Source organism: Peromyscus eremicus, chromosome 4, assembly GCF_949786415.1.
Source record: "Peromyscus eremicus chromosome 4, PerEre_H2_v1, whole genome shotgun sequence".
NCBI classification, from domain to species: Eukaryota; Metazoa; Chordata; class Mammalia; order Rodentia; family Cricetidae; genus Peromyscus; species Peromyscus eremicus.
The window spans coordinates 97,616,097-97,688,185 of NC_081419.1; the positions used below are offsets into that span (position 1 = coordinate 97,616,097).

Below are 72,089 nucleotides of genomic sequence, written 5' to 3' on the forward strand. Positions count from 1 at the left end.
TGTGTGATGGTTGGTTTTAATTTCAACTTAACATACACTAGAATCCCCTGAATACAGAGTTATTAAATGAAGAATTGACCTGAGTGTCTCAGTTGATGTGAGACTACCCTCCGTGAGCGCAGGCACTTTCTGGGAGCTCCTAGTAAACATATGATAGAAAGAAGACTATTCACCTTTTGTTCTTTGGTCTTTTCACCTGCCCCTGGGTATACTTACTCTGTTGTTACTGCTACAGATAACTTAACTGATATCAGAACCAGTGCTTCCAGATTCCCATTGTTAACAAAGGACCCAGAGGCTCTCAGAATCTTCTAGATTTTTGATACTCTATTGGGAATATTGAAGTGTCCCATCTCAAGGACCAAGAAACTACCAGATTCTCGGCCTCTCTGGTTGAGACAATGCTCACTACTAATAAATAATCACAACACACATCATGTCAAATAGATACCCAAACTTGTCATTTTAGATCATAACATTCTGTCCTTGTTCCCTAAAGATTTCTGAAAGAGACAGACCATGATAGCTCAGGTAGTAATATGATGAACTGGTCAAAGGATTGCATGAGATTAAAAGCTTTCTGCACAGCACTGGGATACTTGAGAAGACACGGCTTTCTGTACTGGTGACAATTTTCCTAGCTATAGATCTGATAGAAGATTAACATCTATCCTATATAAATACCTAAATGACTCAAATAGTAAATGGAATTAATAAAGTGAACTGACAGTTCTTAAATGCTGAAGTGCAATTGACCAATAAATATGTAGAAAATACAGTCAATGTCATTGGTCAGCAGAGAAATGTACATTAAAACTGTACTGAGACACCATCTCATGCTAATAAGAGTGACACTCATCAAGTAAGTGAACAATAAAATATAGAAAGCATCCTAGGAAATAGGAAGCCTCATACTTTGGCTGCTGCAAAGTTGTGAAGTGGTCCAGGTACTGCAGAAGCCAGTCTAGAGGTTCCACAAAAACTTAAACATGAAACTACTATGTGATTTAGCTTCATGAATCGTGTGTATATACCTGAGGGACTCTAAGTATACCATAAATGCTGTTGCACATCTACACTTATTGTAGCACTACTCACAATAACAAATTATAGGATCACCCTAGGCATCTATCAACCAATAAATAAAAAAAAATGGTATATATACACAATGGAGTTTATCAACAAAAATTAAATTATGCCATCTTTAGGGAAATTGATCTAATTAGAAATTATCATTTTAAAATAAACCAAATTCAGAAAGACAAATATTACAGAGTTTTTCTCATTAGTGGCTCCTAGGCTTTATGTACATATATAAAATAATGCATATATACCACTATATATATATACCACTATATATATATATATGTATGTATGTATAATATGATATGATAGCAGAAGGGAGACTGAGTAAAAGAAGGAGGCATCCAAATTCAAAGATGAAAGTTAAAGTGTATCTGTTCAAGGATCACATGATTTTTGTGTGTCAAAAAACCTAAGAACCCAAACTTCAAAAAACAAACCTTCTGGAAATAGTAACTTTAATGAGTTTCAGAATACACAATCTGAATACATAGTGAAAATTAACTACTATGTACTAGTAATAAATAATAATAAAAGATTAAAAATAACTTCAAATTCATTAATGTCAAAAGGAATAAAATACCCAGGAAATTTTTCTCAAAAGAGGTGTCAAATGGTTAGAGTTAAAACTATGAAACATGATGAAAGCATCACAATGATTCTCCATAGCTATAGTATCATCCCGTGTTCATGAGTGGAGAGCAGTTATCCCCCAAATTACCTGATAATTGAGGCTACCTCTATCACAAGCTCAGCTGGATGGATCATAAATTTTGTATAGAAAATCCAAGTCTCTTAGAGACAGTGTTGAAACAAAAGATAAACTGAGATGTTTATGTTCCCACATTTAAAAGCTTACTCTGTACCCTAAGTACTCAATATTAGCCTATAGTTGCAAGAGGACAGATGTACAAAAGGTGATTGGAGTACAACAAAAAGGATGAAATGAAACCTCTATGTTCATGATTTGTTGGTTTTGGACAAGCAAGACAATTTGATAGGGAAAGAAAAATATTTTTAAATGATGCATATCTAAATAAAAAAGAAAACGGTGAAATCCCTACCTCAAACTGCATTCAGCTGCTAGCTTAAATGGATCTATACACAAATAGAAGGGAGGAAGGTATTACATCATTTGTCAAAACAAATGCAAATCTTTGTTTTGCTTAGGCAGTGGATTCTTGTAAGTGACACCAAAATATAAAACATAAAAGATCAATTATCAGGGTTTCACAAGCACTAAAACTTTTACGATTTAATTTGTACCAGAAGGAAATATTTGTAAATTATATATTTGATATAGAACTCATAACCAGAATACATCTTGAACTCTTATTATGAAGACCATATAAGTAATAATAGTAACAGATCCCCAGTTTTTCAACTTGGTAGAATATTTGATGCATCTCTCTTCTGAGACTATGTACAAATGGCCCATAAGTGTGTGCAAAGTTGTAAAGCACTGTTAGAAATTCAGGAAGGATGTATTTTGTCACAGTAAGAAAACTACCCTCCACAGTTACCTATTTTAGCTTTTCTATATTTACATATGTGTACACACACAGAGGTGAACTTCAGTTGTCTTCCTCTATCACTCTTCACTTTATTTTTTTGAGACAAGTCTCTCACTGAATCTGGAGATCGCCGATTCTACTCCCTTGGCTGTCCAGCAAGCCCCAGGTATTGCCCTGCATTGCTTCCCTAGCAATGAGATTATAGGCATGCACCACTGTGCTTGGCATTTTCATCTTCATATTCTCTCTCTCTCTCTTCCTAGTCCAATATTTTTGGTCACCCTGCCAAATATACAAATGGGGGTTTCAGAATTGTGCACCTACAGAGGCACCGTTTTCACTACATGCAAATGGAATTGCACTGAATGGATGGGTTGTCTAAGTACTACTTCAATATATGAAGTTAAAACAATGAGGAAAAGGTTGGTTATGTGTAACAACATTAAACTGCCTGTAAGTATATATACGGAACCAATTCCAAGCCAATTCCAACATCTGGATAAAGTTGGAGGCATGTAAAAAAATGAAAAGGTCATTGGTACCCTTTGTCTAGGTTATGATCCTCTACTGATGTTTTCACTATAGAACTATTGGTTAGATTTGAAACATATCCAGACAAATGTCTATCTTCATAAATAGCTATTCATGAACTAACCATCTCATAAGGTTATCATCTTCTGGTCAAGATGGTCAAGCTCACTAAGTTCAAATCTACTAATTCACAACTAGAAAAATATCTTCTTCCTTACAATTTATCAGATCAAATGATCTCTTTCAGATAGAAGCTTCTGGGTGAAATGTTCAGAGTTGATCTCAGTGCCCCGCAGTACTGATGAAATAGCCATAAGGATGTCAGCGAGCTTCATCAGTTGGGTTTGCTGAGAAGTCATATTTATTTCTTTGGCAAGCCAATCACACATCAGGGAATTTCACCTGTAAAATTTGGTCCATTTCATCTGATTAGATTTCCAGTGATATATGGCATAAATACCCTGAAGATAAAACTATCAAATGCTTTATGTGACCTGGTGAGTGATAAACATTTGGGACTGGAGTGTTATCAGAATGCAAGATGTCAGTTCTGTCCATTTTAACCTGGTGGCCTGAAGTCATTCATTGAATCTGTTAGGTGTCATTTGCCTCAATATCTGTACAGAGTGGGTGATATACTCTAGTTTAAACAAAATAATGAAAATCATGGAGCTTCTGTAAGATGATGTCTGTTGCAGCGCCCAGTACAGAGTCTTAAACGAGGGGGGGGGGTAAGAATTAGATGTTAGTCAAATAAATAGCTCTTTAACACTTTCATCTTCACTGTGTGTCATGAGATATCTAATATGTATACATTGATTTTGAAATAAAATATGTATTAGATTGTAACTGGATCATTTCTGAAAGACTAAGATCAACGTGTTAGTAAAAGTAGCTTACATAAGCATACATAGAACAAATGAAGATTTAACAGTTGCTAACGTGTTTCAGACTCCAGCTCACTCAATGCGTGGTATCTCAATTTTCCTATCCATTTCCTACACTATAGAATGGCTTGACTAGGTGAGAAAGAGCATGCACATTAAAATCAGACGCTCTGCAATAGTCCAGGCACTCCTGTTCCCACTTCTATAACCTCTGGCAATTTTCACAGTTGTCTGTAGAGGCCTGAGTGTTAACAGAGATATCACTTCGGGTTTTAATAAGGATTGCATACATTAATTCACGTCAAGCTCAGCATACTGTAAGCACATAATTGCTGCCTTTTAATGGCATGGCTTACCCATTCTTTTTACTTAGCTGTGAAAACAGAGCAGGGAAGGGACAGACATGATTTTAACTTTCTAAGAGGTATTTTAGTTTGGCTTCCATAAAATTTTACCTTTAATAAATACATTTTGGTAAAGGTTTTAAACATGGTTCTAGCTGTGAAAAGTACTCCATTTTCATTTTGTAAGTAATGGCAATTCTACAATTCTCTCCTTTGGGGGGGAGGTGAGTGGAGTGGTAAATCTGAAAGATTTCCAGAATCCTTGTGAAAATTCTCACTTTTTAAATCAGAAACACAATGTGGGGGAACATAGACCTTGAATACGTTGAGAAGCATGTATGTAAAGAACAGATTCACTGACGATGGGAACAAAACACTATAATAGACCACCAGAGTGTCTTCGTTCACCTTTTGACCTTTAATTGAAAGATTGAAGGTAAGTAGTTCCTGGGAGAAAGCAAGAGGCCGACTCACTTATTCTGCAGCTTAAAGTAAGAAGGCTTCTCAGAAGCCTTATGCATTAGGAATCACCCTCCTGTCACTCCAAGACGTTCTTAGCTAAGTAAAATGCCAGAAATAGATTGACAGGACCCTGACAAGCATCAGAGCTGGAAAAGGAGAAGGAGGAGAAGGAGGTAGAAGGTCTTCAGATAACATAGCACAGTGGGTCCTCCTGAAGGCACTTTTTATAAAGCCAACATTTCAGACCTGAGACTTGCCGGCCTTCGGAAATCTCCACTGTACTACAGCATACCGACCTAGAGAACACAGCTGTGAAAAGTCCCATTTACTTTACTGCCTTTTTAATACAAATATTCCCCATGATTTCTGGAATAATCCATGGGGGCATCCAAAAGCAAATCCTGAGAATGGTAGTTGCTGCCAAGGAAGGCACTGAGAATTCCATAATCAAGCCTAGAAGATACTGATGAAAAGGGGAAAAAGCTGGATTCATGCTACAATCTGACATGTCAGTTTGACAGCTCACACAATCACACATCACTTTTTTTCTGTCCTTTTCCTACAAACAAGTCAAATTGATCTCTTTATTTACTACTACCATAATTGCTATTAATCCTTTATAGCTTTCAAAAGTTTCACCAAAAAGGCTCTAATGGATGAGGATAGAAGAGTTTAAGGACACTTATTTGTGCAAATTAAGAGATATTTGTTTCTGTCCCCAAATTAGATTCAGTAGTATGAATTTATAAAATACGTAAGGGATCTTGATCAATGTATTATAATAAAGTCATATAAGAGTCAAAGAGTAATTCAATTGATGGGATATAAGCAAATTATATCAAGATATAAATTATATTAATTAACATAGATTAAGGTAAGTGTCATATTGAGATATATAACCTCCATGACCATATAAGGATAACTCAGTTGTGCATGTGTGGGGAGAGATCCTGTTGCTTTCATAGATCCTGAATGAGATGAAAGAAAAAAGACACAGAGAGAAACACATACACACAGGAAGAATTCTAGACTTTGAAGTGACATTGTACAGAGGAAATAAAGTGAAATATAGTCTACAAAAGAGTAAGTGGCCCCTTATGACTTGCAGATAAGTTATAAGATCAGAACAGATAATAATGTTAGCAACAAAGAATTTCATGGGGGCTGGTTGTATTTTAAGTTGAGGTTTATCAAGCTATTCAGTCATTTATCAAGCATTTACAGAGACTGTATGATGTGACAAATACTTCCTGGGAAATATTGTTGAGTAGACATGGGAATACATAATGGATGTAAGGTGGAAGAGTGAGTGTTCATAGCCCTTGCTAGACACTGATCCTTACTGGGCATGATTTCAAGCAAGTTACCAAATCTTCCTTAACCAAGTTTACCTCAGTGAAATGGGAATCATGTCTAACTTGAAGGGTTGCCTAAAGATTATATGCAATGCATATGAACTATGCCTTACATTTGACAATATTTAGGTCTTCAACAGGAATGATACATAATAATGATAAGCATTCATGCTAAACTTTATTTTATTCAACTGTGTTTTAAACATTATTATTATCATGCTTGTGAGGATTTAGGCTTCTGGAGTCCAGAAAATGTCTGCTTTATTTATTGCTATATCTTTAGTGACCAGAAAATTGCCAGGAGTATACCATTTAGTCAATCAAGATTTGTTTGATGCACATGTAGATGATGATCATATCTAGTATATTATTATCAGTGCCCATCACTGCCAGAACATTTTAGGAAGTCTAATCTGGTCACTCTATGGGAGGGTCACTCTGCTGTGGGATGGTCTGTATGTCAAATGTGTTGCTGATTGGTCAATAAATAAATCACTGATTGGCCAGTGGCCAGGCAGAAAGTATAGGCGGGACTAACAGAGAGGAGAATTGAGAGAACAGGAAGCTGGGTGGGAGAGACACTGCCAGCCGCCATCAGGACAAGGAAGATGTAAAGTACCGATAAGCCACAAGCCACGTGGCAAGGTATAGATTTATAGAAATGGATTAATTTAAGCTGTAAGAACAGTTAGCAAGAAGCCTGCCACGGCCATACAGTTTGTAACCAATATAAGTCTCTGTGTTTACTTGGTCAGGTCTGAGTGCCTGTGGGACTGGCGGGTGACAGAGATTTGTCCTGAGGTGGGCCAGGCAGGAAAACTCTAGCTACAAATGGCACCCAGCGTGTTGGCAAGAGTTTCCACCTAAAACCTGAGTAAAAAGATTCTAAAACGGAGCTAAAAACAGCTCCTAGTTGTCTCTTTCAAGCTAGCGGCAGCCTGCGTGTTTGAGCTACTATGGCGGGTTCCTGGCGTGCATGCTGGACCTGCAGTATGGCGGGAATGAGGCCTCTGCAAGTGGCACATTAAGCTGTGTGGTGGATTTAGCCTTTGCTAGTACAAAAAAAAAAAAAAAAAAGAGGTTTCTGGGCTACATACTGCTTTGATAGAACCATAGACCCACTATTTCTGAGAGTTGATGGCTCCCAGAGCTGGTGGGAAAACGTACCACCGCCATGTTGGGAAGCTGAAGTGGGCGGAGCCAACAGCCACAGCGCCAGAGCCCTTTCAGGCTTAGAAGGCTGCAGTTTAAAGCAATAGGCTCAAGCTAATATAAAAAAATAAGCCACGTAAAGATGGCTACCACACAGAGAATCTGGATTATGTTCTCTTTGATATTCGTAACTGAAGATAAACATTTGATTACAAAAGCTGTTGAGTTATGCCAAAATGTATATTTTAAAGGTACCTTGACTTCAAAATTTGGATGTAAAGATATGTTGCTTTGGAAAGGAGGCTTTGCTTTTGTTTCCACAGAAAGCCAGAGGCTATGGATTTGTTCCAGATTAAGATACATCAGGTTTGACCAGCCAAGACCCCCTGAAAGGTCTCTAATGACACCATGGCCCAGATGATCCAACATCCAGAACCATTTCAAGGCAACTGGCTCAGACAATACAGCCTCACGGACTACTCTATAATCCTAAAATATTCTTTGTGTCCCCATAAGATACAGCGCCCCCCTCCAGCAGGAAGTAGTAAGAGAAGCTACGCCCAAATTCCCAAATATACCAAGCTGACTTTGGAGATGTGTAAAGGTTAAAACCTTCCTTTTTAAGAAAAGAAAAGGGGAAGTGCTGTGGGATGGTCTGTATGTCAAATGTGTTGCTGATTAGTCAATAAATAAATCACTGATTGGCCAGTGGCCAGGCAGGAAGTATAGGCGGGACTAACAGAGAGGAGAATTGAGAGAACAGGAAGCTGGGTGGGAGAGACACTGCCAGCCGCCATCAGGACAAGGAAAATGTAAAGTACCGGTAAGCCACAAGCCACGTGGCAAGGTATAGATTTACAGAAATGGATTAATTTAAGCTGTAAGAACAGTTAGCAAGAAGCCTGCCACAGCCATACAGTTTGTAACCAATATAAGTCTCTGTGTTTACTTGGTCGGGTCTGAGTGGCTGTTGGACTGGTGGGTGACAGAGATTTGTCCTGAGGTGGGCCAGGCAGGAAAACTCTAGCTACATCACTTTATTTAAAGGATTAATGGAGGAAAGAGAAGCTTTGTCCAGACCCAGGCCTTTGTATTAACCTACATAAGTTTATGCAGAACCATGCAAACAGATATAGTTATGGAGGCATATTTGAGAGACTAATGGATGAAGAAAGTAGCAGAAATTTGCAAGTAAATATTTGAAGATGGTGTGGAGAAGAAACCAAAAGAGATGGACAGTTTCAGTGACAAATAAGGCATCCATGATGTTTAAAGGTTTGAGGCTCAGTACTTAGAAGGGTATTGGTCTTAATTCACCAGACAGTGGTGTCAGGGAAAACTTTGTTTTTAAAAGGAGATAAGAAAGAAAGACAATTATAAATTTGACATATATATGTAACACTTGCTATTGTGTATTTTGTATGTCAAGTATGGGGTGAAGGACTTCACAGGCATTATTATTTTGAATCCTTCCCAATGGCTGAGTGGGCAGATGTAAGGATTAGCTACTTCTACATGAAATTGTAGACTGAGGTCTCCTGTGTGACCTGACCGCATAACCTACTTAGGGGTATATAGAAGAGTGTTTGGAATGTTCTGGAGGTTGTCTCGGTTACAGAGATTCTGACTCCACAAGACTTCATTGTTCATCGAATATGAGGTGCCACTGGGACATTCAGGAGATGAAACAAAAATTGCGCAAGGAATCAGATGACTGCTCACCATTTAACCGCTATAGCAGGCCTTTAATGTGCACTGAATGGTTTTTTATTTTTCAGAAATACCTTCAAGTTGTGTCATGAAATGGCCGTTATGTAGAATTCCTTGCCAAACACTCCTAATTTTTTTTTTGTTTTGTTTTGTTTTGTTTTTTCGAGACAGGGTTTCTCTGTGTAGCTTTGCGCCTCTCCTGGAACTCACTTGGTAGCCCAGGCTGGCCTCGAACTCACAGAGATCTGCCTGCCTCTGCCTCCCGAGTGCTGGGATTAAAGGCGTGTGCCACCACCGCCCGGCCACTCCTAATTTTATTTGTTTGTTGGCAAATATGTATTTAATTCTAAGGAAGGTTGGCCAAAATGGAATTCAGTGAACTCCTACAGTGAGTATAGAGATGGGGCCAGCAATGGGGAGGACTCAGGTGTTGCTGCCCTCCCCATACACAAACCATCTACACAAATTTGGTGCATTCTCATCAGCTTGGTGTGGTTCATATTTTCCACATGAATTTCCCACAGAAACTATTAAAAGTATAATCATCTCAATTCTCGGTGGTCTATTTTCAATTTAAAAATCTAAGTGGTGAAGTACTTTTTAGAATGTCCTCAGTTGATTCATGAGATGAACTTTAATGAACGTCCTTGAAAACTTTGCTTCTTCCTCTCATTTATTCCGAGAAACACATCTTTTAGGGGAAGTTTGTGATTTTAGCCACATTTCTGAGTCAAGAGATCCTGTCTGTCCCTTCGCTTACATTTTATTTAATCATATGATATCTTAGCAAATGATAAATTGCCATCCAAATTTCCTTTAGGGAATGAATTTTTATTTATGCAATTGCCTCCAGAGTCTCCAGGCCAGTATGTCACCTAAGAAATTGATGGAAAGGTCATTCCAGGAGGCTAATGACCCGAGTAGAGTTCATAGTTTACTTTATGAGACAATATGCAGGTATTATTCCACAGTCGACAATCATGAAAATTGGTCTCAATTCACCAGTTTGTGCCCCAAACAAGAACACTGGATTTCCCACAATCCCTTAATCAGTAGACAGTGGTAACTACAGGGACAAATGTCTGGAATGTATCTTAAGTCAGGGCTTCATTAGGTAATTGCCAATTTTAAGCATCCATTAAGCTTGAATATGAGATTTGTTGATGGATCAAAAGTTATTTTTATATAACTTCATAGAATTTTGCATTTCTGTATTTGGTCTCACATGATTTTTTAAGCTCTTAAGAAGCAAGGACGTGTCTTCTTCAACTTTGTCCTTCACAGTCTTGTCACAGATCTCTACTCCTGGTATGGCTTGCTCACTGTTTATTAAAGTGAATGAAAGTTAAAATTGATTCTGGAATATTTTAAATCAGAGAGCAGAAGAGCTATGTTTAAAATATACACTATGCTCTGTGTTCATATTGCCACTTAAAATTGCTGGATTCTGATATAAAGCAGCATTGAAGTAATTCAGCAGGCATGTACCCTTCTCGTCTTCTCTAGCCTAGGATGACCTGTTTATAGACAAAACAGAGGCAGACATCTGTGTGCATGCAGCAGGATCATGGTAAGATACATACATACAATGAGTCCAGCTGAGGATGCTCAGATTCATTTCTCAGCAGACTGTGTGTCTTTGGTTTTTCATCAGAGACCCAACAGATCTTGCAGTCACCTATGGCTGGAAATTTGAAATTTAGTAATATGGATCCTGATACAGAGTCAGCAACTAGTTTCTTTTCAAGGGAATTTTAGATAGTATAACAATGGTCATCTTACTAGTCAGTTGCTTGGGTTCTTCTCAAATATGAAGAAGCTAGTTATAAACTGACAAAAGGCAGCTTCTTTGGTATTTGTGGTTCTGAGCCATTGAGTACCAAGGTCCCTGCTCTAGCTAGTATTGTGTCAACTTGACCCAAGCTAAAGTAATTTGGGAAGAAGAAACCTCATTTGAGAGAATGACCCACCAGATTGACTTGCAGGAAGTCTGTGGAGTATTTTCTTAACTGATGATACATGTGGATGTGTACATCTTAACTGATGAGGCCACCCCTGGTCTGTTGGTCCTGGGTGCTATAAAGTAAAGGATAATCATGCTACAATCCATAGACTCAGAGAGGCTAGGTAGCAAGGAGGGCTCAAGAGGTGACACATAGATCTCCCTAGGAAGGGGAAATAGAAGAGATATTTTAGGTGGACTGGGGGCAAGTGGGGATGGCAACACGAGGGATCAGGTTGGGAGGTGGAGGGAGAGAGAGTACTGAAAGAGATGACTGGAAGAGGGAGCATTTCAGGATCAGGTAGAAACCTACTGCATGGGAAATTCCAGTAATCTATAAGAATGACCCTAGCTAGGACTCCTAGCAATAGAGGATACATAGCCTGAAATGGCTATCTCCTGTGACCAGGCAAAACTTTCAGTGGAAGGATTTGGACACCAATCCAGCCACATAACCTTTGACTTACAGTCTGTCCTACCTATGGGATGTGCTGGGGTAAGGTTGGCACAGAAATTGTGAGAATGGCCATCCAATGACCTGCCCAGTCTGAGACCCATGCCATGAGAGTGAGCCCACCCCTGAGCCTGGAGTGCCAGGTCCCAGAAGCTAGATGGCCCAGAAACCTTGGATAGAACCAAACACAACTGGAGAAAATAAAATGTCAATGTAATGATTCATAATGATATTCTGCTATACTTATAGACTAATGACTATCCCAATTGTCATCAGAAAGTCTTCATCCAGTAATTGATGGAAAGAGATGCAGAGACCCACAGTCAAACATTAGCCCAAGCTCAGAAAATACTGTTGAACAGAGGGAGGAAAGATTACAGGAGCTGGAGGGGTCAAAGACATCACAAGAAAATCCACAGAAACTACTAACCTTGGCTTGTAGGAGCTCACAGAGTTTGAACCAGCAACCAGGGAGCCTGCATGGGACCAACCTATGCCATATATATATATATATATATATATATATATATATATATATATATATATATATATATATATATATATATAACAGTTGTATAGCTTGTTTAACTTGTGGAAATCCTAACAGTGGGAGCAGGGACTATCTCTAAAGCTTTGGTTGCCTTTTGGTAACCTATTTCTTATACTGGGTTGCCTTGCCTAGCCTTAATAGGAGGGGAGGTACTTAGTCTTAGAGCAACTTGATATGCCATGTTTTGTTGATACCCATGAGGACTGCCCCTTTCTGAACAGAAACAGAGGAATGGATTGGGGGAGGGTGAGATGGAGAGGGAATGGGAGAAGAGGAGGGGAAACCAGTCATCATGTAAATTAAAAAAATGAATTTAATTTTTTTAAAGTAAGCTAAATAACTCATGAGAAGCAAGCCATTAAACAGCACTCCTCTATGACCTCTGCTTCAGTTTCTGCCTCTGGGTTTCTACACTGCCCAAATTCCTGCTCTGACTTCCTTCAGCGTTGTGTTATAAGCTTTAGGATGAAATAAACTCTTTCCTTCTCGAGTTGCTACAGCCATGGCATTTTATCAAAGGACCAGAAACCTTAACTAAGACAGTTTCAGAAGTTAAACTAACAGGTCCAGGGAATATGGCTCTGGGGGTGAGAAAGATAGCTCCCAGCTCCATCTAAGACTAATTTTTTGGACTTTGATTGTTCATGATCCTGTGGTCAACAACTACTAGTCAATGGCTTCCAGCAGCTATCAGTGGCTAGGGGTCAGCAGCAGGTGATGGCCAATATTCTACCCTATGTTTAGATGTCAGGTACTTGTGCTCAGGGGCTGTAACATGAAGCACAAGGAAGAACTTAAAAGCTTCTAAGTCTCAAAATCCACAGCCATATTCTTTGAGCCAATTAGTCTATCCCCTGAAGAGGTAACTTCTTATTTACTCACAATTATCATGTGAACATGATGAACCCAAGCCAGCTGATTGGTAGGAAGAGTGTAGGAGAAACTTTTCCAGTGATGGTCTTCTTGACTCCAGTGATGGCTGGCTCCTGTGTGTACATAAGGCTCTCCCTTAGCAGGAATACTGAAGAGTTGTCTTCTGACACATAGCAAGCTCAGAACTTCCCCTGGGTAGAAAGCATATTAAAGAGTCTGAGTACAAAGTCAATGCTTAGAGATGGCAGAGGAGACCAGCAACTAGACGGTTCTCATTATAGCCATGCACAGCTACTGAGGGAAGATGTCTGTTGCACTGGAATAAACTCGATTTTTATTACAATGGATGGAGAGAATCAATAATAGCATTTAAAACTTTTCCTAGCCAGCGAAATTTTGGCTTGCCTTGGAAAACAGAAATGAAAATAAAGGTAAGGCTTTCTAGGCCTTGTCTTTGAAAAGCATATTATTTTCAGTATTAAAGAGTATACTACTAACAAGAACCGACATCCCAAATGAGTGGTGGCAGTAATTTAGTCCATAACATAAAGGAAACTGAAGATTGCCCCTTGGACTTCATTCCTTGGCAATATATTATAGTATTGAGCCACACAGAGCACACTACCCCTCAGATAGCATACAGCAGTGCAATATATCATCATATGCATATGGCTCTCACAATTCAGGTTTCCCTTCAACCACCTTAAACAAGAATATAGGCAGAAAGAAATAAAATTTAAAAAAAAATAGCAAGTGTGTTGATCTACTAGTATGTTTGGACATTTCCTGGCATATTGATAATAGTAATTTTCATGTAGACACTGATGATTTACAGGGAGTGTTATCCATAGGGATTTGAAAGGGCAACTTGGAGAGAAAGTACTTGGTATCAATTTATATTTAAAAACAGTAAAATCAAGATTGACAGCTAGCCAAGCATCCAATATGTCACATTACACCATCAGATTTAATCAACACAACAAATATAGTAGGTATGTACTTCTTCATTATTTCCATAGGCTAAGTTATCAGAGTTTAAAAGTTAAAAGCAACTTTCCTACAGCTAAATGGCTAATGTGACCAAGACAAACCTGAGAGCCATATCTCTGTGACACTGATTTATAAGCTCTTAGCCTAAGTCGCTCCCACAGTGAAGAACCATTTCTCCCTACAAAATGACTTTCATGTACAATAGTTAATGTAGTAACATGAAGACAGTCAAAAATTAAATGAATCCTGCATAATGTATGTGCTAGCCTGGCTCGCTGCAATGCTCAGACTAAAGGCACGTCTGATTGTGTGGGAGGGACTTACTCGCATGTGCAGGGTGCAGTGGGAAGCACTGGAAGTGGCAGGGTGTCCCTGTAGTCAATGAAAGGGTCACATGCAAAGTGGGTAAAGCAGGAAAAAGGTCACTTTTAGAGGTCAGGAAAAGAGAAAGCGAAAGTTAATTTCACAGCCACTAACCTTCCAAACAACATTTTACCTCATTTGGGCCCTTCCTTATCTCATTTACCTAAAACACTGTGGAACCCATTGCAAGACTTTACATAATAATCCAAAGACTAAATCTAAATCCCCAACCCAGGTGGTGGTGGTACACACCTTTAATTTCAGCACTCCAGAGACAGAGCCAGGCGGATCTCTGTGAGTTCAAGGCCAGCCTGGGCTACCAAGTGAGTTCCAGGAAAGGCGCAAAGCTACACAGAGAAACCCTGTCTCGAAAAACCAAAAAAAAAAAAAGAAAGAAAAAAAAAATCCGAAGACTGCTGTTATTTCCAAATCTAAAACCATTTTCCATTACCTTATTTTAAAAAGCCAGATAGGAGAGATGACTTACTTTTGGTAGGTTTTAAATCACTATGATTTAATTTTATTGATGGCTCAAAACAGAAATGAATGCAAGCATATTCCTTCAAAGTGGAACACATTCACATCCACCCCTCTTCTCCTTCACAGCCTGACCCCTCACAGTAGCTAGTGATGATGGGTCTCTGTGCACTCTGCTATCCTAAGCTATGGAACTTTAAACTCCTTTCACAAATGCCTCTGTCAAACCGTGAGTTAAAACCCCACTTAGGCCTTCACCAGGAAGCTGCCGAATTTTCATGAATTACAGTCAGCCAATACGGTTTGTGATATAAATGATCTAAGAAGTGCACATTGATGCTTTAAAATAAAATTAATCTTAGTCCAAAATCATTTTACACTTTTTCATAAATTTAAAACTTTAGTTAAGAGGAACATTGGCATGATTTTTTTTCCAGCATTGCATATTATCACCTTTATTGTTTGTATTCTCTCTCTCTCTCTCTCTCTCTCTCTCTCGCTCGCTCGCTCTCTCTCCCACCCCCGTGTGTGTGTGTGTGTGTGTGCGATCATATGTGCATACATATATTTATAAGTGTATGGACACATGGCTGTGTGTTCATGAGATGTCATAAGACAGCATACAGAATATTAAAGGAACCATTATGGGGGTATTTATACAGTGAGAAATCATTTCTGTACAAAAGAGCAAAGAGAAGACTTGGATAAATCCAAGTATGTAAATACGGACGGGTACCAAGGGGTACTCTGAACACAGCCAACCCAAATAGCATTTTCATAGCAGAAAATTGGTACCAAGAGTCACAGGGGTGGTTTTGGATTACAACATAGGATTTTTCAATGCTGACCTATATAATCTGGAGGCAGCAGGGAAAGAAATTACTTTAAGAATATGTATGGGGTGTAGGGCAGTCAGGTCATGAAGAGGGGACTGGAAAAGATGCATATACAAAATGAGAGACTTACTCAAATGTTTGCTTCAGTCTAATCAGGAGATGCAGAGAGGCTTGCCAATGCTTGTGACAGCTAATCAGAGGATTTGCCATCCTATAAATCAGGGAAAGTAAATAAAATTACTATATTTGCATGGTGCCAAGACACAAGAGGGTTAAGAAAACACCCAGCTAAGGAAACATGTGATGTGTGGCAGTGACTGGGGAGCAGCCTAAAGAGTTCTGAAGGAAAGCACAAAGCAAGGCACATAGTGGCATTTGGAGTTCACTAATGCCTGGCCAATGTTACGTGAGACAAGTTAGCTCCTATAAACAGGGATGGAGCAAAAACATGTTCCCCAATTCAGACCTATGGCTTCAGCTTCCAGGGCAACGTTACTGGTGATCTGGGACATGGCTATGCACTTCCAGGTTATTAGACTTGTATCCAAAATATTGAAATGAGCTCATTCAGATTCCCAAATGTATCAAGATACTTTATTGAAATGCATGCAATGGTGTAGATTATAGAGGGATATCCTATCAAGACTGACAGTGGGTCCCATGAGTGGGGGATTTCCTTTTCCGGGGTTCAAGAGAAGAAGGAATGTGGTTACTTGGGGTGCAGCAAGGCTAGTTCTTTGTTCTGACTGATAGATTAGGTCATATAATTATTTTTGATTGCACATGTCCCTTGCCATAATGTATCTGATTTTTCCTCATGTGTATGTTAAATTATGAATAGGCATAGGGTGGTAAATAGGGAATTCTCCCTAAAAGTTTAGTTGAGGGCCCACTTTTTGCTTTACTGCACAGACACCCAAAACTATTTTGGACTGTATTGGTCCTTTTACTATCAAACCAGTATTTATGGAAAATATGTTTGAAGAGGATGTGCAGATATAACTGTATAACTAGGTGACAACACTCCAGTTAGGTGCCATAAGCTAACAAATTAAAATCAGTGCCAGAAATGGGTTTTCTTTTTTAGAGTTGTTAAAAAGTGGGGTCCCTAGATGACCAGACATTACAGGCAATTGCCAATTCTCTTGGTTACCTCCAGATCTTGACAATAAGACTCAGTTGCTGAATACACCACATACATGAGTCAGAGAGCATGTGAAATCAATCTGACACTCACTGAGATGCATCATCCCTACTTGCTGCCTTTAATGGTGCTAGAAGGTGGTATGCATGCTACTGGAGGAGAAAATCAATCACTAATCTTACTCACACGTGAACTCTGTGAGCTATAGTAATGACTGCCCTGGAAAAATATGGCCACTGGTATAATAGTGAAAGGAATGTCATGGGAGCAACCACCATTTTCTGTGTGGATTTAAAGCCTACTCTACAAGTTGAAACCTATACTTAGCACTGTTATTGAGGTCAAAAATCTGTGACTATACAGGTCATAGGCCTTGGTGTAGAACCTATCACTGTTATTCTATTAAAGGGCACAACATTAAACTGTCTCTTAATGACATGGTTTTCACTTCACATAGAGAAATGCACCTCACAACCCTGGTTAGAGAAGCTTCCACATTTGCATTTTATTCCTTTAGGTTTTCCTTTCTTTGGTATTCACTGTGGAAATATCTTGTGATCAATTAAAAATCTTTAGTTGTTTTCTTTAAATCCCTTATAATACTAGGTCTTTCATTAATAGATATCTCTCATAGTTCTTACTTAATGTCTGTAGGATGTTTATTTTTATAAGTAACGGATGCTTTTCAAAATGGATAAATGCTTGGTTTAGAAAAACTAACCGGAGTCTCTTATGCTGTGGTAACTGAAAGTCTTGGTCTGTTTTGAAAATTAATGGCATTTTTTTTATTTTTCCATCAATAGAGAGGATTACCAATCATTGATAAATCAGAAGATTGCACAAATAGATTCAAATATTTGTTACCTAGCATGAATAACCAGAAGAGGGAAAAATATTTACAAAGGAATTCTTTGCAGTAACAATGTTACTGTTGTTATAGTACTGGTTATTTGGTAATTATAAGTTTTATCTCAATGAGAAACATATAAATAACTGCTGTGGGATGTTCTGTATGGCAAATGTGTTGCCGTGGGATCTGTATGGCAAATGTGTTGCTGATTGGTTAATAAATAAAACACTGATTGGCCATTGGCTAGGCAGGAAGTGTAGGCGGGACAAGGAGGAGAATAAAGCTGGGAAGTGGAAGGCTGAGTCAGAGAGTCACTGCCAGCCACCACCATGACAAGCCGCATGTGAAGATGCCGGTAAGCCACGAGCCATGTGGCAAGGTATAGATTAATGGAAATGGATTAATTTAAGCTATAAGAACAGTTAGCAAGAAGCCTGCCATGGCCATACAGTTTGTACGCATTATAAGTCTCTGTGTTTACTTGGTTGGGTCTGAGCGGCTGTGAAACTGGCGGGTGACAAAGATTTGTCCTGACTGTGGCCAAGGCAGGAAAACTCTACCTACAAATAACATTTGTATAAAATCCTATCACCAAGTTTTAGATGATTTATCCAGTGAAATGATGAAATATAAAATTATTTTCCTTTGAATCAGTTTGTAACAATCTTATTAAGACTGGATTAATAATTAAGAAAATATTATTGTTTCAAACAGGAAATCTTTTTTTCTTTTATTTTATTTTATAATTTAATTTAATTTTACATATCAGCCATGGATTCCTTTGTTCTCCCCCCCCCACATTCCCCCCAGCCCACCCCCATTCCCATCTCCTCCAGGGCAAAGACTCCCCTGGGGACTGAGTTCAACCTGGTAGATTCAGTCCAGGCAGGTCCAGTCCCCTCCTCCCAGGCTGAGCCAAGTGTCCCTGTATAAGCCCCAGGTTCCAAACAGCCAGCTCATGCACTGAGGACAGGACCCAGTCCCACTGCCTGGATGCCTCCCAAACAGATCAAGCTAATCAGCTGTCTCACTTATCCAGAGGGCCTGATCCAGTTGAGGGCTCCTCAGCTATGCATTCATAGTTCATGTGTTTCCATTCGTCAAACAGGAAATCTTAATTTTTACCTCAGAGTTTTGGTTTTTTACCTTAGAAATTATAATAACTTTTGATTATAATTAACTAAATCATACCAATGTCGTATTTATTTCTTGAAGTTTTAATCCTTGTAACTTTTATAGCATACTTGACCTTTTATTTTAAGCAAGAAATGCACAGAGATGAGTCCCAAATACATTGTAAAACAGAAAAGATAATTATGATGAAATGAAATACAATAGGCCTTTGTATGCCTTTAAATGAGCTAAGCAGATTTCAAAATGGCAATTTTTTCTTAGTTTTAGATCATCAAAGTTCTATTTTGCTGAGGTTTGGTCAAAATAATTACCCTGAAGAACCTGTTTTTCAAAGTCAAAAGTAGTCAAAAGTCATCCCAGAACCCAGAATGTTAATATCTATAACTAGATAGATAGATAGATAGATAGATAGATAGATAGATAGATAGATAGATGATAAATAGAAATGTGTTTACTTTCGCATTCTATCTCTGTCTCCATCTCTCTGTCTGTCTTTCTCTGTTTCTCTCTCACACATATATTTTCGATAATTATTCACATAATAATAATCTTATAAAGTAGCCACAGATTTTTGTTGTGTTGTTATCTGATTCTGTAATTGTATTGGTTAGAGTATTACTTAGCATGAAAAAATATGAGTTAAGATACTTTAGTGAGAATTTCTGTTTTAAAAATTAGTAAGTTAAAATAACATAACTATTAGCCATAAGATCAGCTGTAAAACCAAATAGCAATTCTTCAAACATTGTCTCTTTTCTTGTTTCCCCACATTTAAATATTAAAAACTTCTGATTCAATAGCATTATTCTAATCTTAAAGGGAAGATGGGGTACTTCAAATTCCATGTCTCCATGAAATAACAACTTTATGAAGTCATTAATATTAGGAACAGAATAAAGAAAGTAATAAATCAAGGCACACTTTAAATACATGGGTGGAAAATGAGACAGATGGGTTAGAACAAAGCAAAGAAACCACCACTGTGGCCTCAGATGCTGTGTGTGATATTCTTAGCTTTGAGATAGATGAACTATCAGAAGGTTGATGGTAATGTATTTTTCCATAAGAGACATTTGGAACTCTCAGGAGCAGTTCATCCATGAAGTCAGGGACGGGGTTGGATTTCCTTTCTTTACTGGCTTCCCTAATCCTTGGAAAATGGAGAGGGCCATGAATGCCTTCACATTTGGGATCTCAGACAATTTTGTCTTTTGTAAAAAGAATACTTTATTGAAAGGTGTTGGAGATAAGGCTGCCATTCTGGGACCATATCTCCTCTGTCCTCCAGTTTGTATTAAGGCAAGAGAGTGTTACAGTAAAACATGATGTGCTCTTTCCTTAGGCTATCAGGTTAAACTTTTCCTAATGATTGAAGATGAACCCAAGAGGAAGTTTGTTAGAACGGAAGAGGAGAAATGGAGAACTACTGACCTGATTACACCAAAGAGCATCTCAAAGAGAGTGACAATAAGGGTAATGGGTAGATTCATAGGGGCCACCTTATAGAATTCTTCCTTAGGATTCTGAATGTCTCCAGTCTCTACCAACATGGACACTAGTGGATATAATTTTGTTTCCTTAGCCTTAGAGCTGAGATGAGCCCCTCCATAACCTATGCCTTCTTTCTAGCTGTTGTAACTCTGGATGTATGTAGTGGGTTTTGGTCCCTTTCTAGTTGGAGAACACAAACTTCTCCCAGTGAATCTCTTGTGAAAGATGATAATTTATGTGTCAAATTACTGCCTGAATAAGAAGTTGAAGAAGAAATTGGTTAGATGTGATGACTTATTATAGTATTTATGATAATATGGTCCTGGAAGTCACTTAAATAGGATGAATAACTATCTGATATTTATTTAATATGCAGAATGGGTATATATATATATATATATATATATATATATATATATATTTGAAATTTTCTAAGGTGATAAATCTTAAATATGTTCAATATACACATGTATTAAATGTGGTGATTGATAAGTCAAGTTGTTTAGCTGCAGTAATGTTTCAAAATATAGAACTAAATAAAAACCATCACATTATATACCATGAGTTACATAATAATGGTAATAATTATATTTGTTAACTACATCTTCTTAAACCTGGAAAAATAATAAAGGCTCCCAGTGAAGGTACCACCTTGCATAGATGACTTTTTCTAACATGTCAAGAATTTCTTGGAAGTACCTTATGATCCTCTGAATCCAGATCCACGATTCCTTAACACTGGTCTTCAGGGTTTCACTCCCTTTCAGAATACAATATCTTTAATTTCATGGACCCTTCCTCTTTAGATTCAACTTTTCTGATGTTGAGGAAGGTCTGTCTCTCACCCCTCTCACCTTTGAGATGCTTGGATTCAAACTCCATCTCTGTGGAGTAGCATGGGTGCTAAAATCCTTGTTCAGCTTTTAGTTGAACAATGATTCCTTTGAATATGGCCACAAAAGAATAGTTCACCAAGCCAAAATAGGAAGGGAGGGGTTCCATAAAACTAAACTTCCTAGTCTCTAGGTTTTGTTATGCTGAAGTTGTCAGTTTGTTCTATACATACCCAACTGAAGACATAGCCTCCATTGTCCTCCTGTCCAGGATTTGTGCCTTGACATTCTAACAGACTTGACTTGTCTTCTCAGCCAGCTAGTTCTGCCAGTTCTTTCCCTGCATGAGTCTGTTCTGAAAAATACCCTTGAAAGACAGCTCTGGGATAAATTTGGAGCTCATATGTTGCATTCCTTCATATCATGGATCAGAGAGCTCAATGTCATCCCAGCATTGGTTGTTCTCCAATGCCTGCCAGTAGGTAATGGGCACCTGAAAGCCTTTTGCCTTCTTTGTATAAGGAGTGCTGAAGCACAGAGATGATCAGGTTTCTTAGACAGTCCTATTGTTGTCTAGATGGTCAATTTATTTTTCAGATGACTTTCTGCTCAAACTCATTTTTGTTTCATTGCTTCATTTGAACTTCAACAAGGGAAAAAAATCTCCAGATAACAATTATGAGTGAATCATTTCAGATAGTAGGAAACCTGTGTTAAGTTGACATTTTTGCTCTAAAGGGCTAATCAAGACTCTCTTTAGGGTAGTGGAGTCTGTGGAATTTATTAATTCATAAATAGAAATGTATAATATCTTTTATTCATAGCTGATACAGAGACTGAGAACCAGAAAGGAGAAGAAAACCAAAGAACAGAGCTATCTTTTTTTTTAATTGAGCCACCACTGAGAATGACTGCGTAGCCCTTGTGCTGAACAAGTCCCAGTAGGATTAATCTGGGGCTATTGGCTGACCCCATTCCTGAAATTAAAAGTGCATAGTAACTTTTAATCTCAGCATTAATCCTAGGAGTAGATGTTTAGCAGTTTCAGGGAAAGAAAAGTTCTAGTTTTTCAAGCAATAATAAAATGACTCTAGAACACATCTTCATCTTCTAAATACTGTGTAGGTTCAATTATAATACTAATTATTGAACACTGGTCACAGAACAAGGCACTCCCAAAACACCTTCCTATCAAACTTTAAGGACTAAAAATAAAATATATGAGAATACAAATCTGGTTAGGAAAAAATTAGAAAGCAATTTAATGCGTGGTCCTGGTACTGGAGTAAATTTCAATTTGTGCAGTGAAACAATCACATTTTAGTACACACGTATCAGTTGAGAGCCACACCCAGTCAGTCACCACTCATAGAGTTCATAGTTATACTGAAGAAAAGAACCGTAAAGTAGAAAGCAGAAATCAGATACCGTGTGCTTTCCAAGGGAAATTCTTCCTATTGGGTTGTGACCAGAGCTGTGAACTTCAGTCAAGGAACTGCTGCACATATGAACTCACAGAGTTGGTGACATCGTGCACAAGACCTGGGAAAGCTTAAGCTAGACAAAATGGCAGCATGGAAAAGGGCGGTCGGTATGAAATCTTACCTCTAGCTACGGAGCTATTGACAACTGAGAGCTGCTGGGAAAGGTGCAGTCAGGTTTCTTCAAGGGCGTGGCCCTTGCTGTGTTGACAAGGCTCCAGTGAATGCTACACAACCAAGAGCATATGGACAGCAGAAACTGAATTTGATGGTTTTTAATGTTATTTGAAAAAGTGGACACAAAGTTGGGTGAGTAGAGAAGGTGGGGTGGACCTAGGAGGATTGGAAGGAGGGGGTGATAATAATCAAACTATGCTGTACAAAATTATCAGAAAACTAATAACATGGGAAAAACAATGAATCAATGAACATTTAAAACATCAAAAATTATCATCGGTCTAAAAATATTTTCAGGGAAGTCAAGGGAGTCAATGATTTGTTCCATTATTTCTTACAATGTGCTATTTGAACACATCCATGACCAGCACAAAAGTGGAGAGAAATTTGGAGTGCATAAAAATGATTTTGCTAATTTTAGGTAATGAAATCTCTAATTTCTGGGAGATGTGTTCTTTGATTGTGAAGTCGCATAAGGACCTTTGTACTTCCCAGAAGGGCTAAAACTGCAAAATTGAAGCCTGATTAAGCATTGTAAGAACCTCTGCAAAGATTTAAGCAGAAAGTTGGAAAAGCCTGTCCCATCCAGGTCCTCAGGGCTGATAATGTAGCACTGGGATGTAAGAGTCCTTTTCCTCCAGGTTACCAGGACACAGATGAGTGTGTCATTTTACTAGAACGAACAAATAAAGTGTGAGTATAGAAAGCACAGCATTGCACCCATCTTGTCCTCTAAGATATTGGGGTCGTTTGCTAAGATAGAAGGCGTCAATCCTAAACTTGTGGACATTGAGGGTTTTTTTGTTTTTTTTTTTTTGATTTTTTTCCTATAACTGACTACACTTGTCTAAGGAGATCACAGCTGTTCAAAATGAATGCCAAGTAAATGTAATTTAGCAAAACATTCCCAGAGATTGATGGTGCCTTCTTCAGAGAAGTCCAAGTCACAAAGCATATTACCTCATTCATCAAAACACATTCTATTAGACAGAAACGTTTTCTGAGGGAGAAAACAAATACCAAAACATTCTTCCAAACATATTAAGTATTTATATAAATAATAGCCCACCACATTTTCTTAAATTCATCTTTTAAATATGAACATTCATGTGTACAATTTGAAGGGATGAATGCAGATATGACTCCTGTCTCATCTTTATCTAAATAAGTGGGTTTTTTTCTCTGTTCTATTTCATTTTTCAGCCTCACATTTTTTTATGGAGTCAATATTGTTTTAAAACTGCCATGCATTGTGGATGGTTATATCTGTTTAACTGTTACCATTTTCTTTTTTTAAGATTAGCTAATCTTGGAATCTCTCACAGTTGCTCGGGGAGTGTGCCATAAGCAGGATTGAACAGAGTATGTGCCACACTGCATGGTTCTCTAGAGCTAGGAGAGCCCTTCCAGGTTTCCCTGGCTTGACTATGGACAATATTTCTATTATCGAACAATGCCAGTCAGTAGAGCTGCCCCTAAGAAAGTGGTACAATCTCAGCCTAGGCTGTCTTTGCAATTGAACAAGTCCCAGCAGGATTTATCTGGGGCTATTGGCTGACCTCATTCCTGATGTTGAGTAAGGAATGATTACTTCTTCCTCCTAGGTGTGTCCCCATTCCTAACTTCTGCTTCTTTCAAAGAAACTACACATACTCAAGTTTCACCAAAGATCTGATTCTTGGGGAACCTTAAGGTAGTTTTGTTGTGAGTAGAAGGGCTCATCATGCCTGCCATTAGTCTAACATAACACATCCCAGGAATACAGTGGAAACACCAAGTGCCTGAAATCAAATGACTTGGTTGATGCCGTCTCCACAGCTTACTAGTCTTTGAGCTTGAACAAAGCTCCAAATCCTTCTCAATATCATTTTTCTCACCTTCAATAGGACAGGTGGTAACTCACCTCAGTCTATCGCATGGAAGAACTAAGCTGTCAAACAGCATGAATTTTGTAGCACAACTTGACAGATAGAATGCTTACAAATATTTCCTAAAGATTATAGCACAAATATTCTTAAAATAATTGTGTGTACTTACTATAATTTATATTCCCAACCTACAAAATAGATGGTATAGGTAGAACTTCATCCTCTTAGCAGGACGTTCAGAAAAACAAAGCTTTGGGAGTCTTTAAACATTGGTTTTCTTTCTTTAAAACTGACTGATTTAAGCACATCAGACTTCAAACTCTAGTACCTAATTTTTTCATTTGTTTAATGACAAAAATAATATGAAACTGCTTATAAGATCTTTATAAGATCTTACTCTAACTCATAAGTTTTCAATTATTAATCTTTACTTCATTAAACTTTTACTGCGCTCCCACTATATGTCAATCTTTGTTCTCAGTGTCTTAGATATTTTACTTTCATAATCGTTGTTTCTACCATTATTTTAATCTTACTATACTTAATGAACTTAAAGTTGGAAAAGAAAGAATTTATATCTATTCATTTACATTGTTATGTGGCTTAAATTTTGAGAGTCTTGGCTGGTTATTTTCTATAAGAGTTGTTTGTTTGTTTGTTTAATTGTATCCTTGTTGAGTCATAACGTTTCATGAAATTGAGCAGTTTCCTGCTTGTTCAGTGAAAAATGATTGATTGTTAAAAATGGCAAATACTATATTATATCTCCTATAGGTTTTATTTAAATCTCTGATTGTATAGAATAGAGTGTTACCATCAGGCCTGGAGGCAAATGATTACGTTGTGAATTTTCTGTGTAACCTTGGCATTGTGGTGCCAGCACTCAGTAGGGGCAGGCAGAAAGATCAAGAGTTCATGGTTATCCTGGGCTTAACTTAAGACCAGCAGGTGGTACTTAAGACATCGTGTCAAAATGGATAGATGGATGGAGGAAACCATACTTCTACATGAGTTTATAAAATTAATTTCTTTCTTTTCTGTTTACCTATGTGTAAAATGAGAAGGAATAATAGTAATTACTTCTAAATGAGTTGTTGGAATAAATGAATTACCATGTATAACATGATTATAATAATACTCCACCTGTGATCAGCACACACACACAAAAAAAAGGATAAAGCAGATACTTTCTAATTTAATCACACCTATGAATGCTGCTGTTTTACATCTACTAAATCAGTGTTCCATTGAGTCCTACAAAAGTCACTACAACCTTCACATGTCTCGTCTTTTTCATCAATTAGAAACTTGCAACAAAAACAAATTTCCTTTCTTTGAAGTAACACCAATGCCATGTGACCATACCCTTCCCCTTTCAACACTAAATATTACCAGCAAGACAGTTACCAGCAAGAAACAGCCAACTCTCTGTCATCTGTCCTTGAAAGTGAACCAATATTTCTGTATGACATTGACAGGAGCTGGTATAATTTTATTACTGGTCTTTATTGAAGGGGACAATGGCTGTAATTAGAATATAGGTTTCCAAGAACAGAAACTGAAAACCATTGATAGAGCATCCCAGCTGAATAGTCTGTATATTTAAACACTTGTGTCTCATTCTCACAGCCTGGTTTTCATTGTCTTTGACAACTGCTTCTCCTGTGTGACATTAGTAGCATTTGTGAACTTATACTCTTTTCTTCCTCCTTGCTTTACATAATCATCTTACAGATACTTTTATGGGCCTCAGAACTATGCTTGAGTATTTTACAATCACTATTGTAGTAATTTAAGCTGGTGCGAATGTAAATTTATAATCTCAATCTTGTTTATACTAGGTTTTCATACTTAGCTTCCTTAAATATCAATCAATTGTTAAAGTTTCACTGAGTTCATCTTAAATCCCAAGTACTATATAAACCACTTTATTTCTTGTTTAATATATGAAAATCCTATCAGGTAATATTGTTATCTGCTGTTTTTCTACAAGAAAACTGATATTCAGATAATTTTAATTATATTTATATATAGTTGTCAAGAATATTATTTCAATAAATATATATCATTAACCAAATCCTGGCATTGTGTCTTTCCTTCTTTTGTATTTTAATGCTTTATTGAAAATAAATATTGCCTAGATTACATACAACCTTTTCCATGACAAATATTTGTGTGAGAAATCAACCCAAGGTGAGAAAATGTTTAATTTGGATCCAGGTTTCATTGCACAATAACTTAATTCTGCTTGCTTTGAGCCTGTAGTAGGCACAAGGACAAAGGAACTACTCACTTCATGGCAGCTAGAAAGTAAAATGAGAGAGGAAGCAGGCATTCATAACGGTTGGTCTTCAAAGTCATGCCCCCAGGGACCTAACTTTCTTTCATTAGGCCCCTCCTCCTAAAGTTTCATAGCCTTTGATGAGCACCTGGGCTGAGGGATAAGCCTGTAATTCCTATGCCTTTTATAGACATCTAAATTCCAATAATTATTACTTGTGATAGAGTAAATAGCACCAAGTTTGCCTTCATTCCACATGGAATTAGCAAATCAAAACATAAATCAACTAAAGCAAAAACAAAACAGCTCTGTTGAAGCCAGACTTCTATAGGAAGTCTGTTCTGACTTATGTGCAGCTTCGTGATGCAACAGAAGAGGTGAGTTCAAAGATCATCTCGTCAGTCCTTGTGGCTGGTCACTTCTAGTCCTAGTCTGTCAAAAGAAAGAAGAAAAGTCAAGGAAAAAATGTCACACTCGTCTGAAGAGTCAGAAATCACAGTAGAGAAAGGGAACAGAAGTTGCTGGAAGTTATGGGGCAAAGCATAAGATAGAGAGGGAACAGCATCCGGGAGCCCTGGAGATAAGCCTCTTGAGTCCCTGGATAACAAGTACACCTGCTCAGAATCCACAGCTGAGCCACGGCTGGAGCTCACACTGTGTGATGGTCAGGATCCACAGCTGAACTGTGGCTGGGGCTCACATGGTGTGATGGTCAGGATCCATGGCTGTACTATGGCTAGAGCTCATACTATATGATGGTCAGAATCCACTGCTGAACCATGACTGGAGCTCACAATATGTGATGGTTAGGATCCTTGGCTGTACCATGGCTGGAGCTCACACTGTTTGGGCCTATAGTAAACTTTTAACCAGGCAAAGTGGAGAAACCTTATGGAATAATTTGAAAGCTTCATAGGGTAGGCCAGAAGGACTGTGGCTTAAGAGAAATACAAAATTAGATACTTTGTAAACAACAATGGAAACTTGCTGTGATAAAATTTGAAACTAATCCTCAAGTGGATCCACATATGCATAATGAATACCCACTTCCCATTCAGCTCTCAAAAAAGACAAGAAGCCATATTTTAAATGAGAAATACCTAATTATCATTATTAGACTTGCCAAGAAACCTCAAAAAAATCCATGTGAAGAAGAAAGATCAGTCAATAGAAACAAACTAAAGGTTGTCAGAATGACTGAATTGTCAAGATCATTAAAAAGTTATAAGTATGTTGAGGAATTAGTAGCATAATCAGTAAAGCAATAAGATATGAGAAGGAACCAGAAGAGATGTCTAGACCTCAGTATTGGCTCACTATAAATGAGAAACACTTGAGGCTTAGCTGGAGACGAAAGGGCATGGAAGAGATGATGGTGTCAAAGTGGTGGCATCAAAGTGTCTATAAATAAAAGACGAAAGGACCCAAGACTCAGTGGACAGAATCTGAGGTGTGCAATCGATATGTCAGTGAAATTAGGGAACAATGTGCAGGGTATACGAGTATATTAAATGCATCCATGTATTCAAATACATTAAAGCTTCATGGAGATAGTAAGCCCACAAAAATGGTAATGAAACAACAACACGAATATTTTGCTTTCTTCTACCAGTTTCAGATTTCTTGTTCAGGTCTGCTGGTCCACTTAGTGTCAATTTTTGTGTGGGGTGATAAATACCAGATTAATTTCATTCTTCTACATGTGTACATCCAGGTTTCACAACACGAGTTATTCATGTTTTTTTTCTCTTCAGGGTGTATTTTTTTTGGCATCTTTATCACATAAAGCTGTATTCACATACACTCATGTTTGTGTCTTGCATTGTGTTCCATTCTTCTCCCTGGCTGTTTTTATTATTATTGCTATGGGTTGTATCCTGAAATCTGGGATGGTAAATGCTCTAGCATTGTTCTTTTTCTGCAGAATCACATTGGCTATCCAAGATCTTTTGTAGTTCCATATGAATTTTAGAAAAATTTTGTATTTCAGTGAAGAATATCATGAGAATTTTTATTGAGATTGTGCTGAATATGTAAGTTGCCTTTGGTGGGATGATCATTTTCACAATATTATTTCTACAAATTTATGAGCATGGCAATTCTTTCCATCTAACTAGAATTAAATATATCATAGAACATTTGGATACAACATTATTAAATATAAGTTAATTTGATCCTGATACACTAATAAATGATTATCAAAAGAAATTTAAAACTACACAAAATTATAAAATACATAGTAATGTATATTACTATAAATAAATTATATGATAAGTATAAAGTATTACTGGAAAAATAAATACTAAATTACTATAGAGCTATATCTTATTTATAATTGCTAAGGTGTCAATTTTCTTCCAATTTCTCTAATATTCATTAAAACACCTAAAACAAAAACAATGTTTTATGTATAAAAACTTGAATAAAAATTCAAAGAGCTGAAAGAGATAAACTGCTTGTTTTAAATTAGAAAAAAAGAAAATATGCTCTATCTATAAGACCAATTTTAAGTTATGAAATAAGCTACAATGATCACACCAATAACATATATAGAGGAGGATAGGAGAATGGCATATGAAAGAATTCAAAAATACATCCATGAACACATGATTAGGTAAATATGAGCACCTTGACACCAATATAAATGTGAATTAATGGGAAAAGATAGTGTCAACCACAAGGTGCTGGAAATAATTCATTTGAGGTTTACTTCTATCTCATATTTACTTGATAGGACATACAGTTTCTAAATTTTATCCATTTTCTGTATTTAAATTTACTCATACTCTTTTCCTCAACAAACTGTTTTTATTATTATTTTGTCTTTCTGCTCCACTCTTTGATCACAATAGACCTGGATGATAGAAGTAAGTGGTGACCAACCTACATCCCCAGTGATGCCCTATCTTGGAACCTCATCTATTGATGTTCGAATTAAGTCTCAGCCGAGTTTATCAAACACCTGCAGAATGCAGCTGGATTCTCTGCAAGAATAACACAGACTGGAAGCTCCCTACCAGGTCCTTGTTTTTTTTTTTTTTTTTTTCTGCAACCTCATACATCAGGCCACTACATCTTGTCTCTCTCAGACCGCTGGTATTCTAAGCTACCAGAATGGCCTGTTAACCTCTTCTTATAGCAGTCTAGAGATTTTATAGCCCAACATTCCAGACTCTTCTACATTCCTCTCATTGACCAGTTTCAAAGACTTAAGAACCTCATAGTAGGGTTTATTATGGCAACTGCCCCATATCTCAATAGCAATTTTCTGTTATTTGCTTTAGCAATTGCTGGGACAAAACATTTAACTAAAGACACTTAAGGAAGGAAGGGTTCATTCTGCTTCATAGTTTGGAAGTACAGTCTCCTGTGCAGGGAAGTCAGGGAAACAGGAGTTTGAGGTAGCTGGTCACATTGCTTCTAGAGTCAGGAGGCCAAAAGAATTGAATGTCAGTTTTAAACTTGCTTTCTCCCTTAAATCCAGTCTGGGATCCTATCCCATGGACTGTCATTGTCTACATTAAGGAAGGTCTTTCAACTTCAATTAACCTTCTGTAGTAAACTCCTCATAAACATACCCAGAGGTCTCTTTCTATGGTGATTTTAAATCTCATCAAGATGACAGTCAAGACGATGGACAGATGGACATTGCTTGTATTAGGCTCTTTATATTATATTTTAAGAGAAAATTACTTCATTCTTGAGAATTTTGTTCATGTATAAAATGAAACTTTATGCTACCTATCCCCTATTCCCTACTCCAAATCCCTCCATTCCATCCCACACATGTTCCTTCTTCCATCTTTAAACTGGGGCCATGTATGTTATTCTTAATAATCATAAATTTGATAAAGGCACAGATGTTGAGTTGATTTATACTATTAGCTTGAAAAATAGCCCTTCTATTATCCATTTCTTAATTTGTAACCTACTTTGAAACTTGAAGGATCCTCACTAAAGCATGAATTCAAAACTTGACTGCAATGATATAAATGCTAATGGGGAGCTAAATAGCATTGTTAGCTACAGCTCATTTTCCAGTTATAATTAGGGGCAGTGAGACATGGGCCTGTATGTCAGGAACTTAATGGGACTCCCTGAAGCAGAACTAGATGTAACACACCCCAAACAAGGATCCTTCAGTGAAATAACTCCCTATATTTAGAAACTGACACTTCTCTATTTTATGAATAATATTTACAATGAGACATGTTTTAACTTTACAGACCACTCCTCAGAGAATGTTAAGCTATTGTTTTCTAATCTTGTTGATAGTATTTGAAAGCATTTTTGGCCTTTGACAAGACATTCCTAAGGCTATGAACATGACTGCTGCACACTACACTTTGATGTAAGCTAAACTAAACAAAGCCATCAGTGGTCAGTTCTACCTAGATTTCAAAAGATAGTGAAACCAATTTGAACATCTCGTAACACTCCCACCAAAAGAAGCCTTGATGAACCACCAAAGGAGAAGTCAAGCTTTATAACACAGAGCAAACTTTATAAAAATCACCTTACCTCACTTTTTAATAAAATCCCCTCACAAAACATCAGCTACTCGGTGAACTGCCTTTCATTTCCACCAAAGCCTTGTCTTTGTAAAGCAATCTACCTTTAACCCATATTTCTCCACTCCCCACTGCCTGGATCTCTTCTGTTATCAGAGAAGGTGTGCCAATCTTCCTACTCAAAATTAATCGATTGTTTCTAAGTAATTTTAGAACTTGTACTTAGTACCCTAATCAGAATGATAAAATCCCTGGGGCTTGGTAAAGCATAAAAGACTTTTACTATGAGAAATTTCGAGAAAATAACATAAGCCTGTTAATTTCACAATTTAAAACTCAAGAGACCTAGCCAAAATATGAATTTTAGATAACACAAATATCTCTAAATAACTTGTGCATACTTATATTTATCTGTATATTTATATAAATATATTTATTTGAAATTAAAATGTAATTTGTGTCTAACAAATTAATTTCAGTTAACATTTATAAGACTACCTCAAAATAACATGTACATACATATGTGTGTATATTTTATATAAGAATACTTATCTGAAATTGAAACATAATTTGTGACTAACATTGTATCCTCCATGTATAAGTACGCTGTGTTTTGTTTCTATGATGAATGCATTACCCATGGAACTAAGTACGTGACTCCTCACCACCACAAACCCTGTTACACGTTTGAGGACGACTCTTCTCATTTCATGCATGTCATGAATGGATGCAGGTTCAATTTCTCTGTCTGATGCCTATGCAAGACACTGCAACTTATGTTGAGAAAATTGTTTGCCATCTTTCACTTTTGATGATTATTATCCACAAAGGGACATCTCTAGAAGTTAATGAGGGTCATTCAGATGATCTCAATGTGAAAGGAGCTTCTCTCATCCATGATGGTCTTTTCTGCCAGTATCTGCTTCACTATTCCTAAGGTCTCCCAGACTCAAGGGACAAAAGTTAGAAGAACTGAACTTCTAAGATCTTAAGGTCAGTGGAGAACAATTTTGGGTGTGATTCCCACATGGAAATAGGTGCACAATCCAATTTTCCTCATTAATCTTTCTGTTCGAAAGAGAGAGTTCTTGTTTTCATGAGTTTTGTTTTAATGTTCTTGGGCCAATTTGTTTCAGCTGTAGAGAGACTGAAGGAAAGGTCACTATTGTCACATGTCTTGGCTAGTCTCACAGGCTGCAGACATTGTTCATTAAAGTGGCAACTTAGGATACTTCTTTGGACAACTAGCACAGCTCATGTGATGTTGGAAACTAGATATAAGAATAGAGATAATTTTGGCTTGCTTTGACTCTGGGGCTAAAGAGCTACTAGCTGACATGTGGGCTTTAAAGGCAAGAAGGAAGCAATGGACTCAGGCCCACAGAATTCTTTAGTCTTAAAATATGCTCAGGGCTTCAGGTTGACAGAAAAGGAAAAGGACTGTTGAAGATGCATCTGTGACAAAAGCTGACAAAAAATCCTAAGACTCTGGGTTGCTGTGCTCTAAGATACACTGTATATTTTAAAATTGGAGCCAAAATACACTTTTATGTGTAGTTGGAAGTTTTTCTGTGTCCTGGCCAGCTGGTGGTCAGGACAAATCTCTCCCACTCATCCCCCAAGTAAACACATAGAGGCTTATATTAATTATAACTGCTTGGCCTTTAAAAGCTCATGTAGATAGAGTTTTCCTGCCTGGCCCACAGTCAGGACAAATCTCTCTCACCTGCCAGTCCCACAGCCACTCAGACCCAACCAAGCAAACACAGAGACTTATATTGCTTACAAACTGTATGGCCGTGGCAGGCTTCTTGCTAACTGTTCTTACAGCTTAAATTAATCCATTTCCATTAATCTATACCTTGCCACATGGCTCGTGGCTTACCGGCATCTTCACATGCTGTTTCTCATCATGGCGGCTGGCAGTGTCTCTCTGACTCAGCCTTCCACTTCCCAGCTTTATTCTCCTCCTTGTCCCGCTTACACTTCCTGCCTAGCCAATGGCCAATCAGTGTTTTATTTATTGACTAATCAGCAACACATTTGCCATACAGAACATCCCACAGCAAGCTCAGGCTTATTAATGACTAGCTCTTACACTTAAAGTAATCCATAATTCTTATCTATATTTAGCCATGTGGCTTGGTATCTTTTCTCAGTTCTGCCTTATCATCTTGCTTCCTCTGTGTCTGGCTGGTAACTCCTGATTCTGCCCTTCCTCTTCCAGAATTCTCCTTGTCTGCTTACCCCACCTATACTTCCTGCCTGGCTACTGGCCAATCAGCATTTTATTAAACCAGTATACAAAAGCATTATCCCACAGCATTTCCCATTTTCTGTCTAGTCAAAAAGGAAGGGTTTGACTTTAACATAGTAAAATCACATATAATAGAACAGTTATCAAGCAAGAATTACAGTTACCATATCTAGTCTATTAGTATTTGGCAAAATTAAAGAAAATAATCTATTATCTATCCTCTATTAACTTCTGGCTATATTTATTCATCCAAGTGTAGGAAGAGGAAGGTTGAGCCACTTTCTTCTTTCTGCTATACTAACTAACCCAGTGGAACAGTCAGAATTTCCTACCTCTATGACCTTGAGCTAAATGCATGTAGGAATCTTGAAGCTTAATAGAAAATGCATCAGGGTTGACATGATTGAGGTGTTTCTGCATTTGCCATTTCACTTTCTGCTCAATGGTGGGAAGGGAACATGCATTAAGACAGGATGATGAGTCATTATTTTTGTAAGCCATTGTACAGATGCTATATAATAGGTACAAGGAATACTCTTTGGATTCAGGGATGCCTTTGCCCACTAGTCACAAACAATGAGATCTACAACAATGTGTAGACATTGTGAGACAATCAAGAACTCAGACCCCATGGGGAAGATATGATGAGAAAACTAATGCAGTAGATCTCAACTTGTGGGTCCTGACCACTTTAGAGATTGAATGACCCTTTCACAGGGGTCATATATCAGATATCCTGCATATCATATATTTACATTATGATGCATAACAGTACCAAATTATAGTTATTAAGTAGCAATGAAATAATTTTATGGTTGTGAGTCACCACAACATGAGGAACTGTATTAAAAGATTTCAGCATTTGGAAAGCTGAGAACCACTGCTCTAATGGATTTGGCAAAGCTGCAGATGTAGTTTTACCGATGTGCTTAGGTGAAAATTTTCATCTCTAGTACATGAATAAATTATTACTTTACTTTATTTAATGTTTTATGCCTTAATGTTTTTCTCCTCATATACAATTGCAGAAAACATTTTAGATTTTAGATAATATAAGATCTAAGTGATGCCATCCCACTTTACCAACTGCAGCATATTGTCCCATGGACCAGGTTATCACGACCTCACCTTGAAGATAGTTTGTTTATGTTGTATTGGCCATGAAATACTAGACATTTCAGGAAATGCATTTAGGACTTAAAGACAACCTGGAAAGAGAAATATGATTTTATGCATTTACAATCAGATTTATAGCCTCTCTTAAGAAGGCTCATCTCTGGAGGAGAATCAGATAAGTATGTCTAAAATGATTGGCGGTATCTTAAGGAAAAAAGTATGTTCTTTATGAAGGGCCAATGAACACATAGTTCCTTACAGAACCATTTGTGCATAATTGGCTACTATTTTGAAGATAGTTAGGTCTATGGCAAATGGAATTTTGTCTGTAATTGTAACATGGCTTCTGTTTTTGAAGGGTCCATAGCATAAAAAAAAGGGGTGATTTCAACAGCATTTAATCTTTTCTCTGCATAGCCTCATGAGACAAAACAAAAATAGGGTAAAAATAACCTGAAAAGTGTGTCAAGCCGAAAAAGTGATGGGTTATGTCTTAAGAAGCAATTGTAAAACGAAATGTGTTCCCCCCCAAAGGATTATTAAATAACACTTCATAGCTCCATGTGAGATGATTTTATGATCTTTGTTGGGTGAGAGAGAGTTCAGATGGCTTAGATAAATTGTATGTGAAGAATGGTACAACTGTGTGTGAAGTGCACAGTATCACTGACCTCTAAAAGTATTCTCACAGTGTCTGTACCAAGGTGAAGACAACAGAGTCACTTTTATAACACTCAATGATATCTGAGAATTAACATCTTTTTTAAACTCTCCATGATATGCAAATGGAACATGCAAGATACAGAGGACTAGCTAACCTGGCAAGTAAATAATAAACAGGGATAATTTAGCTCATAAATATTGTAGTCAATAATAAATTACCAATAAGTTCCAGATGAAGTTTTTAAGAAAATTCCAAAACCCTTATTTGCTGTGACAATGGTAGGGCCGTTCCTTAAAGAGATTTGATGGTATATTTGTAGTGAATGATCCTCAGCGAACTTTGTAGATATATTTGTAATGAGTATTCCTTAGAGACCTTTGTTGGTATGTCTGTAGTGAATATCACACAGTAAAAAAGCATATAGTTATAGCAACCACTCAATAATATGTTCTTTGTTGTGTAATTGTTTCATTTTTAGAATGAAGAGAGGATATAAGTAGAATCATTCATTTTGTCAGGAGGCAGATTGTCTTTGCTTTCAAGACATTATTTCACATCTCAAAAATTGTAATAATTTTCATTAGAAAAAATACACCATAAGTCACAGAGCTAAGTAAAAATTAATATGAAGAAAAATAACCTTATGTTGAAATTATAGAATAAATAGAGTGGGGTATGCTCACATACCCTTTCTCTTTCTGTTGGTCAGAACACTTGTTTCTAGGTGTTAATCTCGTTACTACAAAGACTTGTGTCGTTGCTAATTGATACTTAAAAGGTTCAGAATTACCCATGTAGAATAATTTTATTATGTTTACCTTCTTTCTATGTTTCAGGAATTCATTTGTGTTGTCACATGTATTGATATTTATCTTCTTTTGACTACTGAATAATATTTTATAATACGAATATGCCATAATTTGACTACAAGACATCTGATTTCTTCTAGTTATGACAATTATGGAAACAGGTTATAAGATATAATTGTATAGATATTGTAATAAAATATTTAATTCCTCTCAAGTATATAAGTGGGAATGGAATTTGTGAGTCCCAACAAAAAATAACTAGAACCATCAAAATAATCTTTACCTTGATTAAGGAGTTGATTAAATGAATCTGTAAAAAGTATTAAGGCTCATCTAACTTAAAATCTAAACACTTTACTGATGTGACCAAACCTTTAAGCAAAATATTATACAGGATGTCCTTTTTACTATCTTATTTACACATAGAATAGTTTACTCATAATATAAAATTTTAAGCACAAGCTATCAGTTGCATTTATAGAGTATTTTATGTTGTTTAGGTTTTTATAAACCTTAATACGATCTTGGATTTTAATAGCAGATTTATTCACTACTTAAAGAAATTATTATCACTCATTTGTGGATAAAGAGACTGAGACAGCCAGAGATCAGATGACTTAGGTGAGTCACACAGCAAGAATTGTCAGGAGATGTCAGTGTCCTTGGTTCGGTAGTATTCATAGCCACCAATAGTGACAACTGTGAATAGTTACCATACAGCACTTCCACCCATATCTAATAAACTGCTGCTTCACCATGGGTGAAATGGTGGGAAAGGTTGCCATTTAAAGATTTCCTTGCTGTAGTTAGACTTAACATCTCCACTACTTGAGGATGTGCTGAACATCAGACGTGTAGTTCCACACCCATTGCTGTTCTATTAAAAGGAATCTTGTTAGGAGACCAATGTAGAGCAGAACCAAAGAGTAATAGCATTCCACCCTGCAGCTATGCTCAGAACAGATGGTTATCTGCCACACACGCAGCTTTTCTTCATAATAACATCTTCATGAATCGATTGCATTACTGTCTGGTCATCAGTTTTATGTCACAGGAGTATGAGAGGAAGCATTATTTCTGTGTCTTTCTATCATCTTTCCATACCCTTTTGCTCCAGACTCAGGATGATTTTAGTGACAATGTACAGCAAGCAGACTTCAGTGGAGGAAACTGTCACTGTACCATTCACACCAAGTCCAAAGTCATAAATTATGTTTTATTTATCTTCATATCTTCAGTAAATATTTGTGTGTGATATGTGTGTTTATACATGTACATACAAGTGTGTGTGAGTGCACATGCCTGTGGATGTGTGTGTGTGTGTGTGTGTGTGTGTGTGTGTGTGTGTGTGTGTATAGGCCAGAAGCCAAAATCAGGAATCTTCCTCAATCACTCTCTACATTATTTATGAGGCAATGTCTCTCAGTGAACCTGGAGTTCACCCATTTAGTCAGGTCAGCTGGCTACCAAGAGCATCATGGGATCCCTCTTTCTTGGCAGCACTGAGAGGACAGACACACACTGCTATGCTTGGTTTTTCATTTGGCTGTTGGTGATCTGAACTCAGGTTTTCATGCTTGCCAAGCAATCAGTTTACCAACTGAGACATCATCTCCATAGACCCTGCATTGAGTTTTATAAGAAAAAAGTGAGGTGAGAACGCTTTGCTTTTGTTTATACCCTTTGGCAAGATTACTCATTTGGAAGCATCCACGTGACAATCAATGTTGTACCCTCCAAACATCCACTAACGCTTCCTATACCCATGTATTTATATAAACTAAAACAAAAGACTCCATACTTAATAGAACTTCACTGGATGGGAACTGTGGGAAAGTGGAGGCAGCATGGTGTACTATTGGCATGATATCAGCTTAATTTCAGCCTATTATTTTTATGAAGAAATTGCAGCACATAAACTTTTATATCTCGATTCACTAAGGATTCAAAATACTAATTATAATCTAAAAACTCAAAAATTTTGCATGGTCCAAATTAAATCGAATGATATGCTATTCAAAATAAGCCACTTTATCAAAGAGCTGTATTTAGTCTCAAGCTATCACTGTGTGATAGCTCCAGTAACAACATAATGTCCTGTCTTCCAACCTTGGAATCATCCTCTTCTCTGATTTGCCTTCCCTGATCATATTTAATTCAAGTTAGAGGACATTATAAACCACTTCCAAGTTCACCTTGACACAGTTGTTCTAACACTAATAATTGTACATTGCACATACTTCTACTTGCCATTCTTGGTTCTTCCTCTCTTGGCTTCACTGTGTCTGTAACACAGTGTTTATAACTATGTTTATAACATAGTGTAGAGGTGTCTCTGTTTCCACTGACCTCTACAGGAAGTTGATCTTTCATTGTAGTTAACTCTCTCTTGTTTTGTCAAGGTTCCTCATGTTAATACTGGTTTCCAATCTGAGCTAAGAAATTTTGTTTGCCATAAACCAGTAATAAAAAGTGAAAACAACTAGAAATATATGCCAACCAATGGCTCCAAATAAAATGTAAAATCTCTTCAATTCCTTCATTTATCTCAGACACTAGTAATGCTAGTGTCTCAAATCTATTCTTCTGAAATTGAAAGAAAAAAATTTTTTTCTTCGTCTAGTGCAATTAAATATTTTCAATTGTCAAAGTCAAAGTGGGTGAACTTATGAACCCAGGTCACTCACTTCTACAACCGTTTGTATCTTTCCAGCCTCATTTTTTATGCACAAGACCATCTCTTTTTTCTACAGAATTGGACAGCAGCCTATATTTTGAAACAGTGATCTTTCATCAAAGATTGCCTTTGTAATGTTGTATTTCCTCACTCCTTCACTCTTTGCTGTTTCTCTCAAACATATGCAAAATTATCTTTTTTCCTTGCTGTGCATTGATGACTTTATCAACTTATATAAATTACAAAACCAACCAAAGAAAACAACCTCAGATTCCTGAATACATTTCAACCTCACTTTTGCTTGTGCTCACAATGCTTGCTTGTCTTATGCCTTCCTGGTCTCTCTGACATCAGCCCTCCCTGTGCACTGGATGTCATTTCCTCTTTCTCCATTGCTCATTGAAGTCTTTGCTCCCTGAGTTATCCTTCTGCTTTGAGGCCCTTGGTACTTCCTCACTTGAGAGAATATTTTAAAATAAAACTTGCAACTCCATGAATTAATTCTCGTCTACATCACTTCCTTTCTAGTCAAGGCACAAACTTTCAATTCTCTTTCCTTTTCTTGTTCCTTGAAGAAAACTGTATAAACTTATCTTTCCAGTTATCCATTCCTTATATTGCCTACTTTTATACTACACATTGAGACACTTGATGTATTTATGGTTAGCTGGTCTCAGCAGATTCAGTGGTCATAGGGATTATAATTTATTTATCCAAACCATTTAACATACATTTTAGCCACAATTTCAAGCAATTCTTGCTTGAAATTAATCCTGTGTTTGCCGATAGTTCATTATTTGCCTCTTCCAATCAGATTTTGGAACAATACACATTAATGAGAGACATGCTATGATCCTGTATCTCTTTATTCCTCTGTCCAAAAATCAAAACAAACAAACAAAAAACCCACTAAGATTGCACTGAATTCTGTGGATACAAATTCTGACAATATATAGATACTTCACATTTGTGGTTTTAGTCTGATCCTCTCTCTCTGTCTCTGTCTCTCTCTGTCTCTGTCTCTGTCTCTCTCTGTCTCTCTCTGTCTCTGTCTCTCTCTCTTTGTCTCTGTCTCTCTCTCAAAGACCCAGAATAATTTCCAAACAATTTTGGTTGGAAGACACCCTGCATGCCCTCAGACCCAGCATGGCACCTATATACCAAATAGATGTATACAGGACATAAATTTGTAGCATTGCTTACCAATAACCATGGACTAGATTATGCACAGCAAAACTTGCATAAAATCTCCCAATTTTAATCTATGTAAGTCTCATAAATACAAGGTAATTTATAAGGTCTGTTGAATTCATATAGTATAACACTATGCACACAATCTCTAGCCACGTGAAGAAACATGAACTACTAGGACACACAGTCTATTGAGCAGGGGAAGCATAGCATAAGAGAATATATAATGTAGAGTCTCATAAAACAGGTTCTGGAATGGGTAGAATTAAGTACGGTGGTTGAACTGAAGACATTTAAATTCATGGATGAGAATGAGAATACATTGCTTAGTGGTAATATTTCCACTCTTGATTGAAATCTTACATAGAGGGCATCTCAGCTTGTTAAAAATACTTAAATTTATGAAATTAATATATAAGGAGACATAAAGTATATTGCAGGGATTATAAGACTTTTTGGAAGCTCTTGAAGAAGAGATCAATGGGTAGAGTTACATGCCAATTTCAAAGAAAAACACAGTTCTTATGATAAAATATCAAATTTTCTTGTTTAGCTATAAAGTAGATACAACATCAGTAGTGTTAAACTAAGCAAATATAGAATTTTAAATTTTCTAACATTAGAGGCTGATTATAGTAATATGTATTTTAAAATGAAAAAGTGTAAGTCTTGCCCTAACAGTAGATTTTTGAATCAGCATTACCCTAAGTTGTAAAAGTCAAATTGTAAATGTAAGAGTAAACGTAAGAGATTCTAGAAAGAGACACGCATAGTTAAGAGAATTTTATAAAGAAGAAAATAATTACTGCTGACTGTTTGGAAATAATTGACTCTTCCACAGGGAAGCTGGTGACCCTGCAAGAGATGAAATGAGCAAAATGCTTCTGCAAACTGAGCAACAGGACTTATCCCACTCACATTATGATGGAAAAGGAGACAGTTTTGGTAGAACATTGTAGCATATCTTAAAGGCCTTCAGGTAGGAAAGAATTTTTTTTAAGATTACAGAATGAAAAATACTACTAAAATTTAACCATGAAAAGTAAATATGCTTTTCAGCTTAAATAAACCAGAGTGAATGTAAAGGGGGAAAAAAGACAAACTGGGAGAAATTTTATGTAAATTTAATTACAGTTAATAATTTAATAGTAAGAAGAATATAAGAATCATATAGAAAATAAAAATGATTTATTTATTTATTCTCTTATACATTACTTTCCAACCACAGTTTCTCCTCCCTCCACTTAACCTCTCCCCCAGGTCCCCTCCTCTTCTGTTTCCCTTCAGAAATGAGCAGGCCTCCCAGGGATATCAACCAAATACAGTATAACATGTTATAATAAGACTAGGCACAAACTCTCATATCAAGGCTAAACAGAAAATATGAGTGAAATGAAGCTGGTACTAAGGGCAAGTGTGAATAGAAATCACAGGCACACCCAATGAATTGTCCAAAGCCAAGGTGTTCAGACTGGATTGATCCTTTGTAGAACGAAGTGAACTGCCATTCACTAGCAATAGTGATACAAATAAATATCTCTTCAGAAAATAATTTAAAAATATCTATTAACTAGACCTGAGTCAGTGGAGGACACAGATGGTACCCTCCCGTACTTTTGGTGTTGGGGTTCACAATCAACTAGCAGCCTCCCGGTGCCTCTGGTGCTGGGAGAATGGCTAGCTGGTGACCATAATACTGAGTGGGCCTGGGCTATGACCAAGGGCTAGGTCTTGGTCTGGGCCCCTGGAGCAGCCACGGGGGCCTGTGCTGATGTCTGTGGCTCCTGTCGCCACTGGGGGCCATGTCAATATGGGTAGCCTGCACAGCCATCCTGGACCACAGTAGCATCTTGGCCTAGGCTGCTGCTGTGGACCATGTCTAGATCAGTGATCCTGCAACAGCCAGGGTCTGTGTTGATGTCCCTGGACCATGTTGCTGCCAGGGGTCATGCAGATGCCCAGGGTCTAGACAGAAACCTGTACAAGGACACGGCATGACACAATACATGAAGGAGGGAGAAGGGTCCACAAAATCCCTGTCATGAAATTCAAGTCAGAAAACAGTGTGTCCAACAGCATCAGTTTATACACAGTGAAAAGGCAGACAAAGCAGCAAATCCACTGCCTGCAAATTAAATGAGGAGAGCAGTGGAGGAGCAGGGCAGAGCCTGTGCACATCTACTGAGCTATTTCCTGCCTTTCTTTGCTGACAACTGGCTAGTAGGTGCTTACTTTATTATTATCTTTTTGTTTTCTTGCTTGCTTGCTTTTGATTTTGCTTTGAAACAGAGTCTTGCCCTGTATTCCAGAACAACCAGGAATTCATTATACAGCTTGGAGATCTTTCTGCCTTAGCCTCTCAAGTACAGGGTTATTGGCATCTAACACCACATCTGTCTTTACTGTTATATCGTAATTCTTAATCTACATTATATTTTATGCTCACTTAAAATATTTTGATATGCCATTAAATAAAATCAAACTTGTGAACATGAAAACTTTAAAAGTGGCCAGGGAAATTCCCAGAGGAAGATAATTATTGCAACATTACTAACTCTCTACTTTTTGAGATTACCTGAAAGAGACAGAAGGGAGTTTCAGCATTAACACATTCCCTTAACTGTGTAGCAAGGACATAGATGAAAAATTCTCACTTCTGATAAAAGAGGAAGTAGTGCCATGTGTAGCAGAGTCTAAGTATGTTTGACCTTGGGATGATAATGAGGAGAGAGAGAGACAGAGACAGAGACAGAGAGACAGAGAGAGATGAAATGTTTTGTGAGATGCATGTTAGCACTTTTCACAGGTGAAGAGCATACCCTCATCCCTGTACCCTGAAATATCATTTGTGCTGAGATCTGATAAATTCCTGATGGACATAGCATTAGAAGAGCACAAGGGACAAATCCAAACTTAGATTTAGATAGATTATCTCTTTTCCTTTTAGGAGATTGCCAGAGCGAAAAAGGAGAAGGAAGCCATTGCATTGAGAAATATCTTGGGAGTATTTCTACATTGTCAGTAGGTGACAAGGAAGAAAAGCTATACTACCTCATACTTCAAATACTAGGAAATAAAGAAATTTCAATAAGCCACTCTCTGAACAAACAAGGAAACGGTATGGGGATATATGGCACTTAAATCATTAAACAAAAACAGAAACAAAATCTACAGAATTGTACTGTAAGGAAAATATACGAAGCTCAGAAGCTGAAACTCTTGGCCAAACCTCATCATTGTTTTCCTTGCTTGGATTTGGCTTCATTGTGGAATAGTGTGACCATCTAACCACGCTTTGCAGGTGACATCCCAGAGGTCACACTGCAAGGTGTAAAAGTGGGTGCTATAAAGCCCTTGAGCCAAGCATCAGAAGTTGCACAGCCTTAAGCCAAGCAAGGTGGTGATACACAGCTGTATTGCCAGCACTCAGGAGGCCCAAGCAAGAGGATTCAGAATTTAAGATCAGCCTGGGCTATATAACAAGACAATGTCTCAAAAAAAAAAGGAGAGGAAAGGGGGGAGAAATAAAGGAGGGGAGAGAGAAAGAAAAAATGAAAGAGAGAGAGGAAAGAGAAGGCAAGGAAAGTAGCAGGGAGAGAGAGAATGGAAGAAAGAGACATAAAATGTATGGAGAAGTGAGAAGAAAGGGAGAGAGGGAAGGAGAAAGGAAGGAAAGACAGGAGGGAGGAAAGAGAAAGACAGGGAGAGAGGGAGGGAGGAAGAAAGAAAGGAAGAAATATTTCATTGCCTCACTTCCCTGTTTATATTGGTTCAAAAGAGAAGTAGTAGAGTTTCAAAGGGGAGGGTAATACTCCCCACCACTCAATTTTGGTAAAAAGTGGCAAAACAAACAAACAAACATACTAAACAATTTGAGTCAACTTTAATTTACTACAAAATCAGAAAATAATTTAAAAACAATACTGAGAAAAGTAAAAGAAAACTTGAATACAATTGAAAAGATAGCCCATGTTTCAGGAAAAGCTAAGTCAACACCATAAAAACACAGGCTTATCATTTTCATAGACTCCAAATCATACAAGAAGCTAGCATGGACTGAGGCCATATGCCAGACAGGATTCCAGATTCAGTAAGTCAAAAATCCCTGTGTAATACTTAGGAGATATGTGTGCTAAAAATTACTTGTTTATCTTAAGCTCAAATTTTAACTAGGCATCTTTTATCTGGCAATCCATCTAAGCAGGGCTTAAGAAATCTACTAGAGGCACAATGCTAGTCAACTGAAAGATAATTAAAGCCTGGAGTAAAACATCTGGCAGTAAGCAGTGAGATCACTTAATAGGATGACAAGCTAAGGCAGATATGCAACTACTTTATCAATATAGGATGCAAGCATCTGTCTGATGCTGTAGAAGCCCATTACTAACAGATATTATGAGGTTGGGTGGTCTGAAACATGAATGGCTGAGGAAATGTGAAGAAATCTTCATGTTAATACTTAAAAATAAGACTTTTAAATTTAGAGCTGATTGCTAAAATAGTAGAGACCAAATCATATGCAACAGTATGGCATAGACATTAAAACAATCAGAAGCAAAACCTGTTATTGTTGTAATGGAAAGAATGGAGCTTATGCTGATTTTATCATTGCTTTAAATGGACATATCAGTCAGAGACTCAGCTGGAAAGAAGACATCATCAAGTCAGGGAAATTGGAGGTAGGCTTCTTTGGGGTTAGAAGAGTCAGAAGAGCTGAAACCATGGTATCAACCCTAGGTGGAAAGACAAGGAAAGCCCCAGTGCTGAAATCTGTAGATACACATATATACAGTTTATTTCTTTCCCAAATTCACCATTGGCTGAATCTGACTTCAGCTAGAAGGCAAAGGGATATAGGCAGGTCATCCCAAAGAGACCAAGATCAAACCAGTGAGGCAGAAAAACAGAAGGGTAGATGAGAAAATGGAACCAATTTTTGTGACAATTAAAATAAACTGAAGTAGACCAATGAAGGAATTTAATGATACCATAGTTAACAACTAGATTTTATATCAAAGTAAGTAAATCAAAAACTAGACATCAGAAAACAGGCAAATGATATACCCAAAGGATACTTTATTCTACCACAAGATAACTTGCTCAACGATGTTCATTACTGCTCTATTCATAATAGATAGAAATTGGAAACACATACTGTTATGCACCCCCCCCCCAGGTCAATCGGTAGAGCATGAGACTCTTAATTTCAAGGGCCTCGGTCCGTGCCCCACATTGGGCACCACTTGTTATCTGAAACCCACAAGACTCTGTTTAATGGGTATCAAGGATTTATTAAGATATAAAATGGGGGGAAATATACTCATGGATACAGAACCAAACCAAACAACTGCCCTTGTCCTCCATTCTGCCCGGGAATAAATGAATCTAGCTGTCTGGTCTCCAATCATCCCAAGAGAGCAAAAGTACACCCCTGCCTCAGATTTTAAGCAGTTACATAATCTGCCAAGAGGTCATGCTCTAATGCTAGTACTAGAAAGGTATTGGTGGAATAAATACACTCAACAATGAATACAACAACCTGTATATCCCTTCACAGAAGAATGGATATAGAAAATATGTTATATTTATGCAATGGAGTTTTAATCAGCCATTTAAAAAGAAATGACATAATTTGCAGGCAAATGGATAGAACTAGGGAAAATATACTGAGTGAGATATTCCAGACCCAGAAAGATAAATATATTCACTTATATGTGGATATTAGCTCCTAAGTCAATGATAAACAAGCTATAAGTCATAGAACCACAGAGGGTAGGTATAGTGTAAGGGAATAGAAGGAACAAATACACAGCCACTCTCATGTAGGGTGAACTTTAAAATGAAAATGTAATAGACATGTATATCAAGTAGAGTAGGACCAAGAATGAGAGTGAAGATGGCAGGAGTTGAAACATGTGATCACACAACCCTAAGTCAATTAGCAGAAGGCTGTCACTGACTCATTCCATTTTATGACAGAACATGTGGAATTTAAAGCACCTAAAGACACACATGACACAACTGGAACAACCATGTTATAGTCCTACAAATCCCTACTTCCAGGTTGGATTATCAGTAATATTTTTACCCTTAAACACTGGACATAATAGTAACACAGAGAAATCCACCACCCCTAGAGAAGTATTCTATTCATCAAAATTTATTGTAAAAGATCAGAAAATCACAGGAGATCACAAGAGAAGAAAGAAAGTGATCAGTGATCCACACCGAGAAGGCAGCATGCTCCAGCAGCTTAAAGTTGAGATGTCTGTGGTTAACCATACAGTTAAAGCTATTCAATTTTTTCAAAAGCACAAAAAGAAAAAAAAATCAGACCTTATGTGAAATGGGATGAACTATTTAAAATTATTGCTATAAACAATGTGTTTAATCACACAACTAATGACATATTGTTAATAAAATATTACCAACACACATTACAGCATAATAAAATGGTCCTGACAATGCCAAATGGGCCTATTTTCTGGATATGAACAGATGGGAAAAATATTTTTCAGAAAGAACTCTATCATTAAACATTTTAATTAAAATTTTATTACATTAATTTATTTATTTACTTAATTATTCTCTTATTGTATGTATGTGTATGTGTACAGACATGTCAACATATATATGCATAGATGCTGGAGAACTTGCAGAAATTGATTCTCTTTCTACCATGCAAGTCCTGAAAACCAAACTCAGATCATTAAGCTTGGCAGCAAGGGCTTTACCACTAAGCCATCAGACTGACCCCATGTTTTACTATAAGAGGAAAAATAATTCTATGTGTGTGTGTGCGTGTGTGTGTGTGTGTGTGTGTGTGTGTGTGTGTGTGTGTGTACTATATTCATAGGAAAAGAACACTGAAATCATATATCTCTTACTCAAGGATCAATAGGTGAACAATGGTAGTAGTATTTACTACGCTTGACATTTAAGGATCCTAATAGATGAGGATGCTTTCATGATGCAGGGTGATGTGATAAATGCTCCATCATTAACCTTATTGCTACTGTTGTTTAGCACCTCTCTTAGGGGTTTTGTCATTGTAGCTATAAAATGAAATCATCACTACTTTAAGACAATAGTATTTTATATCATAAAGAAAATACTACAACTGCCAGATCAATAAGTAGAAGAATTCTTCAGGGAGAATTGGATAGCCCTTGACACACAGAAATTCCTAATATTCACCTAAATGGCAACAGTTTCAGATAATGAATGTTGATTTCCAACAGGAAAATTGTTTCTACAAAAATAAACATTCTAAGAAATATGATCTAAAGTAAACTCTATGTGGATAAAACTTGAAATTTTTCATCATCAAAGTAAGGGCAACTGAAGTTCATAAAAGTTGCTTTTAAATAGACATTTTCAACAACAAAAGAGTAAGATTATCACATAAGTAAAAAAAAATGTTTTTTCGAGACAGGGTTTCTCTGTGTAGCTTTATGCATTTCCTGGAACTCACTCTGTAGCCCAGGCTGGCCTTGAACTCATAGAGATCCACCTGGCTCTGCCTCCCGAGTGCTGGGATTAAAGATGTGTGCCACCACCGCCCAGCCTTAAAATTTTTATATAATACTTAAATTTAGCATCATTAAAAAATATCTAAAGCTTTGTGCAAGGTCATATGAAAAAAAATAAACAAGCAAAAATATAAGAAAAGAAGAAAATTAAGAAATAAATAGACCTTTACAATTACAAAACATGTAAGTATAAAGCAATAAAGTAAAAAGATTTTTGTCCAGGTAAAAATAAAGATAAAATGGAATGGGTTCAAACAGTGTAAAAATATATTCCAATACAGACAGAAGTCTTCTATGTGGTAGGATAGACATCTAAATTGAAAGGGAAAGTTGGATTATTTAAATAACTGTGTTAAAAGTGTATGCATAATGATTTGATTCCTCAAATTAAGTTCCAAATGAAGCATGCATTACATGTGAATAATGTGTGAATTAGTAAGTGAAAAATTATTAACAATATGTCAACAAACGACAATAAAATTACTACTTGAATTTCAAGTGGGAGGGTCTTCTGAAATACAGTTCAATTTCAGAAGCTTACTCGTAAAACTGAGGCAGAAGGATCCATGCTAAGTACTAGCCTCAGCTCCAAACACTGTCTCAAAGGAGATAAAAATAATACCTAGAAGGTATCAGAAGAAAAGTTGATAAATGATGTTTAAATATTTTGCACATTCTCAAATACTGCTCAAAAGAGCTAACTTATGAATACATACCCATCCTGTAGACCAGCACTATATAGAGATAATCTAATCACTTACTGATAGGGGACAGACAAGATGAGTAGGTCTACCTTCGCTCTAAAAACTGTTTGGCCTTAAAAGGAGAGACAAAGATTTTTCTTTGAAGACAGGGAATGATTTCCAAGAAAGGAAACAAGTCACGTTTATAAGAATGTAGTGACACACAGAATTGTAGTTGTAGATTATATATGTATAAAATATTGTTTGGGAAATACTTAAGAGACAGAAATCATTGGTTGTTTTAAGTAGTAAGAACTGCTTTGTTGAGGTCAGAGGCAAACTGAAAGGGTTTTTTTTTTGTTTTTGTTTTGTTTTGTTTTATTCTTTTCTCATATATTACACCCCAACCACAGTTTTTGCTCCCTCCTCTCCTCCCAGTCCTTCTCTTCCCCCTTTTCCCTTCTCTTCCAGATCCACTCCTCCTCCCTTTCCTTGCAGAAAAGGGCAGGCTTCCAAGGGTTATCAACCAAACATGGCACATCAAGATGCAGTAAGACTAAGCACATCTTCTCATATAAAGGCTGGACTAGGCAACCTAGCAGAAGGGAAAGGGTCCCAACAGCCAGCAGAAGAGCCAAAGTCACTCCCGTTCCCACTGTTCAGTGTCCCATAAGAATACCAAGCTACACAACCGTAACACATATGCAGAGGACCTAGGTCAGACTCATGCACTCCGTGATTGCCACTTCAGCCTCTGTGAGCCCCTTATAAGCCTTGGTTAGTGGATTCTGTGGGCTGTTTTCTTGGGGTGTCCTTTGCCCCTCTATAATCCTCCCATGCCCTCTTCTGCAGGATTCCCTGAGCTCTGCCTAATGTTTAGCTCTGCATCTGCTCCCATTAGTTGCTGGATGGAGCCTCTATGACGATGATTATGCTAGGCTCCAGACCAGAAATATAGCAAAGTATCATTAGGAATCATTTTGTTGAGTTTTTTTTTCTTTCTTTCTTATTTTGCCAGTTGTGTTTGGTTCTATCCTAGGTCTCTTGGCTACTCAGCCTCTGGTTCCTGTACCTTCATGAAGTGTCAGGGCTGGGCTACTTCTCATGGTATGAATCTCAAGCTGAACCAGCCATTGATTGTTCACTCCCACAATTTCTGTGCCACCTTTACCCCAGCACATCTTGTATGCGGGACAAATTGTGGGTCGGAGGCTTTGTGACTGGCTTAGTGTCCCAATCCCTCCATTGGAAGCCTTGCCTGGTTACAGAAAATGGTTGGTTCAGTCTCTGCATCCCCCATTACTAGAAGTCTTTGCTAGGGTCACCCTCATAGATTCCTGGAAGTTTCCATTGTACTTGGTTCCTACTTTGCCCCGAAATGCCCCCAAATCTAGTTGTCTCTATCCATCTCCCCTACCTGACCCTCCTGTTCCCATCACCATCTCTTTGATTTAATGCCATGTATGTCTTCCTTTTCCAGACAGTAAATATGTACAATGTAAATGAATAAAAATTAACAAAGTGGGTGAGAATAAGTCTCAATCCAAGACCTATTCTAAAGCATCAATGTAAACATCTCAAGTATACTGTGTAGAGCTTTCCAGCCCCTAAGAGTACTGTGGTCCTGTTTCTTCACTCTACAAATGAGTGCTAGATGTTGCTTTAAAATTCTCATTTGCAGCCGGGTGGTGGTGGCGCACGCCTTTAATCCCAGCACTCGGGAGGCAGAGGCAGGCCGATCTCTGTGAGTTCGAGGCCAGCCTGGTCTCCAAAGTGAGTTCCAGCAAAGCTATACAGAGAAACCCTGTCTCAAAAAACCAAAAAAAAAAAAAAAATCTCATTTGCTTCTACAACTTAACAGCATCTGAAAATTCAATTATTTCTGTTATTGAAAAAAATTAATTTAAGTTTTTTTATTTTCTCTGAATTAAAAATTGAAAGACACAGTGAGAAAGTAATACATTTAATTAACTATATTACACTTCCCATGAATATAAAGAATGAGACCTTCAGAGTTTCAGGGTTTTTACAGGAACTGAGGTACGAATGTGAACCAAGTATCCCCATCAGAGACACCTGCAAACTTCAGCCAGTATAGATTTGTATGTGTTGGCAAGGCCAGGTAACAAATGAACCCTATTCTCACAGAATGTCTGGCCTGAGTTCCTGTGATTAAATCTTGACTTTGATGAATCTCAGACCTTTGGAAAGAGAATAAGGAGTCAGAAGACAATAAGGTGATAAGAAATTATAGAGTCAGCTCTGCCCAAGTTGAAACAAAAGCAGAAATCCAAGTAAGTGCAAAGACATAAACAGGAGAATACCTAAGAAATGGCAGCCCAAGTTCAGATGAACACTTTTGTTTTCATGAAAGTTCAATACATAGACAAGTCTAATACTTTATTATTTGTATTTGGTCTGTTGGACAATTTCACCGATTGTTTGGGACAACACACATAATCTAAGACTTTCCTTTGTAAAACAACTTAAGTGGTGATGCAACATGCTGCCCTTATTTCAAGGTAATAAAAAATTATGTATCTTGCTTCTTTATAGTCCACAGATTTCTTGCAGAGAAGGGGTGTTTTATCCACATTTACATTATCAACTCACACTGACAACACTGAGTGAAGTCAATAGTCAGTGCTCTGTTAAAAGAAGAGGCCAAAAACATGAATGCATTTTCAAAAGGGTAGGTTGTAAGCACTGAGAATGTTACTAATTTGATTTTACTAATGTAATTCTAGGCAAAACTTCAAATTATATGGCATGAAATTATTAAGATAAAGTGATTTTATTAGGTATACCTTATTAAGAAATATTTTAAAGGTTTATCAAGGGGATCTTGTGGTAACTTAAAAAGTTAAAGCTGAAATTTGGTGCATTCAAATCTAGACACTGCATCCAGCTCCTGATATCTGTGTATAATTAGTGTTAGCCACCCACCTCCCATCAAATGCACAAAATCCACAGATGCTCACATCCCTCATACAAATAGTGCAGTGTCTGCTTGGAACCAACGCTTATTCTCCCATGGCTTTAGGTCGTCTCTACAATACCTAAGAGAAAGTAAATGCTCTGTAAATTTTTTTTATTCTTATTTCAGGAAACATTATAAGCCTGAAAATGTACCTATACCCAGTCCAGACACAAACTTCCTCCTGTGTTTCAATCTAAATATGGTTGAACCCAAGGTTACAGACTAGCAAATATCCTTCTAATTATTGCCAATAGCTTGCCTGAGGACTGGGGAGTTTTCTACAGGCAAAGTTAATAAGTTATAGAAGACTCGAGTATTAAGTAAAGAAAGACATTTTGTGATAAATCAGTGGGAAAACATTTCAACAAGTATTTAATAAAAATGTTTCCCAACACTAACAATTTGTATTTAATGAAAGTACTTATGAAATGATGGTTATACAGAATTATATCCATTTTAATCCCCTGGAACTGTAGGTTTGTAATTAAGCTCTACATATACTGATGCAAGATAACTCGAATTTTAAACTATTAAACTATTAAAAATGATGGTGCCATGTCAAGTAAGGACAACATTCAAAAATGATTTTAAAAAAAACACAAGTGAAATGAAGCAGTTTGCAGACTCTACCCCAGCATTGCCCAGGTTTGCAACAAAACAGAGCAGAGAGAATTCTTCAGATGTATCTTCACTAGGAAAAATATCAGAATATGTTTTTCAAAACTCTGCACATTAAGCAAAGCTTCTAGTAAACCTAGGAACATTTATTTAATCAAAACAGTTGAGTCTTTTGGACTGAAGAAGACAAGTTGTACATATATAAGCCATCACAGCACAATCACTGGAGGAACCACAGTGGAACCAGATATACCATTGAGCAGAAAGCCACCAAATAAAAACTAAAGAAACATGTGAGAATTGTGTTCCACCAAATAAGATATTGGAAGTAGAAATTCATAAAGCAAAAACACTCAGAAACGCTGGAGCTGAAGTGGACCATCACAAAGAAATAGTTCCCTAGACGGACTCGTCATATTCTAGCAGATAAAAGAAAAAACACAGTCTTTGGAAGGTAAATTAAATGATTATCATGCAAAGGAACAAAATGAAATAAAATTAAGAACGATGAAGAAGCTGCTTCTTCGGGAAAACACCTAATGGTGGATGACGCCCGTACAGCGGAAGGTCCGGGAAGATCTTGGGCCCAGGATTACGAGGCCATGGCAGCTTCAGCTGAAGATTCAGCAGCGGTCTTACGGGTCATGATTGAGGCCATGGCCGAGACCACCACCGGGTTTATGAAGGTAAAGCTGAAGATAAGGAGTGGATCCCATCACCAAGCTGGGCGGCCTTGTCAAGAATATAAGTATCAAGTCCCTGGAGGAGATCTACCTATTCTCCCTTCCCATTAAAGAATCTGAGATATTTCCCTGGAAGCATCCTTAAAGGATGAGGTTCTATATAGATCATGCCAGTGCAGCAGACCCGGCTGGCCAGGAGACCAGGTTCAAGGCTTTTGTCGATATTGGGGACTACAATGGTCATATTGGTCTTGGTGTTAAGTGCTCCAAGGAGGTAGCCACTGCCATCCAAGGAGCCATCATCTTGGCCCAACTTTCCATTGTCCCTGTGTGGAGAGGCTACTGGGAGAAAAAGATTGGTAAGCCCCACACTGCTCTGTGCAGAGTGACTGGCCGCTGTGGCTCTGTGTTGGGCGTCTCATCCCTGTCCTCCAGAGGCACTGGCATCGTCTCTGCTCCTGTGCCCAAGAAGCTACTGGTGATGGCTGCTATCGATGACTGCTACACATCAGCCAGGGGCTGCACTGCCACCCTGGGCACCTTTGCCAAGGCTACCTTTGATGCCATCTCCAAGACCTACAGCTAACTGACCCCCGATCTCTGGAAAGAGACTGTGGCCACCAAGTCTCCATATCAGAAATGCACTGACCATCTTGTGAAAACCCACACCAGAGTCTCTGTTCAGAGGATCCAGGCTCCAGCTGTGGCCACTACATAAGGGTTTTTATACAAGAAAAATAAAGTGAATTAAGTCTATTTTAAAAAAAAGAAAGAAAGAAAGAACAGAGCCTCAGAGGTCACGACCCATCAGAAAGCACAAGCATTCTGTCTAAATAGCAGGGATTCTCAGAAAAGAAAACAGAAAAAAATGATTTGAAAATAGTCACTTAAAATGTCCAGAATTCAATTAAAATATTAACTTACATCTTCAAAGAGCACAGTGGTTTACTTTTAAAAAAAAAAACTAAAATTATGTAATTTTTATTTTATTTTATTCTTCTCGCATACATTACATCTTCACTACAATTTCCCCTCCCTCCAATCCTCCCAATCTCTCCCCACTTCTCTCTGCTCTCTCCAAGATCCACTTCTCCATTTCCCTTAAAAAAGAGAACAGTCTTCCCAGGGATATCTACCAAGCATGGCAATAATAAGTTACAATAAGACTGGGCACATACCCACAGATCAAGCCTGGACGAGGCAACCCAGAAGGAGGAAGAGGGCCCAATCCCACTGTTAGGAGACCCACAAGAACATCCAGCTACATCACCACATCTTATATGCAGAGGACCTAGCTCAGACCCATCCGGGGTCCATTACTGTCACTTCTCTCTGCATGATCCACTATGAGCCCTGCTTAGCTGATTCTGTGGGTCAAAGCACAGTGATTTTCATGTGTGGGAAACGCAAAGAAACCCCAACCTGAAGTTCTTGTAACCAATGCCTTAGATTCACCAAGTGGAAATCCTGAAAGCACCGACAGAAGAGGGGCACAAGCTGTTGAAAGGTGACAAGTGACCCAAACAGGGGAGACTCCAAATGCATGCTGTCAGAGGGGTATCAGTAGGCACCATAAAGCTGAGCAGCTGGCAAGTATCTCATGCAGGTAATCTAAGAACTCAGCAGTAGGCAGGAACTGATGCAGGAGGATGACATTTGAGACATCACTCTGGGCTTCTGTGGTGGTTTGGGTGAGAATGCCCCCCATAGGCTCAGATGTTTGAAAACATGGTTCCCCAGCTGCTGGTGCAGTTTGGATAAGCTTAGAAGGTGTGGATTTGCTGGAGGGAAAACATCGCTGGGGAGAGGCTCTGAGGCTTTAAAAGCCACTTGCCATTCCCAGCTTGTACTCCCTGCTTTCTGCTTGAGGTTCAAGAAGTGAGCTCTCAGCTGTTCCTGCTACCATGCTTGCTGAGTGCTGGCAGGAGTCCCTGCCATCATGGTCTCTTAGCCTGTTGGAACCATAAGCCCAAGTAAACTCCTTCTGTAAGTTGACTTGGTTATGGTGTTTATCACAACAATCACCAAGTAGCTAACACAGCTTTGTATAAGTGTAGCTGTGCCCGTATGAAACATGAAGCAGGAACCTGGTTTTGGCTCTGTTTAGAATTGATTATTAAATATTCTCAGGTTTAAGGTGAAAACTCAAGCCGATGGGTGCCATATGTAGCTGGAGAATTTTTCTCCAGCTCCCACTGCCAAGTCCCGCCAGTCCCGGAGCCCACTTATAAAATAAACACACAGACTCTTACATTATTTAAACTGCTTGGCCATTAGCTCAGGCCTATCATTGTCTAGCTCTCACTCTTATATTCAGCCCATTTCTATTAATCTTTACTTTGTCACGTGGCTCGTGGCTTACCGGTACTTTACATCTTCCTTGTCTTGGCAGTGGCTCCAGCTGGTCTCTCTTTCCTTCTTCCTTCCCCAAATCTCCTCTCTTCTTGTCCCGCCTATACTTCCTGCCTGGTCACTGGCCAATCAGTTCTTTATTTTATAGAGCGATATCCACAACATATAAGTGCTCCCCAAATAAGCACAGACAGACCACCAATTGAGAGCTCTGCAATTCTATACCAGAGAAGTTATCTAATGAACCAAACACTTCTTTGTGTGAATACTATGGAATCTAGGAATCCAGTAGATAGATCTGAAAAATTCCACAGCTAAATCATTCTATGGTGAAAGGATGAATTTAGTTTCTTCCATACAAAGCAGACAAAGGCATCTCCACTTGACGCTTCTATTCAGCCATGTCCTGGAGGTCCTTCGTAGGACAATTAAGTAAGAAAACAAATCCAAAAGCACCCAGATTCAAAAGGATGCCATAATCTCATGCATGGAATTTCCTGAAAAGTCATTATAGCTAAAATAGTTCAGAAAAATTATAGGAGGCAAAATTAATATGAAAAAATTAATTGCATCTTGTATATCTGAATGATACTCTGAAAATGAAATTAAAGAAAACCTCATTTATAATATGATCAAAATAATGAAATATTCAGGATTTTTTTTGTAAATTTGTGTTAGATTTTTATACAACAGCACTTAAATAAATGGAAGACCTAAATAAATCAAAAGGTACCAAATCATCACTCTACTCTGGACTCATGTCCTCCTGGAAGTCTAGAGTTGAATGGGAGTCACACGTGTCTTACAACAGAAGGAATACATTTGAAAATGAGGGGTAGCAGGAGAAGCCATACTTCTTATTTTCAGCCACTGAAAGCTGCAACAATCAAGACTGTAGTATTGTTCAGAAGATTAATGTGACTACGAAGAGGATGGAATTAAGAGTTCAGAAAACATCAGAGACTTCACAGTTATTTTTTAACTAAGGTCCTAAAACCATCCATGGGGAAACAAGCACCTTTTGAAAAGTTGTTAATGATAACATGGAAATACACATGCAAAAGAATTACTTCAGATTGTACAGAAAAGTATCCATTTGGAAGAAAATCTTTCAAGATTATATTTATGTAAGAGTTATAAGTTTGAAACATAATATTAAATACTGGTGGATTTGGCTTGAGCAATTATTCCTTAGATAGAACATTAAAGTCCAAGCAATCAAAGGAGTAAAGAAATAAATTGGATTTCCTCAACATTAAAACCATTTATGCTTCAAAGGACACTGTTAAGAAATTGCAAAAGTAACCTACAGGATGAGAGAAAGTATGTGGGAATCACAGATCTGATTGAGGACTGATATCCAGAACATAGAAAGGATTCATCAATGCAATCATAAATCACAAATAACCCGATTAAAAATGTTCAAAGGATTTGAAATGGCATTTCTGCAAAGAAGATAAACAAATTACTAATAAACACATGAAAAACTTAACAGCTTTAGTCATCAGGGAAATGCAAATCAAAACCACAGTGAGATAGTACTTCATACCCACTAGAAGGGCAATAATCAAAGTCAAGCAAAGGCAATTGCTGATGAGATTGTGAGAATGCTCTCTCACATCTCTGATGAGGACACAACTCAATGCTGTAGCATACTGTTAACAGCTCAGTAGAATATAAGGAGTTAAAAACTAAAAACTAAAGGTACCATATGACTTTCAATTATGTTCCTTGATATATAACCCAGAAAATTTGAAAATATATTCATATACAAAAATGTGCAAATGAATGTTCCTAAGAGAATTAATTATAATATTTTATATATGTTATAAAATAACTCAGATTGCTCTTCAATTGATCCAAATATAGATACAATACATCATAGTCATAATCTGGACTGCTTCAGCAATTAACAGTAATGAACTATTAATACTTTAAACAATATGGATGGCTCTTAAAAGTATTATATTAAATTAAGAAAGCTAGTTACGAAAGATCACAGCAATGTGGTTTTATTTGCATCAAATTCCTAGAATTGCCAAATAACTGCTTAGAGATAGACATCGTAATAGTGGGCTGAGAATTTAGAAGCAATGTCCAGAAGAGATGGATAATGGGTTTTGAGCTTTTTAAATCAGGTATAAGTGTTCTCAAATTGACTAGTGACAATGGTTGTGTCTCATGATACATACATAAAAATGCCCAATTGCTTTATTTAAAAAGTTGAATTTTATAGTCTGAATTCAAAACTAAATAAAATATAAAATATATTAATGTGACTCATTGAAGATGGAAGCAAAAACAATGTAAATTATCTCAACATTATTTGACAAAATTCAGTAATTTTAGAATTCAAAAGTATCAATAAACTAATAGTAGAATGAGTTTTACATAGATGGATAAAGAGTATCCACCAAAGCATACAGCAAATAAGAAAAAAGTCAGAGCCCACTATAAGTTCTTTCACATAATGAAATATTGCCGTCCTAGTTGCTGGGAGAGTGGGATGAAGAAACACTGGGCATCATGCAGAAAAGCCTCAGACAGGTGCTACCAATGAAGGAAAGATAGCCTGTGAGCCACACTGGGAACTGAAGGAACTGTGGCTGGAGCTTCAAACCCAGAGACATCTGTCAAAGTGTCAGACTAAGGGAGGGAATGATGCTGGCCAAGAAGTATCAAAACTTGAAGAGAAATCATCCACCACCTGATTTTTAATAACTTAATGAATTACAAGAAAGAAAACCACAAATAAAATCCTATTTAGTCAAAACGGAGCCAAAGGGCTGAGAGCTACATATAGAACAAAATCTCCTGTGTAGTCAATGAAGACCACAGCCACCACTTCAAATAAGCAAAAAATAAAATAAAAAAAAAAGATCTAAGGTGAAGCCCCCCAATAAAAATATCATGGAAACCAGCCAAGAAGAAATTACATATTTAAGGTGCTAAAAGAAAAGAGCACACAAAAAAGAAAATTATGTGTAGTGAGAATATTCTTTAAAAGTGATGGCGGAAAGATGACATTAGGAAAGGATCCCTACATAATCCACCACTTGCTGTGTCTTCCTCCAAGACTTCTCAAAGGCTCAGAGTGGATTCTTCTGGCAGGAGACACATCATGCCCAATGGAGGCTAAAACACTGCAGAACACACAGGTTACACACATGCAATCAAAATACACTTCCATAGTTAAACACTGGCACTACTGCGGTGATGTAAGTGTTAAATTATAGTTAAAACAACTGCTGCTTATGTATCTACAATGCTCTACAGATGAGGAGCCAATGTAGCCTAAGATTTCTATAGATGTAGGAAATTGTGCTTGTTTTTGTTTTGGGGGTGTTGTTTTTTGTATTTGTTTCTGTTGTTGTTTTGAGACTGAGTCTTATGTATCTCAGGTTGGCCTTGCACTCCCTCTGTAGCCAAGAGTGACCTTGAACTTTTGATCTTTCTTCCTCTACTTCCCAAATAGAGTTACAGGAGTGGAATTACAGGAGTTATAGTTAAAACCACACCTGGACTATATGTACTGGGGGTTAAACCCAGGACTTTGTGCATCAAGTCGAGCACCCTACCAACTGAGCTGCCTCTTAGGAACTGAATTTTGCTTTTCATAAGACAATTTCATTATACATCCCAGATAGGCTTCAAACTGGTGATCCTACTGTCTCAGCCATCTAAACACTGAGATTACAGGTGTGACCACCTGTAACACGAATTGCTAAACGGTCTTATTGGTAAAAAACCTGGAGCCAGATATTGGGGTGAATACTGAAAGATCAGAGAAACAGAACAAGCCACAGCCACCAGCCACCTTATCAACTCCACGAATCCTCCAACTGAAGTCCTCAGTCTCAAGAGTGTGAGTTCCTGTTTCCTCTCGCCTTATATACCTTTCTGTATCCTGCCATATCACTTCCTCTCTCTGTCCAGCTATATCACTTCCTCTTTCTGCTTAGCTCTATCACTTTTCTGTCTGTCTGTACAGACCTCCAGACCTCTATGGTTAACTAGTGTTGGCATTCAAGGCCACAACACCTGGCCCTGTTCCCAGTGTGGCCTTCAACTCACAGAGATCCAGATGGATCTCTGCCTCCCAAATGCTCGGATTAAAGGCTTGTGCTACCATTGCCTGACTTCTGTGTTTAATATAGTGGCTGGCTTTTTCATCTGATCCTCAGATAAGCTTTATTAGGGTGCACAATATTTTGGGGGACACAATATATGACTACAACCATCATACCTGGTTCTCTTTAATTTAAAATTTTAGTGGATACCATGGCAACATAAACCACAGGATGTTTTGTTACATTTATACATTCTGTAATCAGACTTCTTAAATATATTTGTAATTAAAGATTATGTATTTTAAATGTTAACCCTTGATGGTGCAGCTTCCAGGTATTTTTCTCATTCTGCTGTTTTTCTTTTTATTTATAGATTATTCCCTTCACTGTGCAGGGGGTTTGAATTTTGATGTAATACTATGAAGTCTATTTTGGCTTTGCTTTATTATAATTTTGGAATCATCTGCAAAAACATAAGTCCAACATCCTGATGTATTTCTCTGATTTTCTTCTAGTAGTTTTAGACTTTCAAGTCTTACATTTAGTTCCACAACTAATTTTGAGTTGATTTTTGTAACTTCTAGGAGGCAATGGTCCACTTTCATTTTTTTTTCTGGAGCTGAGGATTGAACCCAGGGCCTTGTGCTTGCTAGGCAAGCTCTCTACCACTGAGCTAAATCCTCAACCCAATGCACATGAATATGCAAGTTTTCCAGCACCACTAATTAAAAACATCCTTTTTTTTTCTTGTCTGTTCCCAGTACCTTTTCCAAAATGATGCAGCTCCTGGTTCATGAATTTACTTTTCAGCTATTCCATCCCTCTGGTGTACTGCCAGGGAGTTTCCTCAGGCTTACTCTGTCTCTTTGGAGGTTATTTTTTGTTTGTTTGCAATCTCATGAAATTTTTAGGTGCTTCTTTTCCTGTTCTGTGAAGAGCATCATTAGGATTTTGTTAGGGATTGTATTGATCACTGAGTCAATTAAATGTTATCAGTTCTTCTAGCCCATCAACATCTCCAGTTTTGATCGTCTTTGTTTATCTTAGTTTTTAGTTTCTATGTATCCTTCTCCATTTTGGTTAAGTGTATTACTAGTTGTTTAGTTTTGTTGCATCCCTGCAACAAATCCCACATGATGGTTGAAAATAACCTTTAAAAGGTGCATCTATTGTATGTATGCTTGCTTCCTTCAATTCTGTTTCAAATGATTTGGTTACACAGTAATGGTATTGATCCTTGTATGTTGAATTTACTCCTTGTAACTTTGTTGAATTCACTTATTTTTGCTCATATTTATAGTAAATTCTTTGTGATTTTTTTTTATATGTAAGATAATGATAAGGAATTAATAGTGGAAATCTGACTTCTTCTTTTCCAGTATGAATGCCTTTTATTTCTTTGTCTTGCTTGCTTATTCTGACTATGACTTCCAGTACTGTGAAAAGTAAAAGTAAAGTAAAAGTGACGGAACTGAGTATCCTTGGCTTGTGCTGGAGTCTAGAGAGAAGCTCTCAGCCTTTCCCTATTCAGGGTGCTTGCTTTTCTTCACTGTGTATGATTTTTATTTTGTTGAGCTGTGTTCACTCTATGCCTCACCTATTTAAACATTTTATACTGAAGGGACATTGAATTTTCTGCAGTGCCTTTTCCCCAGTGAGATGATTGTGTGCATTTCCTCCATTCCATTCACACAGTTTCATGCATTAATTTGTGTGTGTTCATCACCTTAGCATCCCTGCAATGAATCCCACACAACCATTGAAAATAACTTTTATAATGTGCAATATAGATACCATTTTCTTATATTTTATTGAAGATTTCTTCATCTGTGCTCATCAAGATGTTGGAATCTAACTTCTTTTTTCTCATATATTCTTTCTGCTTTCAGAATCACAATGATGCCTGTCACACAGAAAGTTTTTGGAAGAATTCTTCCTTCATCATTGATGGGATAATTAAGAACTAGTGAATTAATCCCATCAATATTTTATAAAATTTAGTAGTGAAGTTTCCTGATTGGAGAACTTTTATTGCTGATTCATTCTTATTGAATGCTGTTTTCAATTTATTCATGGTACATTTTTGTTAAAGCCCTGCGAGAAGGGGTATGATACAGATGTCCATTTAGGGCTGAGCATTACACAGTCTCTTATTCTCAGCACTTTGGCCAATGGTGAGCTTCTGTGTTAAACATCATCTATGATAAATATAAGTTTCTCTGATGAGGGTTGAGAGATGCATTAATCTATAAGGATAAGTTATAAGCAGTCATTTTAATACTTTGTCCATTTGACAGAAAAGTAATAGGTTCTCCTCAATGTCCAGTGATGTATCTAGACATAGGTGGTTCACCCAATAATGGTGTGAGGCAAGGTTTTCATCTTGTGGAGTGGGGCTCAAATCCATTCTTAAATTAGTGGAGATGTGAGGTGGCTTGGGAGGGAGGGCTGAGGGGTGGGAGGAGGGAGGAGGAGGGATCTGTGGGTGGTATGTAGAGTGTGTAGAAAATTTCTTAATAAAGAAAAATGAAAGGAAAAAAACAAAACAAAAAATAATTGTTACTTTCTTTTATTAAGGAATTTTTTCATTCATTTTACACACCAACCAAAGATCCCCCTCTTCCCTCCTCCCACCCCCCCAAGTCTCCCCCACAACCTACCCCATCCCTCCCCCACAAGAAGGCAAGACCTCCATGGGGAGGCACATCCCGTAGAGGCAAGTCCAATGATGTCCATGCCACTACTGCACCAGTGGGATTGTTTTGCCAGACCACTCATTTCTAGTTTGCAGGGTTCACAGCTGGGTAAGAGTAATGATTACTTTTCTCCTCCAGCATTTTGCAAAGTACTTTCCAGCTCTTCAAAAGCTAGCCAGGAGAGATGAAGCTCCCCGGTGAGTACCAGCTTGATTTCCTCATGTTTTATGCCTCAGTTATGTAGTATCTTCAACAATGTCTTACTATCAAGCTCTGGAGGATAACCAAGGGCATGGGCAATATCCTGTAGTGTTTGGAGATCTATGGGACCTCACTGGCCAACAATTCAAAAGAAGTAATCCATTTCTTGAACTTAGCTTTTTATTTTTTTAGCCTGTTTTTAGGATTTAGAATATTAAAAAACAAGACAGCTAAACATTGAGAAAACCAACAACCCAATAAAAATAAGACATGCAAGTAAACAGAGAGCTTTCTAAAAATGAATTTTTAAAAATGATCAACAAGCTTAGCTGTCAGGAAAAAATGCAAATTAAAAGTACATGAAGATTTAATCTTATCCCAGTGAGAATAGCTAAGTTAAAAACAAAAAATGAGGACAAATGCTGGCTTGGATGTCTTTAAAGGAGAACACTTATTCACTGTTGGTGGGAGTATGAACTGGTACAACAATTAGAGAAATCATTATGCAGGTTCCTCAAAAAACTAGAAATAGAGCTACCACATGATGCATCTGTACCACTCTTGGGCAACACCCAAAGGACTCTTTTATCTTATTCAAGAGATACCTTTTTATCCATGTTTACTGCTGCTTTATTCATAATATCCAGGAACTGGAAACAGCCTAGATATCCTTCTACTGACAAACTGATAATGACAGTAAAATATATTTATGTAATGGAATATTACTTAGACATTGATGAAAACAAAAGTTAAAATTCACAAATAAATATATGGAACTGAAAACAATCAACCTGAGAAAGGTAACCTAGACCCAGAAAGACAAATGTCACATTTTCTCTCATTTGTCATTGTTATTTTTGAATCTTCAGATATATGCACTTCATTTTGAAAAGGCACTGAGGTCATAAAATTAACAAGGGGTCATGCGATAAGGGGGGCTTTCAAAGAAAGAGAGATGGAATATACAATGGTATAAATGGTTAAAGGAAGAATAATGAGACAGTAAAGGTTAAACTGGGGTGAAGAAGGAAGGGTAAAGTAGTGTGGAGAGTATGGAAAGGAATAAACAACACAAAAGACCTCTCAAAAAAGCAATATGGAAGCCTAATACTGTATACCTTCCTAAGATATACACATGCACATATATAAGGAGATTTGAAAGGGAGTTATCCTGTAACAGACTAATTGCACTACCAGATGGTTTCCATTTTTAAACAATTTATTGCAGCTGGTGTCTTGCTTCCCCTACGCTCTGCTCTGGAGAAAGTTACCTCTCACACTGACGAGGATTCTGCATGTATTCTGCTGCTGGTCAATGGAATGTTCTGTGGATATCTGTTAGGTACATTTGGTCTTTGGTGTGATTTGAATGCGTGATTTGATTAGCTTTCTGTCTGACAAGTATGTCTATTTCTGAATTTTGATTGTTAAAATTTCCAACTCTTACTGTGTTAGCATCTATTTCTCTCTTTAAGTATTATTTCCTTTACATGTCTGGGCTTTGATATTGGTTCCTTTCTTTTTCGCTTTTTAATTTCACCTTGCCAAACTGACCCCTCCATCTTTATCTAATAGCCTTCCTTGTTGCTTATCACTGCTTTGGATTAGAAGTCATTTATTTAACAAACTTTGGTTACTCCTGCTTTCATTTGGATTTAATTTACATGAAATATCTTTTTCAAACCATTGATTTCAGCCTGTGAGTGTCCTTTGAGATAAAGAGTTTCCAGTAAGCAGCCTAGAGCAGATCCTGTTTCTTAAGCCCATTCAATCACTCTGTCTTTTAGCTGGACAATTTAACCTATTACATTCAAGATAATAGATAGGATGGATAAGGTCCAGGCACTTTGCTATTCATTTTCTAAATTTATTGAGGTTCCTTTCTTTCTTCTCCTCCTCTGACAGTATTCTTTTTTTTCTTAAGTGATTAAATTCGGTAGCTGTTTTGATTCTTTGCTTATTATATTTATTTGCTTATTAAAGAGTTTGGCCTGTTACCATATATAGACTATGAAAATACCTTTTTATTGTCATTTCACATTGTGTATAATACACATAATAACATTATTATAGCATTATATTATTACAATGATATTTTGAAATGATGGTAATTTAACATTATTATAAAGATAAGAAACAACAGATAAATATAGTAATAAAATCTCTACATTCTTCTCATATTCTTTAATATTTAATGTTCAATTTTATGTTTTCTGCATTGTTACCTCAACATATTTATGCAGTTATTTTTTTAAATTATTTTGACTTTTAGTCTTTACTCTGAATATCCTAACAGTCCATGTACTATGCTTATGGTGTCAGGGCATTCTGAATTTGTCCATAGAGTAACTTTTTTCAGTGGAGTTTGTACCTGAGGATATTTTTCCTTACTTATCAACACATCTCCCTTTCAGGTTGAAGAGCTTCTCTTAACATCTCAGCAGTGCTCTAATGGAGCTACATCTTCTTTCAGCATGTGTTTGGGAATGTCTTTGTGTCTTCTGTATTTCTATCAGACAGCTTTGTCAGGCAGAGTATTCTTGATTAACAGGACTCTAGCATCACTAATATGAAACTTTAAAACATGAATTAAACATGAAAGAAATACCCTCAGTATTAGCCAGACACAGTAGCAAATGCCTGACACAGCTGCATGTAGGGAGCTGAAACAGAACCGCAAGAGCAATCCTGCACTATGTAGTAAGTTGTGTGTCAGGCATATAGCAGGACCTCATTGCCAAGAACAACAATTGGCTTAGTATTATTGCTCTCCAACCAAAGAAAAAATGGAGCAGGAAATTTGTTAATAAAATCCTATCTAGGAGATGTTCAGATGTGTGTACGTTATACTGTATACTTTCAAATAATGCAAGAGCTAAAGTAAACAATATGTAAAGCATTAAAAAGTACTTTCACTGAATGATAATTAAAATTTAACATCAAATTAAACCTTGAGCAATATAGCTGGATTACTGCTTGGAAAGAAATGTAGAAGTTAAGATGTAGGAAATAAGGAGTGCAAACTGATACCAATATCCCTATCAGAAAAATTAGAGAATAGAATAACACAATGTTGGGGAAAATTTATAGATGGAAATAAGAAATTAACAGTAACTAACTATGAAAAAAGAAACCAATTATATAATTTAAAAAAAAAAAAGGCTGGAGAGATGGCTTAGTGATTATGAACAATGGCTACTCTTAAAAAGGTCCTGGGTTGGGTTTCCAGCACCCACTTGGTGGCTTGCAACCATCCATAATTCCAGTATTTGGGGTTCCTGGGATTTCACCGCCCTCTTCTGGCTTCCACAGACATTAGACAGCTAGGTATGCAATCAGTACACTTACAAGCAGGCAAAACACATTTATACATAAAATAAAAAATTTTAAAGAAACAATGAGAGTTATATTACTTTAAGAAGTCCAGTGTAAGATATAATCATCTAACAAGGCTAATGAAGAAAACAAAATGCAGATTCTGAATAACAAGGAGGAAAATGAAAAAAACACAAAATATGAAATTCTTGGATTCTAACAGCATAAAAAGACAAGGGTAATATCTGAAGAAACTTAACCAAGGAATTTAACAAACTTCCCTCATAATACCAAATCCTCAAAACAGGCACACAAAAAATAGAAAATCTGAATTGTGTATTTTACTTTAAAAAGTTAAATTACACTTTAAAAAGCACTGCAAATAAAGCACATTGTCCAGATGGATATCTTTTCAAATCTTTCTACTTTAAAAGTGAAATAAAAGTCACGTAAAACTTCAGGCTAGAAAGAGAGAGGGAGAGAGGGAGGGAGGGAGGGAGGGAGGGAGGGGGAGACACGAGGGGAGACTAAGAGAGATACAGAAACACTGTAGCTCATTTCCACAAATGAGGGCAAAAGCCAATAAGAACACAAAAAGAAGCAGAACTAAGACTACTATGTCATTATTAACACAAGCTCAACCTCAAATAACACCATGTAATTCATACAAATTATGAGCAATGTCACTGACCATGTAAGGCTAGTTCTGTTCAAAATTCAATAATTAAGTTCAGTTCATCATATGACCAGGAAAAGAAAAGCAAAAGAAAGAAATCCTTTTAGAACACACCATAAAGCCTCTCATCAAATTCAGCATCTACTGCAGAAGCTCAGAAAACTGAAAGAGGACAATTTCTCATCCTCAGAAAGTGCTTCTATCAAAGAAGCTGTGCTAAATGGCAAATGCGGGATTTTATCCATCTGAGAATGAGAGCAAGACAGGTCGATTTCACTACTACCCTCCCACTCAATATTATACCAAGGCAATAGCAAGCACAGCAGAGAAGTAACAAAGATGCCAGGAGACATGTGGACAGTCCTCATCTCAAATGTCAGTCCAAAGCCAGTACTGACCAAGCCTAGGACTACAACCTACTGGCATGCCATGAGAAGGACCTAGACACTGTGGCAAACCATTGGTTTTAATACTATTTGTATAGAATGCTATGGACATTATGACTTTTAAGTATTTAATGGATGTATCTCTAATTATTAACTTGAATCTGGAAAGTCAAGAGGCCTTTGAGAAATTAAAATAGAGAACACAAAAAATTTGAAAACCACCCAATAATCAAGGTTATCTTGATTTTCGTGTTACTGTATTCTATTGCATTGGTTTGGTTTTGTAGCTTTAATAATATTTTGATGCACTGACACATCGGGGTTTTAATAGATAAGAGGGAAGCATTTTCCTTCAGTGGAATAATGTAACATTGCTTTCTCACCAGGATGAATGGCAAAGGCATTGGCAGAGTTCTTATTTCGTGGTCTGGACCCTTATAATGCAAGCTTATGGAAATCCTAACAACAGACATACAAACTTGTTCTTGTGATCTTCAAAATCATTTGGAACAGCTCAGCATGCATTCTCAGTGTGGATATGCATCTAACCATGTTGTGTATGACCCTGCCACAGCTTTAGTATAATTTAGTGATTTCTCTACAGCAGGTTGTTCGTTTGATTTTTGATTTTTGTCTTTATTTTACCTGAAGTCCAAGTTGTGGCATGCCAGCTTCTTCTAGCTGGGTGTCTTAGTTACTTTTCTGTGACTATGATAAAACACTACTACCAAAAGTAACTTGGGATGAAATAGTTCATCTTACAACTTTCAGGTCACACTCCATCACTGTGGGAAGTCAGGGCAGGAAACAGGAGCTGGAAACTAAAGCAGAAGCCATGGAGGAAGACTGCTTACTGGCTTCCTCCCCAAAGCTTTCTCAGCTTTCTTGCTCCCAATGGCTTCCTTACACCATCTGAGACCAAAGGCCAAGGGGTAGCATAACCTCCAGTGGACTTGGCCTTCCCATATCAATAATTAATCAAAAAGACCTTACAGACTTCCCTATAGACAAACACATGGAAACATTTTATCAATTGAGGTTCCACTTCCTAGATGACTCTAACATGTCAAGTTGACAAAAAAAAAAAAATGGGATAGCCCCACAACCAGATTTTCTGGAACTTCTGTGCAGATAGATTTTTTTACTACCTCCTCTCTTCAGTGCTGCCAGAGCAAATGATGTAGTAAATCTATTCCAGACATCCACACAGAAGTCCCTCTGCATTTTGAAAGGCTGAAACACAGATGGAGGTTATTTTTAATTTAAAAGCACAGTCCAACATTTAAAAGAAAAAACAGCTCTTTCTCTAGAAGTATAAAAGAAATTTGTACATGCTTTGAAAACCTGTGGGTTACTTCTTTATGTATCAGTTTATAATGAAGAACCTTATTTTAAAGTATTATCTTATGTGGGATTGTCTATATGCTTGTCTTGTGCACATTATTGCATGAGAAAATGTGGGCATCACCTCACAGATATATTGTAGAACTATGTCAAGTAAAGAAAGAAAGAAATATAATATTTTACTGTTACTATCATTGACAGAGCCTGAGGGGTCTTAGAAAATGCTTTATGCTGTTTAAAACATGTAAGTACACGAGCAGTTTATATATGTTTTAACATCAGAAATCCTAAATACCAAATTTTATCTTTTGTAGTCACAAGTAATTAGGAGACCCACTCATCTAATTTAGTATTAAACCAAAGTGTATCTTCTGTAATCGTTCAGGCTTTACATATTCTCCACTTACAAGATGGCAATTGCCTTAATTTAACTTTTTAAATTAAAAATACAATACAGACTTGACTACAACAAAATCCTTTTTTATATGATAATTATAGATACATATACTTTTCTATATTTTTGAGACTGGGCCTTGTTAAGCAGACATGGCTGGCCTGAAAATTGCTATGTAGCCCAAGCTGATTCAAACAGGAAGCAATCCCCTTACCTCTGTCTCCCAAGGTCTGGGATTAAAATGTGTAACTCCATGCCTCTGAAAATCATGTAGAGAGAGGTCATCTATACTTCAGTCCAGCACTTCTGCCCACTCAAAACAAGCTTGAAAAGCCTCAGTGCACTAGCAGAGCCAGCACACTGACAACCAGAAATCCCCCCAACCTTGGAGCAGACACAGAAATTCCACCCCATACAGACCCTGCACTGACTCCTGGGAATTATTCATATGTTGCCTCTCAAATTTTACCACTTAAACAATGTCTAATTGGCTTTTAAATCATCTTATTAGCATGTTATTTCTTCAAAATAATCAATTTCCTTATGGAACCTTCACACATGCATAAATGTCCTCTGATCATATTTGACCCCCACTCAGCTTCCTGTATCATTGCTCCCTCACTGCACCCTTCTCCACATATTCCACCCTCTAGAATTCAGATTGAGGAGATTTTTGTGCATTTGTTTATTTTTAATTTACACACAAAGTGATAGGTTTTTGCTGTGGGATGTTCTGTATGTCAAATTGCTCTGATTGGTCAATAAACAAAATACTGATTGGCCAGTGGCTAGGCAGAAAGTATAGACGGGACTAACAGAGAGGAGAAAAGAAAGAACAGGAAGGCAGAAAGAGACACTGCCAGCCGCCATGATGACAAATAGCATGTGAAGATGCCGGTAAGCCACAAGCCATGTGGCAAGGTATAGATTTATAGAAATGGATTAATTTAAGCTGTAAGAACAGTTAGCAAGAAGCCTGGTATGGTCATACAGTTTGTAACCAATATAAGTCTCTATGTTTACTTGGTTGAGTCTGAGCAGCTGTGGGACTGGCAGGTGACAAAGATTTGTCCTGACTGTGGGCAAGGCAGGAAAACTCTAGCTACAGGTTTTATCCTGGCATTTTCATATATTTGCTTTTATTGGTCATCCCCTTTTACTCTTCTCTCTGCTTTACCCAGCCACCCTAGAGGAGTCTCTCATCCTCTCATGTCACATATATTCTATTGATGACTCTCTTCGCAAAACTTCTTTTTCTCTTTTCATGTTACCTTTTCTCTTTTCATGACCTATACCTATACTCATACTACATGTGTACACGTATATGAACATTCATCCCTTAGTTGAACTGTTGCTTGGGTTTTCAATTTTTCCAAAGGTTCAGAATGCATGAAATTTAGCTTTCTTTTCATTCTCTCCCTAAGACTCCAACAGGACACCACTACTGCCACATTTACTATCAAATGACCTGAACATCCCCATTTATCTATTTGTCTTTCATTCATCTTTTCACTGCTTTAAGAGCAGTCCAATTTATGAACCCAGTTTATAAGCCAATCTAAGTCACTGAAATCAGCCAGAGCCTCATACCTTGTAAAAATTGTGTCTTCCCATGGGGCTCAACAAAACACTTGAACTCCATCAAAGTTTCAAAGTCCTATTAAATTATCCACTTTCTTATCTCTTCAGTGAGCAGATTCCATTGTTCCTTAATGAACTGGGCACATCTCTCTCATGCCCACTCTCCAGGAAGGCCTGTCATTGTCCTGTTGGATTCTAGCCTCTGATATTCTACAGGAGATAACCAATTGCCCTTTGTAGTCCAGATGAGCCAATTGATCACTGATGATTTCCTATATATTGCCCCCAGATTATTCAGTTTTTGTCTCAAGGAGAGATGGGCATTTGTTTTTGTTTCAGTTTCTAAGCTTTTATAATACTTAGACTGATCCCACCCACTTCATCCTATAGTGTCATAAAACAGCCATGAGAGGCTCTTTAATTTCTTGTTTAAAAGTCTTTCCTAATTCAAACATTTCAGAGGCAAAATATTCCCTAATTATCACACTCAACTATACTGAGTCATTGTTAAGGTCTCTGTCTATGCTCTTGCTTGACTATGATTGTTCTCTTCTCTAGCATTAAAGGTTGTACAGTAAGGAATGGATCTCTATAATTTTTAAAATAGTATTTGTGTTAATTCTTTGAGACTTTCATATGTTACATTCCAATCATATTCACATCTGCCTTACTTTTTGAAGCATTTTTTCCTCATGATAACTCAAGTTGGCATAAAATCTGTAGTAATCTTTCAGTCTCAGCCTCCAAGAGTGCTGGGAATCTGGGTATAAGCCCCCACACCTGACTATTTCTGTCACTTATCCCTACTCTCTCCCTCCTCACTGTCCTATTCTTTCCAAATCTTTGGATTCAACAGGGGCACAGATCTCCTTTTCACTCTCTTCCTCCTATTCTCCTTTAGTCAGCCGTAAGAAATATCAAGGTAACACTTGTAGCTAGAGTTTTCCTGCCTGGCCCACAGTCAGGACAAATCTCTATCACCTGCCAGTCCCACAGCCTCAGACCCGACCAAGTAAACACAGAGACTTATATTGGTTACAAACTGTATGGCCATGGCAGGCTTCTTGCTAACTGTTCTTACAGCTTAAATTAATCCATTTCCATTAATCTATACCTTGCCACATGGCTCGTGGCTTACCGGCATCTTCACATGCTGTTTCTCATCGTGGTGGCTGGCAGTGTCTCTCTGACTCAGCCTTCTACTTCCCAGCTTTATTCTCCTCCTTGTCCCGCCTACACTTCCTGCCGAGCCAATGGCCAATCAGTGTTTTATTTATTGACTAATTAGCAACACATTTGCCATACAGAACATCCCACAGCAAACACTGCCATCTCATTTTCTTTCTACAAATTAAGATGTTACTATAAAGACTAACATGCCAGGTGTTTCCACCTTTGTCTTCCATTATGTGGGCAGTTTCTTTCTTAGATAACAGCTAAGCATAAGTTACACACATTTTTACCTAATACAAAGTTCGCATGAGAACAGGCTACTTCTAGGGAGTGCAACATATTCCCTAGTCCATTAACTATTGGAGGAACCACCCTGTTCATATGGTATACTCCATTCATCAAGGTAACATTCCACCATCCTATTCTGTACCACACAACCGAAGGTGGCCACCTTGGGCTTCCCAGCACAGGTATTCCTTGTTCAGACAGAGCAGCCTTAATTGCGTATTGTATTACTCATAAAAGACACAATGTAACTGTTTACAAAGAAAAATGTTATTCTCTACAGTTGGGGAATTACAACCATATTGTGATAGCCATTGAAGCCTCCCCATCCTCAGATAGAGCAGCATCCACTGCATATCTCATGACCCATAATCAAGAAAATATAACTGTTTTTACCATTGTTGGTTCTATTGCATCCCTGTTTGAGCATCCAGTGTGTGACTTTTTCTAGGAAGACATGAACAAATATCTATCCCAGATAGGACCCTAAAGGCAGACTAAATAAGTGACTCTACACAGATCTAGCTTGGTATATACCAAGGAATATATATATATACATATATATGAATATATATATACATATATATATGAATATATATATGTATGTATATATATATATATATGAAAATACTTATTTGAACATGGGTGGGTACAGGAATACTTACAAAGCAAGGACAATTTATTGCCAGACATACCATCAAAGAAGAGTCTTTTGTCCCAGCAATCACTAGTCACTTGTACATATTCAAAGGAGGGACACGACCTCATTTTTTCTTATGCACTCATATTACACACTGTTCTTGCATTGGCTAGTGAGCAGTTCATGAACCATTTGTATGTTACCATGTGTACCCTCTGCGCCCTTATGTCTCTGTGAGGAAATGTTAACAGGTTTAATCTTATGAGGATCTGACATAGACAACTACAGTTGTATGATATTTTGTTTGTGTTCTGAAAAATAAAGCTTGCCTGGAGATCAGAGGGCAGAGCTAGCCACTAGTTAACCATAGAGGCCAGGCAGTGGTGGCACACACCTTTAATCCCAGCACTTGG

At 37.4% G+C, this 72,089-nt stretch overlaps 1 long non-coding RNA gene and 1 pseudogene across 1 annotated transcript; both read left to right on the plus strand.

The window, feature by feature from the left end:
* The first annotated feature begins 7,862 nt into the window (after positions 1-7,862).
* LOC131908514 (uncharacterized) lies at positions 7,863-41,035 on the plus strand. The gene is made up of 3 exons (XR_009378611.1): positions 7,863-8,151; positions 20,054-20,184; positions 40,909-41,035. It is a non-coding gene; the product is annotated as an uncharacterized LOC131908514 (long non-coding RNA).
* An 11,391-nt stretch (positions 41,036-52,426) lies between these two features.
* LOC131908515 (small ribosomal subunit protein uS5-like) lies at positions 52,427-53,281 on the plus strand (annotated as a pseudogene).
* The last annotated feature ends 18,808 nt before the right edge of the window (positions 53,282-72,089 follow it).